The sequence below is a fragment of the Chanos chanos genome, chromosome 5 (assembly GCF_902362185.1).
Source record: "Chanos chanos chromosome 5, fChaCha1.1, whole genome shotgun sequence".
In the NCBI taxonomy this organism is placed as follows: domain Eukaryota; kingdom Metazoa; phylum Chordata; class Actinopteri; order Gonorynchiformes; family Chanidae; genus Chanos; species Chanos chanos.
In genome coordinates, this window is record NC_044499.1 from 12607352 (window position 1) to 12671263 (window position 63912).

General features: G+C 39.3%; 5 protein-coding genes across 5 annotated transcripts in view; 3 read left to right on the forward strand and 2 right to left on the reverse strand.

Moving 5' to 3' along the window:
- pde1cb (phosphodiesterase 1C, calmodulin-dependent b) overlaps nucleotides 1-6170 on the forward strand; it is a 46915-nt gene extending 40745 nt beyond the window's left edge. The window contains exons 13-19 of the mRNA XM_030774653.1: nucleotides 869-989; nucleotides 2596-2677; nucleotides 2851-2971; nucleotides 4809-4984; nucleotides 5238-5450; nucleotides 5927-5989; nucleotides 6112-6170. Coding sequence (XP_030630513.1) covers nucleotides 869-989; nucleotides 2596-2677; nucleotides 2851-2971; nucleotides 4809-4984; nucleotides 5238-5450; nucleotides 5927-5989; nucleotides 6112-6170 — 835 coding nt within the window. The remainder of the gene's footprint in view (nucleotides 1-868; nucleotides 990-2595; nucleotides 2678-2850; nucleotides 2972-4808; nucleotides 4985-5237; nucleotides 5451-5926; nucleotides 5990-6111) is intronic.
- A 10260-nt stretch (nucleotides 6171-16430) lies between these two features.
- Nucleotides 16431-17441, forward strand: neurod6b (neuronal differentiation 6b). The gene has a single exon (XM_030775682.1). It carries the CDS (start codon nucleotides 16431-16433, stop codon nucleotides 17439-17441), a length of 1011 nt encoding a protein of 336 aa, XP_030631542.1.
- Nucleotides 17442-32866: 15425 nt separating this feature from the next.
- On the reverse strand, nucleotides 32867-33934 carry xcr1b.3 (chemokine (C motif) receptor 1b, duplicate 3). Its single transcript, XM_030774654.1, has one exon. The coding sequence runs from the start codon at nucleotides 33932-33934 to the stop codon at nucleotides 32867-32869; it is 1068 nt and encodes a 355-aa protein (XP_030630514.1).
- Nucleotides 33935-40927: 6993 nt separating this feature from the next.
- xcr1b.1 (chemokine (C motif) receptor 1b, duplicate 1) lies at nucleotides 40928-41956 on the reverse strand. Its single transcript, XM_030775737.1, has one exon. The coding sequence runs from the start codon at nucleotides 41954-41956 to the stop codon at nucleotides 40928-40930; it is 1029 nt and encodes a 342-aa protein (XP_030631597.1).
- Nucleotides 41957-43146: 1190 nt separating this feature from the next.
- On the forward strand, nucleotides 43147-56055 carry fyco1b (FYVE and coiled-coil domain autophagy adaptor 1b). Its single transcript, XM_030774241.1, has 18 exons — nucleotides 43147-43212; nucleotides 44020-44124; nucleotides 44371-44477; nucleotides 44608-44733; nucleotides 46099-46205; nucleotides 47677-47820; nucleotides 48676-48769; nucleotides 48963-51311; nucleotides 51525-51617; nucleotides 51849-51967; nucleotides 52092-52259; nucleotides 52509-52652; nucleotides 52856-53064; nucleotides 53433-53574; nucleotides 53816-53920; nucleotides 54101-54311; nucleotides 54434-54543; nucleotides 54675-56055. The coding sequence occupies exons 2-18, from the start codon at nucleotides 44067-44069 to the stop codon at nucleotides 54727-54729; spliced, it is 4341 nt and encodes a 1446-aa protein (XP_030630101.1). The 5' UTR covers nucleotides 43147-43212; nucleotides 44020-44066; the 3' UTR covers nucleotides 54730-56055.
- The last annotated feature ends 7857 nt before the right edge of the window (nucleotides 56056-63912 follow it).

Genomic DNA, 63912 nt, shown 5'->3' on the forward strand with positions numbered 1-63912 from the left:
TATATTATTTCTTAGCCAGAAAACACTGGAATTCATCAATCCCAAAACTGAGGACTTGTAGAAACTATGACTTGTAAAACACAGAGAGTGAATTATCACTTAATAGGTCCAAATGAGAAATGGGAAATCACTATTGCCAGCAGCCAGCGGCCAGAACACTGGAGCTCAGTAATAAATGAGACCCAGGAAATGATATTTTATATATATATATATACACAGTAGGTGATTTGTTATTCTTTTTGACGGGGGAGATAGCCCAATGGTGACTGACACCACTCTATATAGTATATATAGGGGAATGGCAGGTTAACAAGTGGGATGCATTTTGGGCATTTTGCTAAAGGAGGATGGCATTGCCCCTATATACTATATAGAGTGGTGTCTGAATATACACATACATATACATATACACACACACACACACACACACATATATATATATATATATATGTGTGTGTGTGTGTGTGTATAAGTTTGGTGATATTTAAATTTAATGTTGAAATGAACTGAAACAAACAAGCTAAACTGAACTAAACAAAAAGAAGCAGATGTGTGAGTAGTGTTTACAGAGTGAGCCTAGTACATTGTCATTAGCCAGCCTTAGGCCAAATGCCCCAGAGATATCGTTTTGATCTGTAACTAACTCACAGTGTAAACAGAGAAATGAGTCATACCTATCATACACTGTTTGCTTAAAGAAAAGAAAAAACTGCTACAACCCATATGTTCAGAGGTTATGTAAGGTCAGATATACTTTACTGATCAAATCAGTTCTCACTGTAGAGACAGAAATTGTTATTTATGTTTGTGTGTGTGTGTGTGTTTGTGTGTGTGTGTGTGTGTGTGTGTGTGTGTTGCTCTCTCACAGGATTGATAAATCTAAGGCTCTGTCTCTGCTGCTACACACTGCTGACATCAGTCATCCAGCTAAGAACTGGGACCTACACCATCGCTGGACCATGTCCCTCTTAGAGGAGTTTTTCAGACAGGTCGGTCTATTGTATCAGTGTGTGTGTGTGTGTGTGTGTGTGTGTTTGTGTGTGTCTGTCTGTCTACATGCAGGAGTAAACCAAAGCACAATGTGTAAATGCAGATATTCAGAAGTCATTATTAAAGATATTCAAAAGTCATTATTAAAGATATTCAAAAGTCATAATGCACGCTGTATCTCTGAAAGAAAGATATTTCGTTAATTCTGTCAACAGCGTAGTTAGAATGATGTCACTGAAATTTACTGCAGCTAGAGACAGATTAAACTTAACATTTATAGCTACTAAAACAGGAGGGTGCTGCTACTTAATTCACATACATATTTCCTTCAAGAGATGAAATACTCACTCCAACAGCATGTGCCCAGGGTGTAATTTCAATATATAAAGTAATGTAGGATTGACAGGCAGCAAAACATAATTACATAATTTGCTCATTTTTACAATTCTTAATCATTCATTATTTGAAAACTGTGTCTTAAAATGGCTTAAAAGTAGACATAGTCATTTTAATTGCTCACGCATTCTTTTGTTATGAAAATAACTTTTAATGGATGCAATGGATGTCACAGGAAAACAGTGGATTACAGGTTGTACTGGTTATACATATTTATTAAATTATCTGTAATTACTGAAACATTTCAAGCTCAATTTTTTAAAAAAAAAAATCTTTTACCGTCATGTCTCACACAGTATTTCAAAGTTTGTCTGCTTTTGTTTGACTCCTCATTAGCTTGTTAGCTTGTTAGAGTTTGAACTCTTTTTTGCAATTAATCGTCCTGATTTGAATATTCGTCTGACATTATCTCATTACTTGGCATGGCCAGGCTGAGTCCAGTCTAATGAAATGGTCTGAGTTTACTTATGTTACCCACACTGATCTAGGTCTTGACAGCATCTTTATTTTATTGAATATTTATTGCTTATCACATATATTTTACACAGCTGTTTATACGAGGCAAGTGGTCCGACAAACAAACTGGTAATATAACCTGTGTCAGATCTGATGTTTTCTTATCCTGTCTCATTTGGTGAGACAATCAGCAAGGCGAAATGAGAGGCGTCTGTGACTCACTCAGAGTGCCTCTTTAATGGTGTTTTTATTGTTTCGCTGTGAGAGACTCTAAACGAAGCTCAGACAGGGTCTGTCGCCTATTTCGTCTCTGGTGTGTCTGTCAGGATGTTTTAGGCTAAATCTGCCCTGGCAGGAAGAGAGAGGGTAAACAACAGCAAAAGTGTTTTGTTCTGTGTCATATAGACTGAATGAGACAGCAAAAAAACACAAACATCAGCTAATGAATGATGGAATGAATCACAGTTATATTCCTCTGATTCTTCTTATAATTGTCTCTATCAAGAAAGTGTGTGTGTGTGTGTGTGTGTGTGTGTGTGTGTGTGTGTGTGCGTGCACATGCGAATATGTGTGTGTGAATGCAATTATACACATTTTATTTGTGTATGTAAGCCTTTGCACACAGATACAGCATAATATGGTAAAATGTCGTTATGTAAATTTACTGTGATGTTGTGTCCTCACATGGATGTATAATTCCACAGGCTTTGGATTCTGCATATGCTAAATGGGGTCTCTACTTTGTATGTGCAGGGTGATAAGGAGGCTGAGCTAGGCTTACCTTTCTCACCACTCTGTGACCGCAAATCAACCATGGTCGCCCAGTCTCAGATTGGTAAATCAAACCACTCACTTCAGAATCTCATCCAATTACTTCGTCTCATCTCTGTAGGCTGTAGTTTGCCATTTGAAGAAGTTAACCTTGGTGTGTTGTGACACAGCATGAAGGAGCGGAAAGCTGTGCTCATTCATATGTCTAGTAATGTTATAAACTCTCTCTTACTCCAGGGTTTATCGATTTCATCGTGGTCCCCACGTTTACTGTCCTGACCGACATGACTGAGAAGATTGTCACTCCTCTCATTGACGAAGCCGCCCACTCTGGCCTGGCGGGCTTCCGCAGATCAAGGTCAGGTTTGTTCTGTTGTTTCATTGTTGTGAAGGAGTCCCAACTGACATGGTTTTTTTTTAATGTATTTTATTCAATTAGATATTTCAGATTAAAACTACCCCTGATCTTTGCTCTTCCAACAGTATTAAACAATAGTATTTGTATTTCTGAACAGTTAAATAAATATGTTTATGCATCAAGACCTTTATGTGCATTGGTAAGCAAGCAGATTTGTGGTTACATATTTAACCAAATTTTCAGCCTCTTTGGTAAAGACACACAGATATCAATACATCAATCAGAATAATAATTAAATAAGTGGAACTAACAAATAAGTGGAACTATCAGATCAGTTAGGCCAATTAAAGGTCTGAGTATACTCACATTACCAGGACTGATCTAAGGCAACTGCTTGCTAGCACTCTCCAGTCTCCCTCGTCCTGTAAGTAGAGGATGAGTCCCAACGGGTTACCTCTGTCTTCACTGACACAACGGGCCTTGAGAGTGCTTGTCAGTCTTCAACGTTATAAAGTCATGACTCTGAATATACATACCTTTATGTACACTTCTGTAATGCCTGTTGGCCTATGAGATACGGTAATCCCTAAAAGCATTTCTCTAGACACTTCTTCTCCATATGCGAAGCACTTCTTGTGCTGTAGTTGTAACTCGCTCATTCACTCACTCACGTGTGGCTAACTCAAGTGTGTTGATTCTGAGGGGAGGTTTGCTGACCCTCTAAATATTAGAACTGGGTAATACAGCCCCTCAAATTAAATGCAGTTCTTTGAAAAGAAAAAACATGTCCTCTTGAAGAACTGTAAAGTTTTTTATTGACATTATAATCCTCATTGGAATGGAAGTTGGGTAATGTTCTCCTGCATCTTCACCTCTATTCTCTTTAGACTCTCCCTTGTGTTCGATCACCTCTCATGGCCCATACAGATTCGTTAGGAATTATCGGCAAATTAGTTTGACAGTTAGCACAAAGATGGATGCAATTAAGACATGCTTTATCAACTTTAATTAGCTAAAACGAAACCATTTTGGGGTAAAAGTTTTTAACTGTTGCTGATGTAACAACGCCCTTTTCTGGGTTGCTCACAGTTACCAAAAAGCAATATCCAGATATACTGTTAGCTAAGCAGTTAAACTACGTATGGTTGTAACAGCCGGGCATTGACTTTGCTAATTGACTTTGCTCTCTTTTCACTTTCTTGTTTATCAATGTCTAGGCGAGGCAAAAATTAAGATTTTACTTTCAGGACCAGGGAAAAGGAAATAAGTAAATGTACAAAATAGCCAGCAACCACTTTCATCACAACACTGCTGTTAAAAAATGGAACATCTTCCACACATGTTATGAAGTGGGACAGACTTGAGATTACTCCTATAGAAATGCCCCACTCAGATTGATGTCCTTGAGCTAGACTGTGAAGACGAACACTGGCAAATCACCGGGGGTGCTATGTATGAGTGGTGCCTCACATCTATGACACCGTGTGTCCTTTTTCAAGTATCTTCATATGTACGAGTGACAATACATCTGTTTATATCTTAAGCATGAAAATAAACAACTGGTACAAGACAATTTTATCTAACAACCACCTCTAACAACCAGTCTCTAATTTTTTAATGCTGGTTTTAGTCATAACATATTTGGAATACGATATTTGTATTATAATAGATTTCATTTTTCAAGAATATTTCAGTAGTATGTTTCACAAACCTTATTAGGCACTGATATTTCATTCTTATTCATGTATTGTCAAAGATGTATTTCTTAAATAAGTTGACTCTCTCTCTCTCTCTCTCTCTCTCTCTCTTTCTCTCTCTCTCTTTCTCTCTCTCTCAGTCTGAGTAGTTTAAGTTCAGCGGACGCTAAGCGTGGCAGTGTAAACAGCACGGGGTCAGACACCAGTGCAGCTCATAACTGTTCCTTGCTGGCCGTTGACCTGAAGAACTTCAAGGCTATCTGGAATGAGGAGGTCTACCAGAACAGGGAGCGGTGGAAAGCACAGGCAGCCAAAGGTGCGTGGAGAGAACTAGTGGCGCGTTTACTTTCCTTAGATTCAATTTGTCAATCTTGATTTTAAAAATGTCAATCTCCTTACCACATGTCCTCTAAAAGTTAATGACAAAAAACGAGAACTTTAATGAGAGTGAGGTCCTCAACAAAAAAGGGCAATTCAGCAGTTTAAGAAGTTCAGGCAGCTCAGTTCTGACATAAAAGCTACTATTTAAGCAAGTAAACTTTAATACCCCGCTACGTGAACGATCACAGAGACAGAGGAGAAAGCCAAGCGTGAGGCAGAGGAGTTGGCCCAGCAAGCAGAAACTGTGGGGGAGCAAACAGAGCCTGGACAGCCAGGAGGACCAGAACTGGAAGGTGAAGAGAAAGGGGAATCAGATCCTGAAGGAATTAATGGATCACCCAACCAGAGCTCTCACGACAGCATGACAGAGACCAGACAGAGTAACCAGCAACTACACAATGGTAGGCCAGAATTAAAAAAAAAAACAAATAGAAGCAATCATTATCAGCTCAGTCACATGTTGGGAGCCACTTGAATATGCATATGGTTCAGGAGTTTTTGGTGACCCACTACGCAGTGACAGCGTAATGTGTGTGTTATGAAGTATGTTTATAGATTGCATACAACAACACTGCCTCCTAGTGGTTGTTTTGTGGTACATGATAGTGGTGGTCAGAACAACCCTGGCTAAAGCACATGAGAATTGTATAACTGATCTCTCTCTCTCTCTCTCTCTCTCTCTCTCCCTCTCTCTCTCTCTCTCTCTCTCTCTTTCCTCTCTATCTATTTCTGTTTTCTGTTTCTGTTTCTGTCTTTTGCACTGTCTGTCTCTCTTACACACACACACACACATACACTGTGCATCTAAACTAGTGTTTTGTTACTTTTTTCATCTTGTTGACAATCCTTTTTTTTAACTGTTTGAAATGAAAAACAGGAGAGGTATCAGAAGAAGCCTCTTCACCAGAGGGCGAGGACAACATGAGTAAAACAATCAAAGGTAAATGAAAAACACCTTTTTAATGCTTTCAGTCCAGTTCAAGTCACACATCACTTCTATATCACTTTGAGGCACAGATTCCGTATGCTGCTACTGTGCTCTGTCTTTGTTGTATCTAACAGTACAACCACCTTTCAAAAGAAATCATTTGTCGTCCTTCACAGAGCCTGAAGATGACTAAGATGAATCACCATAGGCCTGGCACTGAGTTACTACGATGTAACCTTACATCTAGCTGCTCTCCAGTTCCAAGGGCCCTGTAATTGGACTACACTGCGCCCTCTAGAGGACGTTGCAAGTCCTTACACCATTTTCTGTACAGCCTTCCTTTGCAAAGCATTTTATTTGTTGTCGTTCTCTAGTGGCTGAACACTTGCTTCAGGTTTGACCATTTGATGGAAGTTTTGACTTGAAGCATGCAATGTGATTGGACAGCAGCTATTGAGCCACATGATCCAAGCCCTGGTTTATCCATCTGATTCAGCTCAAATCTGCAATTATTGCCATGAAGATGAATGAACAGAAAATCAACTTGACAACAGGATCTATTTTATTTTACCTCCTGCCGTGTGTTGTGCATCTGTTGGGCTGTAACTGCGCACAGCCGTAACTGTGTCTTCCTTTGTACCTCCATTTTCTTTCTTTCTTTCTTTCTTTCTTTCTTTCTTTCTTTCTTTCTTTCTTTCTTTCTTTCTTTCACCCTTAATCATTTTCATTCATTTTCATTTTCTATTAAAGCTGACATTCATTTCACCTAATTTTGTTTGTTTATTTTCATGTTGTTTCGTTTTTTCATTTTTCTTTGTCTTATTTCTACCTGCCTTTTCCAACTCTTTGAACCGAACTGAAAAGCCCTCTCGGTACAGGACAGCCATGGATAGCCCATCCTCTTTTCCAGCAGGGTGTACTGTCTGTAGCAATGACAACAAAAAGCTGGACTTGTTTTTGGGAAAGATGCAACTAAACATTTCACTGCAGTTGCGTTTTCTTGTTTCATATTTGACAAATTTCTGTTTCAACTCATTGTTTGTGTGTATATGTACCACTAACCTCCTGTAGAACTGTGTCTGGTTTTTTTTATATATATATATATATATATATATTATTTCTGTTCACGTATATGACACTGTGCTCCAACACATAGTTCTGTATGGCTCTGCAGTGGAACAGTCCATTCAACGAGTCACCTCAAATGTAAGTGACTTTTCTCAGAGTTACTCTGAATTTCTCACTCCTTCCAAAATACTTCATATGCATACAAAGGGGTTCAATGCCATTCAGTTAGACATTCGTTTAAACAGCAGTTTTCATTGTTCCAAAGGTTCAAATGTTTATCTATGCCTCTCGGCTTGGAATAGGGAATAATCTTTTGGAGCTGTGTTGATTTAAACGTGCGCTTTAAAAAGACATGGTGAGAATCAGTAACATTTCAATAGAACTGGACGCTGTGAGTTTTGCGCTAGCAATTGTTTGGTTGCATTGTCAAATCCGTAAAAAAAAAAAAAAAAAGTTCATAGGGGACGCAGTTATAATATTCAAATGAATGTGTTTACGTATTAATGCTGTATATTGACACATCAGCGATTAAGTCCAATCTTTCATATGAGAGAAAAAAAAATATTTGGAGTGTCAGTATTTCCTAATTATTCTTGCTGAGATATCTCTGTGTAGTGCACCCTGGACTTGATAGCTTGGCTGCAGATTTCTCCAGTAGCGTGCAATGTTCAGCAGCTTTGCATAGTCTAACGATACTCTCAGTCTTCTGCTTGGCTACACATGCCCGTTTTGAAACTGTCTTTATCCTAGTTCAAATTATTATACTGTGCAGTTTTACAGACAGTCTTACTGAATGAGAAAACGTAACTCTTCCTGTTAAGGGAACAAAGGAAGGGGACACAAATGAATCTTTCATAATGATAAAGTATATAATTAATGAATTATTATGAGCATGGAATGTAATAATTAGATCAGATCCTACACTGTGCATACTCTGGTTTCTATTTACCTGTAATATCTTGTATCCAGTACACTTTAGATCACACAACATTAGCAGGTTTATTCCTCTTGCCTGAAATGCCTCTTATTCATAATCACATATCCTCCTGAGTGTATGAATGCTCTGTGTTTTCTACAGGCCTCTTATTCCTGTCCCTTCTCCCCCAAGGGGAATGCGTAGAAATGAAACACATTTCTAGATATTTTAATCATTATTCACATTTCGCGACAGGAAGAATATGAATGTTTCAGTAGTGTTAGTAAAAGTTTTGCGCGGGGTTCTCTAAATGAGAAACGCAGTAATTGCATTTTCATGACTAAGTGCTCCGGCTAAGAATGTGTAAATAAGTGGAAAAAAAAAATATTGTGATTGATTTACTCTATGTTTCTCCATGTTAAGAAATGTTTGATTTTTTTTTTTTTTTTTTTGATGGGTGAGAATGGATTTATGTACAATTCATGTGTGTATATTTACTTTCAAAGTGTAAAAACAACCAACCATAGGCACTTACCATGAATTCTGTAATATATAAATATGGAATGAAAAAAAAATATCAGCACAGAGGTCAAAGAATATCTCAATATTGTTTTTTTTTTTAATATTATTTGGCAGAATTTGTAAAAATTGTTTTATTACTTCTGAAAATGTTTGTTTAATCCATATCGGCAGTTTTTCTGATCACATTCATGTTTATCTGGACAGCTCAAAGGACTGTTTGTTTTGGTTCCAGTCCTGCAATGACATTTGATCCAACCAATCAAGGGTCTGAGCAGCATAACTGACCAACCAGATGAGACGTCTTTAGTGCAAGGCTAGAGCTTTTTTTTTTTTTTTTCTTTCCAGTGGGTCACCTGTGTCTGGGTTGGGAAGGAGAGCTTTAGGGCCATCCAGTAGTTGTAAACTGAACTCCATCACTGAATGGGACTCTGGGGGACTTAGACAGAGTTAAGGGTCATACTCAAGTACTCAATGAGGGAATGGAGGAAACTCCAGTCTCTTATTACTGAGTAGGTCGACTTTTGCCGAATTATTTAATTATTTTCTGCCACAATCAGAGCCGATAAGGTCTTTGGCATGTTTCTGGAGGCGAATGTTAGCATCCTTATCCAAATATAAGTCCCCTCTCAGTGTTTGCATATTCACACACTTTAAAGTCCAGATTCTTATTCATTAAATGACCTCTATTCTCTGTCCTTGAAGCAAGAAAGCTACGACTGAACAAAGAGAGGAATTACACTTGTGTAATAATATCGGAAAGATTTTTGATTTCCTTTGACCGTTTCTTTGTTTGCCGTTCATTCAAACACATTTTGTACATTTAGGTGAGATGTGGACACGGGTTTCTGCCCACTGGACGGGTGATGGTTTTCTGTTAATGTTTGTATGTGAGGTCACAGTGCAGACAGTGCAGTTCTCATTGCATCCCACTGTCATGTGTGGTTCGTTCGTGTCTTTCTGTTTCTTTTCGTTGTGGACTCAGAGATATGTCGAGAGACTGTGGCGTCTGCCTGCATACTCTGTGACTGCACAGCCGTGACAATAAACATGAACTCAAAGGGCTCAGAACAAGCGTGATTGTCCTCATTTCAAAAGCTGAGTGAGTAGGTGACATCACTTAACAAAGAGCAATGCTTGCATCAAACATTAACTGACTAGATAAATGTGCGGTACATTGTTCTTTATTTTATGTCTGTTTTAGGGGAAGGTTTTGGCTTTCTTTCTCAGTTTCATAAAGCACCACTAGATGTCACTCTAACAGTGAAGGTGTTACTCGAGTAGTGAATTTTGTACTTGCATAGCTACTGTCCTTAATACCTATTTTTGGTTTACAGAAATCTTAAATTATGTCACTCTCTGAAATATAACCATACATTTTAAGCCTAAAGCTGAATTTACATGGATTGTATCAAGAGATGAATTGACTTAAAAATATTCAAGCTTCAAAAACAACTTCTCACATGTGAAATTTTCAAAAATGGTGTGTTCTCTTCTTCTTCTTCTTCTTCTTCTTCTATTTTTTTTTATGCAATCTTTGTTCATAGTGATGGTAGTTACTCTGAGTTCACACTGTAGGCAGCCAGTGTATGTATCTAACAAAACTGATACAGAATTGATTTCTCATTGTATGTGTGTTTGTGTGCGTGAGTTCAGGCGTGTGTGTTTGTGTGTGTGTGTGCATGTCTGCTGCGTGATTTTAGCTGTGTTCTAAAGTTTCCTTTCTAGCGTTCTGTAGTAATGTATTGCTGGATTCAGAGTCATTAGTGCTCAGAGAGGGCCACTGCAGGGGAGGCACAGACGTGCAGCACTTTCTGGCATTTACAGATGTTTGCGTTTAATGATTCTGTTGCTATGGGTGTGTCTTGGGGAAGTCATCATCAATCCTCAGGTAAAACATCTGTGCAGATATGGAAACCCTGCAAACTATCAGATACATATCAGACATATCAGATTCAGCACACACGAGTCTGAATCTGATATGGTTTTCAGATGCTCACAGTCTTTAATGAGTGAAAGGCTGAAATAGGATCTTTGAAGACAATTGTTATTATGGTTTTATTATAATTATATTATAGTACAGAAATGATTGACTCTGCAAGTTTATTTATGATGCCATGTACGAATGAACAGCAGTTTAGAGTCAGAAACAATTTATTTTCTCCCCTTGTGCAGTTCTTTGAAAGCATAAATGATAGACTCAAAATGCTTATCCTCATAAAATGTCATCGCTTTTGAAAACCAATACCTCCTTAATGATTTAGAACCACAATGTCTTTATGTGAGTACTTAATATGCATGCAACAAACACATACGCACAAACACAGGCACACACACACAGGCACACACACATAATCACACAGAACCAGAGCGATTTAGTCCCATGAAAAATGAGTAATCAGAGCGGGTTTCTCAAGTCAATTTGAAGAGCTCCATCTACACAGAGATGAGCTAAATAAACTGGAGCACACTAGTAGCGTGTAGCACTGCCAGTCCAACTGGAACAAAGCCCAACACATGATGAGGCAAGTTTCTTTTTTTTCATCTGTACCCTGAGCTCTGCATCACTGCCACCTTACATTGGCACAGTGACAGCCTCAAAAGGGCTTTCAGAGAGATAGGGCCACAAGTTCCTGCCAAATATGACACCCCTACTGACACATGCACACACTGACAAAGACAGAGGGGGCGGTCCAGAGACCCCAACAGGGCAATAGGAATATCACAGTCATTAACCCTGAATTCATAAAGCTGTTTTAAAATGAAACAAGCTAAGACGTTTCTGTCTATTTGAGTTACATTCACAGTACATTTTCAGAACTGTTACATTCCTGTCAAAAGTGAATATCTAAATATTGGGTTCAGCTGAACTGAAAATCATATAGAAATACATTAGAAATCCTGCAAATGTATATTGAGGTTTGTTGACAATTCTGAAACATCAGCAAGGAGCATGGAACCCTACATGACGTATTCTAAGAAATATGCTGGAACATTCTCAAGTCACAACAAATTAAGTTCTCCAACATCATGCCTTCTGACTCTATGCTTTTAAAACAAACAAACAAACTAACAAATAAACTTTAACCTGAGTTTTTGTCAGAAACAATAAAAGACCAGACTTACAGCAACGGCTGCAGCAGTGTAAACAGCAACTTAGTTCTGAAATTACATGATTAATCTTTCATATGGTACCTAATTCATAAAACATGCAAATAATATGTATACATAATTATAAACAATTCAAATAGAAGACACTGTGACTAATCTGTCCTAATTACACCATGCACATGCTAAAATGGAATTAAGATTGTAATTTTTGAAGTTAAATTTTTTGCCAAATAAATTCACAGTTACAATTCCATTTAAATACATCATCATCATCCATAATATTGGTTAATAATTGCCTTGAGGATTTAATCATCGTTATATAAGGACATATTGAACAGGGAGTAACCGATCATCGCTTTAAGCACAGAGTGAACTCAAAAGATTGTCTTCTCCTTTTTAGTAACAGATTGTTTCTGCTGGATTGATACTTGCAAGCAATCTGTCTTCTGAATGTGATATTTTGCCTGAGGCAAAACATGATGATACCTCTTGTCTCTGTTTTCCCTTTCTGAAATCTAACCAACAACATATTTACCTTATACATTTTTAAAAGCAAATAAATAATTCATAGTTCCATTTCAAAACCATTAGCATAACTGATTATTTCCACTTCAGTTGTTAATCTGTTAATTTTCTTTCAGTGAAAGAATGCGGTATTCACTTATCCATTTGTTTAAATTCAGAATGTATGCATTTACTCACAGATTTCAGTAAAACTGAGACTCTCTGATCCCTAAATCCTAGCAGTATAAGCATCACATAACTAGATTCGTCCTTAATGGAAGTCCTCAGACAAAATAACTGAATATTTCTAGAATTGGAGATAGCTGTTCCTCTTTCTTTGTATATACAGTTATTCAATCTGTAGTGAAATTAGTACGAGAAACCAGTGTGTGAGAGAACAGATATAAGTGAAAACGTGTAAGATTTGGAAATATTTTGGACATTTTTTGACACTGTATGAAAATGAACTGAATTAAACCCGGAGAGAGGGAACTGGGCGCGGTAATGGGAAACTCTTTGGGTAATGGTGAATAGTGTGGCGATTGTAACTTTCTCCTTACACCTTTTCTTCCATCTGAGGATCCACCTGCGCAGACTGGGACAGGCAGCATATGGGCCATGTAATTGGCAAGAACAGCACAGCTGCAGGATGCAGCTCCAAGCCCAGGGTTTCCCTAATAACTCCGACAAACACTGTTAGATACTCAGAGCTCGGCGACTGACAAGACACTCTGTGTTAAAGACTCCTGTTCCTGCTATAGAAAAATGATTCTACATTAACAGACTTCACATGGCTCAGCCACAGCGAAGTTACAATGTCTCAAAGGAAATTCTTCTAGATGAACCAAAGAATTCAATGAAAACTAAGTGCTAACTAAGACTTGAATATTGACTTTAAAAACTAACGGGACAATTTGAAAATACAAATCATTTTTATCGGGTATGACACACTGTATGTCACTGTAGGTTAACTTTTTAATATTTTGATTTAAAAAAAAAACCATATGTTTTTTCTTTTCACCACATACCTGCATTTTAAGAGAAGGCCTGCAACAAAATCCCTTTATTCTGTATTAGTTCTGTAAATATGCTATGTCTCCACGCTTATGATCTATTCCTCTTAATGCTAAAACTGAAAGATCATGTTGGTACATAATGACACCTAGATCAACTATTTCTGAACAAGGTCTTCAGCAAAAAAGGGCAGAAATGTCCATAAGAGCTGAGAGTTTATCCTTCATAGCTCATAGTCACCAATGATTTAAAGATACTCCTAACCTAGAATAGAACAGAATAGAATAGAATAGAATAGAATAGAATAGAATAGAATAGAATAGAATAGAATAGAATAGAAAAAAACATAAGTAAATACCATTCTACTGGTGTAATGTAACAGAGGGGTCGTGTCAACATATTAATTACAAGGAAGCAATTTTCAAAAAGGAGCCATTTGCCAACAAGCATATACCTCCCCTTTAAACAATAATCGGTTACACTTTACTTGGATAGTATGCCCACAGAGGGTTTATAGAGTACATGTGATGATTCAAGAACATACGTACATATGTTCAGAACAGTTTAGTTGAACTTTGACTACGGTTAGAGTTAGGATTAGAGTTAGGGTTGAGGTCAACCTATGCTATACAAATGTTCAATAGACTAATGTATATACACATATTCAACAAACAATGTAAACCATATTATTAATCTTGTTGAACATTCAACAATGTAGATACGAATGGTTGAATCTCAACTAAGCAGCAGCTTATTCAACATGTTGAACTATTAGAAATACCCTGTAAACCCTTTGAGGGCAGACTATCCAAGTAAAGTGTTACCCTCCAATTGTTTTGACTATGGATCATCACCGTTTGGCATATAAACCACTGAGGTCAACAGGTCCTCCCCAAAACCCTACAAATTCTTCATTACTCATTCACAGAGATATTCAGAAAAACAGTACTCAAAAGGTAAAGCAGACTATTTTTCAAAAAAGCCAATTCCCGGCATTAAAACTGAGCTCAATTACCTTAACAGAGGTTTGGTAGTTGGCACTCAAAGGTAATAGAGAGAATATTGCGGTGTGGTCGTTAAATGGAAGGTTTATGATTTTGGAGATTAATGGATGTACCAGCGTGGTGCGCGGTATGGCAGTCTGCTTTGTTAGTGAGATGGGTCCACGGTGTGTGATAAAGCTGTGAAATGCTATATATGGTCTCATGGAGTGAAGGTATGAGGTTTGCATCTCAGGTTATTGCATGACTAGAGTGCAAATAATTAAAATACACATCTTAAAGCACAACATTTCTCGCTTAACACTTTCACTCATTATTATACAGAGTAATTATGCGAGTCGTTGGTCTCCACTGTTGACGCATTCCTCCTACTGTTCACTGAATCTGTGACACCCTCACTAACCCACCAAGAGGTCAACAGTTAGTGTCTCACCTTCAACTGGAACAAACAGGGAGACTATTCTTCCTTTCTCTCCTCTAATATTGTCTCGTTCTGAAGATGGGAGCTACTTCATTAGCAACTTGGCTCCTCGTACTGCCTTTAAGAGCTGATAATGTGATAATTAAAACAGCTGACAGGCACGAGCTGTCATCGTCTTGGTAACAAAAAGCCTCATTCATAGGTCTAGAGCAGAACAAATGAACAAGTTTACACTTCACTTAACCAGCAACTGTGGTCTATATGGCAGTTTTTACACAATTTTTCCACACAGTTTGAGTTGTTAGATGATGTCTGCATCATTGACAAATAATGTGGAACTCAGGTGAGAAAAGCTATGATTTTGAAGAAAACTCACTATATTCCTCTCACTTTCTTTTCTTTTTTTTCTTTTAAATCTCTTGTTTTCTCAGGAGTACTGACATAGGACACTTTAAATTTTTTATGTGAGGGGTGGGAGTTAGCCCCTTTTTTCCCCTCTCTCACTCACTCTGTCTCAACCACACAATGATTTATTACCTGAAAAGACTAGAGAACCAATTAGTGGAGTAATTAATTAATATAAATTTGCATATTTGCATTTGCAATTAGTGCAGTCAACTGATTAGTCTGAAATGGGGAGTTTGACTCATCAGATGTGAGTGTGTGTATTGGACCGGAACGCACAGAACACCAGCTGAGGCATTTTGGGGGCAGACAGAAGTAAGTGCGTGTGTGTGTGTGTTTGTGGGTGTGTGTGTGTGCATGTGTGCTCATTGTTCAAATGTATCTATGTTGTAGATCATGGCACCATTCAGCACACAGTCATGTATATCTATGTAAACGCACTATTGACTTGACTGGATGAAGTTCTTGGAAACACCTGACAACCAGATTAGTTAAGGAAAAAGGATTGTGTCTCTTTTCCTTATTGGTCATCAGTAAATGCATGATGAAATAGAAGCTTACACTTCTTTTAGCAACATTTCAAACTTTGTCATACACTCAGGTTATCTAATGGTCGTGTCAAAGTTGCGTCTTTTGTGTATTTACGTCAAGCTATACTTGACACATTGGTATTTAGCATATTTTTGGAAAATTGTGGCCAGCAAACAAATGACATCAGATAAATGTCTTTCAAAGTCAAGTGGAAAGAGCAAGTTAATAAAGCGATATCAGATATAATTCAATAGTAACGATATGTTCAAACTTTCTCTCACAACCTAAAACATGTATTATTCCCAATAATGGTGTCGATGTGTTGATGCTGGCATTAATCTTTCTTTACTCTGATTTTCTGACGGTAAATGAAAGCCTCCCGGTGCCCATTACTGGGGATGCCAGATGATCAGTGCAGAGTGGAAGTCCCTTGAGACCGCACCACGTGACCAGCGCTGCCACAAGACGTCAGTGGCAGATGGCATGGGTACCCGCTCTGGCAGTTGGCATGGGTGTCATTTCTCAGTGTGGAGAGAGAGAAAGAGAGAGAGAGAGAGAGAGAGAGAGAAAGAGAGATTAAAGGAATTCTGACAATTCTTCTGCAAGCAAGTTGGACGTGGTTCTCAGCCTAAGAGGAATTTGAACATACACGCTAAATGTTAAGATCAAGGTAAGGAACTAATTATGGTACGTAGCCGTCCTTTATTATACTCACACAGCAATGTATATTAATGTACAGCTATTTAAGAAAAGAAATATATCAACCGCACTTTACTGTTTAATCTCTGTGACACCGCGTTTAAATTTTGTGATTTATAATTTGCCGGATACGTAGCTGTATTTTAAATGTCTTTGCCAGGCCCTCCTCTGCTTCACGGCATTTAATACGCATAAGGACCACAGTCTGTGGCCTCAGGTCTGTTGTGAAAAATCTGAATGTCTCAATGTTGCTGTCCAGGGAAAATGTTGACCATACCATTTGAGGAGCCTGACATGATGTGCGAACCCCAGTTTGGTGCCAGTTTTCCCCGTGAGAGCGTCAACGAAAGCATGAAACAAGACCGATTCATGCGAAGACTTGAAAACACTTCAAACCCAGATCTAAAAGAAACGGAGGATGAAATTTCAGAAAAGGAGGAGGAAGACAAGGAGGAAGAACACGATGAGAACGTAATGTCAAAAAGGCGAGGGCAACGCAAAAAGAAAACATCAGATGGTCAAAATGACAGGGTGAAACTGCGACGTATGGAAGCCAACGCACGTGAGCGGAGCCGCATGCATGGGCTTAACGATGCACTAGAGAGCTTGCGAAAGGTCGTGCCTTGCTATTCCAAAACGCAGAAGCTGTCCAAAATAGAGACTCTGAGGCTGGCGAAAAATTACATCTGGGCCCTTTCAGAAACCCTGAGCGCCGGCAAAAGACCCGATCTTCTCGCCTTTGTACAGACTCTCTGTAAAGGATTATCTCAGCCGACGACCAATTTAGTGGCAGGTTGCCTACAGCTCAATGCTCGAAATTTCCTTACTGACCACAATGGGGAGGTCTCTTTCGCTGGCAGGCCTTCCTATGACACTCTTTATCCATACGCGAGCTCTGAGATGGGCACGCCCCCTGGCCACATCAGTAGTACCATGGACAGTGCCAAACCTTTCCGACCCTTCAACTACTGCAGTGCTTACGAATCATTCTTTGAAAGTCCGTCTCCCGAAGGTGGCAGTCCACGCTTTGACGGGCCGCTTAGTCCCCCTATGAACTTTAACGGGATATTCTCTGTTAAAAAACACGATGAACCAGCTGAGTATGGTAAGAACTTTCACTACGGCATGAGGTACTGCGGTGTGCCTGCAAGAAGCTCTCTTGGCCACAATTCAATGTATAGAGTCTCCCCCGATAGTCATTTCCCGTATGACTTGCATCTTCGCAGCCAGTCCTTCCAAACGCAGGACGAATTAAATACGACTTTTCATAATTAACAAGAGAGCTTTTGCGATTCTGCTATTCCCCTCTGACTGCTAATTAGTGTATGAGTGTTCAACTGCAAGAGAATGGAGCATCTCAGCAGTATGTATCAACACTGGCAACATTTATAAACGTTTCTGTAACATACTTAAGTAAATAATTTCTCTCTGTTAAAGGTCACTTGCATATTTAAAAATTCTCTGTTATTCACTGTATTATAATTATACATTTGTATAAATGTATGTGTGCAGCCTGAAGCATATTTACATTGCATACACTGGGAAGAAGGAAATGTAAAAAAAAAAGAAAGAAAAAAAGAAAAAAAACACTCTGTAATGCATGTCAAAAATTTTTTTTTTTTCTGGTCAGAATTATGATTGAATTTTATTTGCCTTTCCTCTACAACACCATAAAATCGCTTAGCAATAATAATTAAATTGAGCTATGCAATCCGGTAAAATGTTCTGCTCACACAATGAAAATCTGTAAATTATGGTGTATGAATCCAGCACTGTTCTTATCTTATTTACGTGGGTAAATTAACATCCAAATTCAAACACTCTTAGTAAAATTGTGATGGAGCAAAGCGCATGGAAAGGCCTTGATCGAATAACCTTTTACAAAAAAGGCCTTACTGAGCACACTGAAACAGCAAATGTGTATTAGCAGGTCACGAGAAGTAAACCTGTTCTAAACATAACTTATTATAGTTCTAATATCTGCTCGTACACATTTTCTGTTGTAACATTCTCAGTCAGAATTCTCATTATTCATTCTCAGAAATGTAAATGTAATATTGTGAGGTAGGCTATATATACAGACAGACTGTTTTCAGTGAGCTCAAGAGATGAAAATGGCGTTTGGCTGCTTGTTTCGAACGCCTGCTCCAGGACGTTTCAAATGACTCGGCGGGCGTCGACAGTGGAAATATCTATCCATAAATGTGAAGGACTGTGTCTTCGAACTAAAACGATTTTTAAAAGCCGAAGTGTACATTTCAATTGCTGTAATGAACTCAATCTTGTTACAGAGATGTTATTAAAGCTGTGTTGGACTGGACACACTTTCGGACCTAAGTTTATGTAATGGGCAAACACTTGGAATTAAAAGATACATATCGCGTTAACTTTGATTTAAAGGTGGCCATGTGGGACAAAATGCACTGGTAGATGTGTCGGACATAAGGTTTTCGCTCTTACAAGTTTTCAGTGACAGTATGTATACATGTTCATGATTATACATGGCAGGACGAAAATACATATTTGACCCGCAGTTCTGCTATGATGCTACTAATGCATTTTTTTTTACACAAATGCTGAATTATAAATATAGATATAACTTGAGTTTCAGTTAGTCTCTGCAGTGTTTCAAATCATGAATCATAAATCAATAGTTTCATTAGCTCACGACTGTAAATATATTAAATCAATAAATTCTGTGACAATAAATTCCGTGGATTCAATGACTTACGGAAAACAAAAGAAAAACAAAACAATTTAAAGAATTAGTTCAAGGTCCTAACAGATAAAATAATAAATATTCAATTAAAGAATGTTTGGTTTTGACCTCATGTTTATTTATATTTCCAGGATAAGCGCTCCAAAGGGAATTCAGCAAATGTTTGAATTCATAATGACTTCTGCGGTCTTGTTAATAATGGATGTACGTATTAGGGGACATTCAACATAAGTATGTTTCGTTATCATTTATTTCCTTTAATAATAATAATAATAATAATAATAATAATAATAATAATAATAGAATAGGAGCACTGAATGATATTGGACTGTGGCGTTCGCATTTATAAACTTTCGTAAAATGTGACAGTATATATGTAAATACAATGAATATTAAGTGAAAATACCCTTAAATAATGTGTTTACATTGGCAGTGTATACGGCAGTGGAAACGAAATTTTTAAAAGATCCCATCCCGAGTGATGTTTGAGAGAAAATTTAGAATGACTAAATTCCATTTGCTCCACATATATTTCTCCTATGTCGGAAATTTGGTAGTTTTCTGTTTCACTTTGTTAAATATATGCAGCCAAATGTCAGTCTTTAAATACATTATTTAAATAGCATCAAGACTTAGTAAATATTAGTTGACTTCGGTTCAGAAAAAAACTACGGTTTGCTGCAGTGCCTGGATTGGACTAAAGCCAGAGCTCGACAGCCTGTCGATCGCCCTGTTCTCGGTGCCCACCCAAAGCCCCAGGCGGAGCCAGCCAGGGCTGTATGAATTATCTGAAACATTTTGGAAATTAAGAGATGTCACGTTCAAATCCGAACAGTGGGCTAACCAACGACGGCTAATGTTTCCAGTTTCCGATTTTCTGTTTGAAGTTTCGAACTTCTAACAGTGTGAGATTGTACTGTTAAAATAACATTTCTCTGAACATTTTAATATTATTGACGTATTATTTGTATGTTTTTTTTTAATTGGGCTATCCTACACCTTTTCAGTCTTGGCATCAGTCTTACCAGAATGAGGCAAATTTTCTGGACAAAGGATTGTGTTTCTGCTGACTGATGTTTAATATGTTTGATGTTTAATCTCCTTCAATCAGACTGATGTAACTTTATGTAAAGATTTCTCTTGTCACATTATTCTTAAAGCTATTTACTGTAACTATCAGTGGATTTATATCGAACTTTAACAAGGCTTTCCTTCATAAGTATTTGTCATCAGATCTGTTTGGGTATGAAGTCAAAGGTCAATAAAACGTCTAATGTATCTTCAGCTAACAGCAGGTGCCATCAGCCAGGTTTAGAGTTTTGCTGTTGGTGGTGGCGTCTTTTTTTTTTTTTTTTTTTGACAGACATACTCCTCAAAAGAGACCACAGTATTTTTTAGTTACACCACATTCATACACAAATCAACCAAGAATTCATTCTACATAGTAATCTTACTGACTTCATGTTGACCCAAAGATTCTCCTTCCCACTCCATATTGGCCTGGTATTATGGGTTATCACAAAAGAGCCAAAGCAAGCTCAGATGAATTAAAGCGTCGGAGAAGTTGTTTCTCTCTACTCTGGATCATGGAACCCATCCATAAAAATACAGTGGGTCGGAACAGACAGGGGACTGTCCTCAGACAACCTTGAGCAAATTTTCCAATCCTTTCTAAAAAATAAAATAACCCGGTAAAGTAAAAACCAGTTTGGATGAACAGGGACAGTGGCACTCTCAAGAGTAATCTAGCTTCTCATAAACAGAGGTAGATGAAACAGCAAAATACATAATTGGTCTTATACGAATACAAATTGTAACATGGTAATAAACTATATACTGATCGTATGATGTTGTACTCTCCTGTGGCTTGATATTGTGTCGTGATGCTGATTGCTTAAATTTGTACTTTTATTGTTGTTCATGTTACCCTTGAGGTACTGTCTGCACAAAATGATTTTCCATGAACACAGGACGAATGATATAACATCATATATCCATCACCAACGCCATGTTAGTAGGTGTTACAAAAATTCTAACAATAACTAAAACAGGTAAAAAAAAAAAAAAAATTCAGAATATGGCTTGTTATTTTCAAACTTTCATTGGTATTTAAACACATTAAAAAAAAGCAAGGCAATGAACAATAAGCAGTAATCATAAATAAAGCAAAAAGCTGAGACTGTCGTGACGCTCCGAGTCTTGTTCTCCGTTTACATCATGCCGACAGACTTGAGTTTAAAATGCCATGGTCTGATTCCATCAGTGGTATTTCACAGCAGCTCTGTTAAAGTGTAACCGGGGGCACTGAACATTATCATTCTCAGCGTTTTTTGTGAGCCTGCTGCCACCTGTGCAGAGGGTTTGACATGCAGTCTTGCCAGTGTCTCTCTCTCTCTCTGGAGGTTCTCAGTAAAGCAGGAGACCTCCAGGCCACTGACACTCTGCTTCCCTTGTCGACCCCTCACTTCCTCCACCCGCCCCTTCATAGTCCTGACAGCTGCAGCCCTGACAGGAGGTAAGAGTGTGTGTGTGTGTGTGTGTGTGTGACTGTGTGTGTGTGACTGTGTGTGTGTGTGAAGGGGGAAATAGGAGAGCACAGACACAAGGTCTCAGGAGCTACAGGGCTGTAGGGATGTTGGTTGGCATGCAGACAGAGGCATGCACCTTTGGTGACTGGTTAAGTGCTGACACCCTCTCACTGTTCATCCTTCTTCTTCTTCTTCTTCTTCTTCTTCTTCTTCTTCTTCTTCTTCTTCTTCCTCTTCTTATCTCTCTCTCTCTCTCTCTCTCTCTCTCTCTCTCTCTCTCTCTCTCTGCTCATTAGGCTAAGAGGAGGTGTAAGAGAACATATGGCACAGGTCTGTGTGGGAGTTGGAGGTGAAAAAGAAGAAGGGTGGGGTTTTGCGTTGATAAAACTGTCATTCATGCTTACTGTAGCTCTCACAAAGGAAAATCGTTTCATTTGTCCTACACATGGAATATGCATAATAGGCTACCATTCCACTGAAACAGTAGAGACTAAAAAAGCATTCACCTTTATCTAATACTCTAATACTTTATGTAACTCTGTTAAGCCCTAGCTGTAATATATAGGCAATATACACACACAATGGCGTCTTTGAAGAATAAAGGACTGACACCCTCTGTCATATTCGTCCCTTAAAATAAATAGCCCGTTCATATCAATCTCAGTGATTAAAAGCCACAAATGGTACACCCTCGTAATGGTGATTTAGCACCTTAGTGGACCTGCACTGGCAACAAAAATGAATAATGGTATGACATGAGGGGGAAAAAATAGGCATTTCTTGTCACGTTGTCAACCTTCCCAAATTTTTCAGCAATTCCTGGGACACAGATGGCCTAGGATGGCAGGATTTCCCCATTAAATTCCCAATAATCATTTCTCCACTGGTATGGGATGAGTGTGGGCGAGAGAGAGAGAGAGAGGGAGAGAGAGAGAGAGAGAGAAAGAGAAAGAGAGAGAGAGAGAGAGAGAGAGAGAAAGGGAGAGAGAGAGAGAGAGAGAGAGAATGAAGAGAGGGATGACAGAGAGGGATTTGGTGTTTTAATTAGATGACTTTAAGGAGCTGAGACTGTTGGGAAGCAATGCATCCTGAGAGATCGGGGCAGGTGACAGGCTGTGGTGAAATGACATTACACCATTGGGCAAATAGCTCATTTGCATGTCAGAGTGGTGTTGACTTGGCAACAGGCCCAGTCACGGAGTCACAGAGCGAAGGTCTGAACGTGGGTCTCTGAGGATGGGGGTTCAGACTGGCTGCCCTAGTCCTGGAGGACATGGGAGTTTCTGGAGGGGAAACTCAGAGAAAGTTTAGTGTTATTTATGGCTGTAGACTGTAGGAATGCAGCTCTAAATAGCATATAGGTAATATATAAGACATTAACAAGATAGTTATGGAAAGGAGATAGAAGAGCCATTTAAACATTTTCCTTTGGCCAGTATTTTCTATTTTTATGAAGTAAAACTGGGACAGACTTAATATATGAAGAAAATGACACATAGTTTATGTCTAAAGGTCAAAATGGCTCGATCCTGTATTACACTGATGGCTTCAGAAGCTGTTAGCCCCAGTGCTTTGTGGCCCATTCACCGCGGTCAGCTTGGCTCATGCCCGAGGAGACGTTTTCTTGGACATCCTGAAAGATTACGAAAGAACAGATACGTGCTCACCCCATACTTTCTTCCTTCTCTCACTCCCTCTCTAACGTAAACGTCGGTGTGACATCAACCACATTGTAATATTCACCCTTTCATTAGCTGTCCTACAACGCATGTACAAAAAGTTTAGTATATTTTGAAATTGAAATATAAAACAAAAACACTGCCAATTACAATTATTTAGCAAACTTTTTTCTAATAGGGATTTTTTTTCCCCAAATATGTGTCTCAAGGTTAAAATTTCTTCGCTGCTGTAAAGAAATATTGCAGTGTTGCAGGTAGTTAATTTCTTTGTATCACAGCAAGTATATCGCTCTCATGCTTTAGAAGAATGGCTAAAGTGAGTACTCCCTCATATCACACCCAACAGTGGAGTTATAAAGCAAGTAGTCTTGTAGTGTGCTTTATGTTCTTTTGTAATAACATGTTCACCTGTTTAACCTAAATGCTTAAATGTGTTACCATGTGACAAAAATACAGTTTGTGAAAAAAAAGTACCGCCAGTGTAACCCTTTTAAGATTCACATTGCGTTTAGATTATGTGAGCAACAGAAATACCAACTAGAGATGTAGTTGACACTTATTTTCCAGAAAGAAGGGCAGGGCAGTCAGAGATGCTCTGCCAGGCAAAACATGTGAAGTAGAGAATAAGGATGCACCTTCAATCCGAATGAATTCTGCAATACAACGACAGCTAAAAGCAGCACGCGTTATTCTCTGCGTCAAATGGTGTTTGTGTTCTCTCTGACTGTGTAACTGACCTATCTCAGATAGACACAAAAATCACAGTTACTGTACTGTGCTGTACTCCAGCCCACACAAAAGTATATAGCTGCCATCTAAATGCTCTTGCACTGTTGTTTGTCAATCTGTCGGTCGCACTCTAAGACAAAACCAAGAGTATTCTGAGGAACACCTCATCAGTTCTGCACCCCTGTTACACCTCCTTCATTCTCTCCCATGATGCACCTCACTTTCCTTATGTCCTTTGAGATTGTGCTGGTCTCAAAGGCTCCTCCCTCTCCTCCTCTGTTGTGATTGGAAGGAAGTAAGCTGTCTGTAGAAGGGGGGAGTCTTGGTTCTGATCCAAAAATGTGTCACATGAGACATGCATGGCCTGCTGGAGGCAGGGATTCTGCCGCTAATGGGCCCCATAGCCGTCAACACCACCTGGGGATAGAGAGGAGGGAGGGGGAAAGGGGCACATGAATTCCCTGGTAACCAGCAACGGTTCTTATAGTCTCTCTTTTTCTCTCTCTGTCTCTGTCTCTCTCTCTCTGTCTCGCTCTCTGTCTCTGTCTCTCTCTCTTTCTCTCTCTCTCTCTCTGTGCCTGTCTCTGTCTCTGTCTCTCTCTCTGTCTCTCTCTCTGTCTCTCTCTGTCTCTCTCTGTCTCTGTCTCTCTCGCTCTCACTAGTCACTACTGAGTGTCCAGTGCTGTGAGATATTGTGATCAGAGGTGTCTCCAGTCTTGTGAACTGTGGTCTTAATGTCTTGTTGTGAACTGTGGTTTTATGCCTCTTTGTCAACTAAAGTGGCATTCCTGCCTTTTTCAGAGCCTAGGGCATTGCATATAATCAGTTATATTAAGTCAGCCTGATAGGGTATAGACATAAACATAGAGGATGGGAAAAGACCTAAATATGTCTATGAGCTTGTCCATCATTCTATCAATAAATCTCACATAATAGTTAAGTAGCTTTGTAAGCCTATCCATCTACCTATCCACTGAACTGTACACTCCCAGATAGCATACGCATTGTAACAAGAGTCAATAAATCATTCTGAATTGTGTGTTTAAAGTTCTCAGGAGATGTGAGGAAAAAAAAAACCTATTCTTTATACTTTATTGCGTGCTTGCAGATCGGAATAGATAAATTCCATCACATGCAACGGCAAAGATACATTGTGTTCACAATCGTGTGGTTCTCGAGTTTATTCGAAAAGAAAATTATTTATTATTTCATTAAAATGTGGTTTAAAAAGAAACATGTGGGGGGGTTTTGGCGGGTGGGTGGGAGGGGTTCGGCAGGAGTGAAGTCGTAAACACGCAGGGCAGGTGTTGACGATGCAAATGAAACGGATGACAGATGGTGTGCTTCGCCATCACTCACTGTGCAGATAATGGATGAAGGTAATCAAATTCCTCTGTGGGTTTGTGACTTTCCTCAGAACTTTCTCATCAATAGTACCATCAAACGAACACCCCAGCACAGGGAAATTTGAAGAAAAAGAAGTACGACAATCCAAGCAAACTCTACTGAAAAATGAAACATACATATATGTAGAAATAAGTCAAAGCGTTTCCTTTTAAATGTCACAAGAAGGTTTTTTTGTTCGTTTGTTTGTTTTTTGGGTTTTTTTTTGTGAAGCTTACTTTACTTTACTTTAGTGTTTCGAATCGGCAGCAGTCTAGGCAGATGCCACTGGTGAGAAAAATAAATAAATAACTTAAACGCTTTTACACATCCTAGCACATAGTGAATGGATTTTTAGCTAAAACCTGTTTTGACTGTGCATCACGCTGTTTCGAGGCTGTATGATATACTGGAAGAAATATGTGTACATTTTAGATCGGCTGATCTGTTTTGTCGTTGTTGTTTTTTTTGCTGTAATGTTGCTGTTACGGCATATTACATGACAGGTGTGCAACAACAGGACATGTCAGCATGGGGAAATATAAAGGACCTCTAAAGGGGAAGAGGGTCATTTGATTTAAAAAAAAGAAAGAAAGAAAGAAAGAAAGAAAGAAAGAAAGAAAGAAAGTTACTCTGCTTATTTCTGTTAGATTATGAAGAAATATTAATAGTAATGATTATGATTCAGTATAATTGTTAGCAAATTACACAAATGTGTAATCCTGCTGCTTGAAGTAGTCTGAAGTACTCCATGAGGCTTGGTTAAATGAATCAAATTCCTGTGCAAGCATATTGTCACTCTGGTGTGGGAACAAATATGGAAGCTGATAAAAAGAGGATATACATGTGTAATAAACACCTCATCTACATGTAACACACACACTCACACACACACACACACACACCCAAACACACATACACACACACACGCACAGCCAAACATGCACGCTCTCAAGCACACACACATACACACACACACAGACACACACGCGTGCACACACACACACACACACACACACACACAAAATGATGAAGGTGCCCATACATGGCTGAGGAAGCATTCGTATCCTCGGGCACCGCTGCCAAGCTGCCAGTTTGTGCCGTCACACCTTGCTGCCTTTAAAGATTGCCCTGCAGAGACGGCCGGGAACACTGCACAGACCAGCTACCCAAGAGAGTTACGAGGTGGGATCTGTGCCAAGAAATGCCCACCAGAGGGAGGGAAAGGGGGAGAGGGGGCACAAACACGCAGTCATTCGTTCACAGGGCATATGGAGAGGAGTGCGAGCAAGGTTTATGTATCAGTTTACACTGATCCAATACGTTCCCCGCGAGTCCAATCGATTCCCCACACCTTGTAGTAATGCTGTATATGATGTATGCATATACATGTAAGCTTACTTTTCTCTTGCTTCTGCTTATACTCCTGTAATCCACTTAAATGGCACAGAATGGCAGAATGTAAATGAGGCCGTTATTACACAGCCGCGTTCATCAAGCTGAGCTGGAAAGACTTCAATGGCCCTGATGAATATGCATGCAAATTTGTTAATTAAGTTAATTATTCTGCTGAAAATTCATTTGTCTTCCCAAGGACATTTCTGCAATGATTTTAACATGTTTCTACCATTAGTCATGCACTGCGCAGTTTAAAATCACTTAAGTCCAGTTTTTTTGTTTTTTTTTCCCTGTAAAAGTTTGACCACAGGGAACAGGATGGGCATTGTGGCTCAGGGGAGGTAGATTTGCTGAAAACTGAACAAGAAGTTGTTATAAGTTGGCTCAAGGGAGTTAAGGAGTGTCATGTTCAGTAATATGTTACTGATACAAAGCACATGCACTTTAATGATCTCCTTATAGAATCATTTCTAGAAGGTTCTGCTGAGTGACAGACTACCACTCTGACAATGGCAGCTAGCATTAGTTAAGTGTGACAAACATGAGCACAGTCCAGACAGCAACACAGACAGTAAATCAAAGAAGGAGACAGAAGCCCAACAGCAAAGTACACTCTTTTGATATACTAAGAGAGAGAGATTAAGACAAAAATCCTCAGATGAGCAGATGTGTATCTGGTTCAATTAAATCTCCACCTGGCTTGTTAATTACATAACTTAATACAGCACCGAATTTGAGAGCAACTAGCCACTGGAAATGAGCCAATCATTCTTTTGCTCAGGATATATCATCTGGAAACTTGATTCATTTATTTCTCATGTTTTTCTGTGCCCGAGATCGAAGCAAATTATTGAATTGTATCTTTGATAAAATTCATCGAATGTGTATGTGTATATGTCAAAACATACACCAGATCAACCACGGCTTGTTTTATAGCTGACTGCACTCCAGTTATAGACATCTCAAAATAGAGAATTGACAATAAAAAAACAGTGTGAGGATAGAGTAGATAATGACACAGACCTACATCGAAGGCTGCTTTAATGGCAAACTGTTTGAGTCTAGATTCAGCCATAATATTTTCTCAATTAACCTCAGTGTGCACTCTCCTCACTCTGCTCTCTCTCCTGCTCTCTCTCTCTCTCTCTCTCTCTCTCTCTCTCACTCACTCACTCTCTCTCTCTTTCCATCTGTATTAAGGTTTGTCTCATGCATGTAACACTATGATAAGAGGCAAAGTGCAGATCATTTACTCCCTCTGCTGGAGTCATTTATAATAACAGGCTCTGTGTGAAAATGCGTTGTCTGTTTGTTTTAAAAGCCCCATACTTCAATGTACAAGCAACAACAGAGTTGTAGAAGTTGCTTTGTATTTGCATTGCATTATGCAAATCTTATTTCCATTTGATCACATCCCAGCTTTTTTTTTTTTTCTTCTTTTTTTTTTTTTTAACTGATTTCAAATAAAATCTTGTGATCAGTGACTGTGGTGCCACCAACCACACACAAGAGGTTCCTTTGCTGTTAAGAACTAAAGAGTCTCTCTGTTCTTTCCCCCCCCCTTCTTTCAAAATAACAAAATACAAGTGTGTAAGTTGGCGAGTCAAGTATCTAAGTAATCTATAAATGAACAAAATCACTAGCCATGATTTGACATCTGCAGATCATCAAAAAACGTTTTGTGTTCAAAATATATATAAAAATAAAAGACACCAGGATGGGAGAGGGTAGTGTGTATGAAGGGCATAGAAGGCTGATGAGATGCAATCGAGTAGAAAACAACAGCTGTTTGGCTTCTGGCAAGAGAAAAAAAAAAAAACAAAAACAAAAAAAAAATGCTTTTGCCAGAGAGGAACAGAGAGGGAATGGGCTATGTCGTAAGATGATAGGAAACAGATGTAATGTGGAATTTTATCTCTTGACTACCCACCCAGCAACATAACTAAACAAGTTACCATCTTATACTGATCGGATTATACCCAGATTTTATTTTGTAATTTAACATTTGCTTCTCCAGTTTGTTCAACGATATAATTTCTTCTGTATAACTACTTTCTGAACAGTTCTTTGGATTTGGTAGTGCGTAGGCAATAATTAAAATAGGTAGTCAGTTTGCCGCTATGTTCTCCACAGATACAAAAAAAATGTGTTTTTATGTCAAATTTCAGGGTGACAAAACGTCTGTTTTGACAAAGGCATGATTTAGTGACCTCTAATACAATACAAATCTTGAACTGCCGTACCATGTGTAACTGGACTCTGTTAAGGACATCCGTAAGACCTGACATTATTGTAACAGTCTTGTATTATATCATATGAAGTCAATTACACATTTCAGATCAAATATTGCCATAGGTACAGAAGACAGTCCACACAACAATACAAACAAAATACATCACCTACTTAATTCAAAAATTAATTCTTTTGAATATTCCAGTATATGGTGAGAGTGAATGTCCTTTTTAATGAAGAGCTTAACAGTAAATGAAGATGAATTTTGATTCAACACATATATTCCACACATATATTCTTCTTATTGTTATTATAGTACATAACTGTTTTGTTGTGGTCTTGACCAATAGTACTGATGTTCAGTGTGTCACAATAAATCATTTTGGTTATATGATTCTACACAGAATTCTCCGTGTATATGGTCACATCTCCAGAGGGAAAGGATGCTTTGGCTCTGGTGACTGACCTGACATGACTTATCAGAGCGTGTCGGACAGTTCAGTTAATTAATTCACTATGTCCTTGGACCCCCACAATATGGGATGCAGGCACCTGATCACAGTGGGATGCAGGCACCTGATCATTGCAGTGCAATTCCTGTAGTTTTTCCCATGGTAATCAAACACACACTCGCACACATGAACACATGCTCACACAATCACACACACACACAGACACACACACACACACACACACACACACACACACACACACACTAGGGATGGTAAGATTCACAGATTCGCATCTGTGCACTGGCATAAAAGTTCACAATGCAATTGCCCCAATTGAAAAAGTGTGCACTGGATACAATTTGGGATGAACTTGGGGACGCATCGTTTCTAACAGCTTTGCATCGGTAAAATCCGATTTATTTATAAATATTTATTAGTAGAGGCCCTATCTTTATTATTTAGAAATGTGACCAATAATTTGTGACCAAAAATTTTATATTTAGATGGATTCCTCCTCTCTAAACTGTTTCTCAAGCGTGCTCTCTCATTCTGTACCATACTGAATTGCATGGCATTACATTCTTCAGCATCACATCGTATCATGTTGAATTGGACTGTGTTGAATCAGACCTTGTCCTATCACACAGTGTTGCAATAGGGGTGAATCATATCGTATTGCATTAGAAGTAGCTTCATATGTACCTTTACTGTGTCGGATCGTTGGCAATGCTCAGACAGACATCAGTGCTGCAGTGTGAAACCTCTAGCTCTCAAGCAATGCCTAAATTTCTAATTGCTGTGATGCTCTCTCTCTCTCTCTGTCTCTCACTCTCCTTATTTCATTTCAAGAGTGATTTATTGTGGCTTTGTCTCTGGTCTTTAATCAGCTCTGGTATTTAGTAGTAATCTAGCTCTTGTATTTTGAACTGAGCAAAAAAGGAAGAGCGAAATAACAGGAATTATACTTTAGGTTAAATTCATAATAAGAAATCTGTCACATTTCTTTTTCAGCTGAGCTACAGTGAGCTATCCCTATGTTCTATATATCAGTGGGTGAAAACAAAAAGCAAACTTTGTCCCCAGGTGACTTTGACTGCAATCGTCAAAATTACCTCTTGTGATATTGTATTTATACAACCAGAATCTTGATTTTCCACTGTTTCAAGACCTGCCCATGTGGCTTTTGATATCTGGTGTTGTAACAGGGTTGTGAGTATACAAATGGTCTGGGGGAGTAGAGAGTGGAACAGCAGCCAAAACAAACTCGGGACTCAGATCAGGAACCCAGTGGAAAGTACTGTCTGCATATTGTTTTCAGTACAACTCAAAACCTACTTTTTCTATGTGTTGTTAATAACTGATTCAATCTGATTACAATAATTAAAATAAATCCGATCATTTTGCAGTCAATAAAAGCGGCAATGGCAGACCCGAATCCAGACAGCGCGTATCTCAAAGACCCTCAGTCAACGCGCGCACTCTATATACATATATTTTTTTGGAAGTTTCGGACCACATTGAAAGTACTCATTTGTTTTATTTCATTTTCTAGTGGTGGTAGTGCAAGTTGCACGGCTAAAAATGAATATGACGTGGAAATTCTTGCTCTGTATTTGCATACTATTTGTCGCAACTCAAACAGCTCTGGCTGATAGAAATAGACTTGATCTGCACAGAAAGCATGAAAATGATATCTCAAACGCTCCCGCTACAGGTAAGACAAAACCTATTTTCTGTTACAAGCAGCACTACTAATTGCAGTGTTTGCTGTGGTTATCGGTGGTTTTTAGCCCAAATAGCAATTTTGGTTTTGCTGTAAATTGTTGGACTGATATCCTATCCAATTTCTCGGTGAAAGGAAAGTTACCTTAAAGGTGTATGAAGCACCCATGAAATCCACTGCCTAATATCTATCACTGAGTGAAATGTAGGGTTTGTACCCCCTATAAACCTTCATTCTTTAAAACACCAAGGTGTTGCTGTTTCCACAATCCTGCTTGCCCCACATAGAGATTGACTGTTCTTTATTTATTTATTTTTTTTGTCGGTCACCCACACAATTATTTAGTGGAAGTTCCCAAGGGCTAATTCAATGACACAGATATAGATAGATAGTTATTTGATTTATGAAAGACTCTTGTATTATACCAAGAGAGACTCGATTATTTATATGAATGTGAGGTCTGTCGTTCCCGGTTTAAATTTTATTTCCTCTGGCGTAGACCTATTGTCAGTGTCTTTTTTCATGGTACAAGGAGCACATCAAAGGCCTTAACCCTGTTCTAGAGGTCAGAGCAATATCAGATCGACAGTTCGGCGTATTCAAAGCACTATTTTGATCATTCTGTGTTATATTTTCTGGGTATTTTAATCAAAAGATGGGCTGCACTCATCCATCTCTTCCTCTAATACACATTTTCTGGTTATGTCATATTTTTGTTTTTATTTTTGTTTTGTTTTTGTTTTGTTGTATGAAAGGTCCTCGACAAAAAAGATATTTATCATTTTTGTCACTGATGTTATCAATGTGTCAAATCTTCCAAACCTTATTACACCAAAATAGCGTTTACCAAAGAGTCATACTAAAACGGCTAGGCAGGAAGGCTATTTAGTGTAATTATAAATTCACTGAGCTTTTCCCCATGATACCAGCCTTAGGGGTCACATAAGATAGATGACTCTGGTTTGACTATTTGCTGTTAATACTGAATGTCTCACAAATACAAATGTATGGGAATCATTTATCACGTGAAGGAATTATAGAACATAAACTAATTTCTATAATGAATAGAAAAGAACAAGAAGAAAGAACATAGACTAATGGTACTAGTTCAGTGGTTCTCTTGGGAAAATAAACATGTTATTACAGAAAGACGAAGGCATTTTCAGTATAACTGAAAAAAAAAAATTAAATTAAAATTATCAGTGTATTTACAATTCCAGCTGTTGCTTCATACTGCTTAAAATGGTTTAAATATTCAAAGTCCGATTTTTTTACTGACTCGGTATAAGTGTTTCATCTTTCTATTTTGAGAGATCACACATCAAACTGGATTTTTTTTTTCACCGCCTAGGTTTCTTCCAGCTTCTCACACTATATACAAACACTTCCTCTTTCCATTCCTGTAAAGTGCTGAGTATAAATTTTCTTTTTTTATGGATTGTTTCCTCCGTGTGTGTGTGTGTGTGTGTGTGTGTGTATCTGTCTGTCTGTCTGCCTGTCTTTCTGTTTGTCTGGGTGTGTCAATACATGCTTCTTCTGCAAATAATGCTGTCTACAGGGTAGTTATACACAAGGTGAAACAAAAAGAAACAAACAGAAAAATTGATTAGAGACTCTACCTTTGCTCTTTCTTGTTTTTACTGTAACTTTTTTCCTTATCTCAAAATATGTATTCTATGACTACAGAATGAAGCTTTCTCTTTGATCTGCTCCTTCTTAGAATGACGGTAAGATTATGTCTTTTGCAATGACTTATTGGAAACCATGAAACTGATTAATCCATTTGGCAGTCTCAAAGCCAATGCCACCCATCCATACAAATTAGATTCCTTTAAAATGCCGTCTACCTCTGTGAAGTTACACATTCGTCAGGTATGAGAGGGAATGTCGCGGAGCACTGCAAGAGCTAGATTTCTGGCCCCTCTCCGCCCTTGAGAAATACGTAAATAGAGAGTTTTGTGGAAGATAATGCCTAAACTTGTCAGCTCCAAAGACATGCATAAGGGGATTGAGACAACAGTGACAGTAGGCTAGCGTATGAGTGATATAGAAAGCATAATGCATCAGCTCCTGTGAAGTCAAGACTGGGAGCCCCAACATCTGTAGCGTCTCAATAAACACAACAATGTTGTATGGCGCCCAGCAAATGAAGAAACCCACAACGATAGAAAACATCAACCACACTGCCTGTTGTTTTTGCTTCAGGCGAGTCTGCTGGATGGTCGCTGTCATTCGAACATAACAGAAAGACATGATGGCAAAGGGAAACAAGAAAAAAACTGCTATCTGGATGTAGTAACCTAACAATATCAGATGGTCTGGCTGTCCACAGAGTTCGCACAGTATACCATCCGGATCGTTTATCGTCTCAGAGTACACTGCCTCAGTGAGACAACAGAGGATGGAGATCGTCCACGCAGCAGCACACGTCAAATGAGTGTAGAGCCGCCCTCGATCTCTGTATGTCGACGCGCGCGCTGCGTGCACCACCACTGTATAACGATGTATCGTTATGGCCATGAGGAACAGCATATAGCTGTAGAGACCAAGCAATATAGAACCACTCAACACCTTGCAAGCATACCGGCCAAAAACCCAGCCATGGATGTAGTAGACGGCCCAGGGAATCAGGGTTAGGGTGAAGAGTATGTCTGAGATGGTCAGGTGCAGAAGCAACAGATTAGACACACTCTTCAATCCCACTCTCCATAGCAGGACCCAGAGCAGGTAAATATTCCCAGGCAGGCTGAGGGAGATGATCAGGCTGTAGCACACGACACTGTATATTCCTGCTATGACGAGTCCCTCGTGTCGCTCCAGGACCTCAAATGTGGTTTCGTTATAGTCATATGAATAATATTCTGTGGTCCTGATGTCGTAGTCAAACCTTTTCTCCAATGTAGGGGTAGTAAGCTCTGGCTCCATAGCTTTACTTTAACCTACAGCAGTGCAATAATTAGATTATTAGGATTTATGATGATTAGGTTATTTCTTGTTGATTAATGAGCGTGTTACAGAAATTAATACAATTTTACATTCTTTCGTTTCTTGTCTTGCAACTTTCTTAATGTTTTCCCAAACATAAAATACAATGAAAAGCACCATGTGTAACCTACCTAGGGTATGCCTACAGATATTCAACTAAAGCATTAAGTAATCATAAAACAATTGTATTAACAAGATAAAATACTACTTAAGATTGTTACATTACCTTGAAGATATTTGCTCTAGAATTGTGGAAGGACAATTTGTCTCCCAGGACTTGTATTTCTGGTGAGTGAGACGTTTCAGAGAAGGGAAAGGAAGTTCAATAACCAGAAGGTCTTCTTATGTGTGATGAGAAGATTCCAGCCCAAATGAATGAAATCACTGGCCAGAGACGATGAATTCTCCCTTCTAAAATACTAAGAACACTGACAACGTGCTGTGGGTGTGAGAGATGACGAATCCTTAGCGGAAAGAAACACTTCTTCAAAATCTGAAATCTCTGCAGTGAAATTCAAATGCGTCATTATCAGTTGGGAAAAGAAAAACCTAAAAGGCATTTGTTTGGTTCCTGTTTATTTCTAGTTACTATTAAGTCAGATTTGCACTGACTCTAATATTATTTACTGATTGGTTGGTGATCTGTCTGCTATGCCATGTAATATGGTTTCTCTCTTTTGTCCATGTTTCATACCATTAAAGAGTCCAGGAAAATAGCCACATTATATGGTCATGGAGGTTAAGAAGATAATACTGCTGTAGAAGCCTGTGTGAAACACAAAATTCACCCCTTTGCAGACAGCATCCCCAAAGGTCCATCCATATACATGAAAGGATGCCCAGAAAGGCAACCCAGAGGTGAAGATCGGGAGTCCCAAGAATTAGACGCACTCCGCATTGAGAAACGACTCTTTTGATCTTTTTTACAACACTGTCCCATCCATTCCATGCATGTTTGATTTTTTTTACGATGCTTTAATGATGGTGTTGGAGAAATATTACTCTCCTTTAAGATAACAATTGTAGCAACCATGATAAACAATGTAATAATAATGTATTCATAGTTATAACTGTTAATATAAACAATTACATTGATTCACCCCTAATAATAATGTATTCATTATTACAGGGGTGAATCAGTGTAATCGTTTATATTAACAGTTATAACTATACAATCCTTTGTATTGTAAGAAATGTCAAGTTCTCTTTGTTCAAAAAGAAGAGGCCTGTGAGGCCTTTAGGGGACTGCATGTGAGATAAGGACGGCGCCTCTGCCAGAGTGTTGTGGTCAGTCATAATGTATGGAGAAAGGACGGCGCCTCTGCCAGAGTGTTGTGGTCAGTCATAATGTATGGAGAAAGGACGGCGCCTCTGCCAGAGTGTTGTGGTCAGTCATAATATATGGAGAGGGTGAAACGTTCCAGGTTTCATGATATACCTTACTCCACTACTTAGCAGAGCAGTAAATATTGGTGAGGACGTATGCTAAATGTAAAGGAAATAAACAATAATGAAGTAGCGTAAACCAGCGATGAGAGAGGTCTGTGAAGATGGGCCAGCAGAGGCGCCCCACATACAAAGAGATAAGGTAATGTGAATCTTTTTTTTTTTTTTTAGAAAACGTGTATAAAAACCGGTGCTTTGTGAGAAGGCGTCAGTCACTCCCCGGGACCTGACTCAGTTTGTTGTATGCCTTTTGAACTATTCAATAAACTTGAACTGCATCTGACTCAATGTTAGACTCCTATTGTTTTGTCTCAGAACAGGAATCAGGTGGTGTTGGGACTCAGTCTCATTTGGCCCAGGCTGAGAATTTCACCCACAATGGGATATGGTGTAACTGGGTGAACTGTTGTGTGTGTCAATAAGTGTATATTGTTTAAGCACTGTGTTGGTGTATGATCACATTTGTCTTTGATAATGTATGAGGTGAAAAAAACTTAAAAGGAATAAATGACAAATTAGCAACTAAAACATGTGATTTACTATATGCAGATGTTTACAGCTATGAAATTCTCAGGTAATCGATGTGTTTACTTTGGTAAACTGCGTGGTTGTTGTGACAACACTTGTGATCCCCAAACGGTAAAGCTAGCTATGGTTAGCTTCTGCTAACCTTGTGAAATTAGTGATGCATTAGCTAAGTGACTTTCTCTATTAGCAGATGGATAGCAGAAGACTTATTTTAGAGATAGGCCTATGGGTCTAAAGTCTATACGACACATACATGCCTGGTACAAATAGGGCAGTGACAAGTGTTTCCAATTCCGTAGTTCCGAGCATGTGCAGAACGGATCGTGCACTTACAATTCTACGTGGGGGGGGGGGGGGGGGGGGGGGGGGCTGCCGATGGTAAATTTATGTCCACTGTCCGAGGACGTGAGTGACGTTCAGAGGAGGACAGGAAGTAAACTCCTCACCAAAGTTATCACAAGCAGAAAGTATTTTAATTTGTTGCAATAAATAAAAGAACGAAAAAATAACGCTATTAACCGATTACCGTTATTTCAAATAAATGTTTTTGTCCCAGAACATTAAAAAATATAAAGTCTCTGGTTTCGTTTTTGTTCGTGGAGAAATATCAATTGTTTCTGGTTTTTCGCTGATTATCACTACTGCTTATCGCAGTAGTATGTAGCGATAGACAACTAGGAGAGCCGCTCACCAGATCTGTTGCCATTGCCTGGATTGGAGGACAGGATCTTGTTCCACTTTTTCTTGTTTTATTATTATCAAAATTTACCGGACTTCTTTCCATGGATTGACATGATTGGACGTGGTCCTCCAGAGTCTATGATCAGAACCGTGTCCATAGCAACGGTCTGTTTTCATAGTAGCGGTCTGCTATTCAGAAATAACAGACCACAGAATGTCGTAATTGACCTATCAGAATCGAGTATTCAACAACGCTGTGCAATAAGTAAGGGGTAATGCACAGCCAGCCGGTCACTACAGTGAAATATACCATGACAGGGTGATGCAGGTCTAAATCACCCGAAGGACTCTATTTCAGTGTAATGAATGGCTCGCCGTACATTATCCTGCTTAGTACACGGCTACTCACTAAAGAAATCAATAATTTGACACAAAATATTGATTAAAAAAATTATTTTATTGATTCAAAAATGATTGTATTGCTTCCGCTAAAAATAGTTTCATATCAACAGTCTGTGGTCTGCTATACACAAATAAGAGATCATAGGATGCTGTAACTGACCAATCAGAATCGAGTATTCAACAAAGCCGTGTAATAAGGATATAATAAATGTCTTGCAATGTTTTCGTTTCGTCATGTTGCCGATCAGGAATATAATGAAATCAAATGTATTTTTTATATCGTCATGGTACAACGTTTCATCTAGACGTCGTCATTGTTGACTAAATTGAAAGTCCCTTCGTCAACGAATATTTTTGTCATTGATTTCGTTGATGAAATTAACGTTGGTCTCATTGTATTCGCCACCTGACATTTCTCCCCTGAAAGTTTTAAATGTAAAATAAACCAAACAAATATTTCAACACAAATGATAAAACTGTCTTGACAAAGTAGAGTATGAGAATGAAGAAGTGAAAGTCCTACCGTGTTTCACAATTTATGAAGTAGGAACAAACTGAAAAAACAAAAAGCATGAAATAATTTGTGCATGAAATGAAGCCATAACGATGCTTTGCATTTTTACTTTTTTTACAACTTTGGATTATCAAGTGAAAGACTTATGTTTGTTTTTGTGCTTCAGTGATATGTAGAAAAGTTCACTATCTACATTTATTCATTTATTTTATAGGCTACAAATGTTGTCCTTTAAAAAATGAATTTATTTAGTTTATTGTTCTTGTGGATGCGGTGTTAGACTTTTGGTTGGGTTTCCCCAGCCTGAAGAATGTGCAAGGTCCCACAAAAAATGTCTACTTTTTCTTTTTCTTGAGATCAGACGTGATCATTTGGCAAGCAGTGACATATATTAACAGGTTCTTTGGACAAATGTATTGTAACAGTTTTGCAACAATGATTATGCACTGTGTGTAAAATGTGAATATCTGACTGAACTCAAAGAAGAGTTTGGAGCTTCATATGTTGTAATTAAAGAGTTAAGTCACAAATACAAACAGGAATGCGGTCTGGACTTATATCTCAATGTTGTGTGTTTATAATTCGGAGCCAGCCCCTCTTGTGTGTCCCATTTATCCTAGTGTTTTACTAAATAAGTCAAACACTTTCAGCCCCCACTTTCACCATGGCAACTACCACAGGGGGAAAATCAGCACTGAAGGATTATTAGAGATCTACATTGTACACTTTGAAGGGGATCAATCAATGTGTTTCTGTTGTATAAGAATCCCTGTGCTGTTTACCAGCATGGAAGGCACACATACCGGTATATTCACTTAACCTCACAAAACAAACCTGTGGTATACAATTATTAAATAGTTACAGATATTACTCAAACATACGCACTCACTGAATGTTCACTCTATCTTTTCGTCAAACATATACCTAATCACAGACATGTTACTGGTTATGAGCATGTTCCACTGTCTAACAGTTGGGTTCACGTGTTCACGTGCAGTGCCATCCCCCCCACCCCCACTCCCATTTCCTCTTTGTTTCTCTCTGCCTCTCATCGTGGGAAAAGAGGACTGAGGTCAGGAGCAAAAACGTCATAGCAACCATCAACCCACACCCAACTTTCTGAGGTTTTCATTTTATACTTCATAGCAGTTACTACTACTTCGGCTACTACTACTGAATATTCCTTTGCAGTGATTATGCCGTTATCTGTAAGAGTCAAAGGTTAGAAAATAGTTAGAAATCCTTTGTTTAGTGATACTGGATTAATATTTTATATGTCAGCCTCTCCAAGAGCTTTATTATATTACCCCTCTCATTACTTTTCCTCTGTGTCCTAGATCTTATTAACGGCATTAACTTTCAAGGTTCCAATTCCAATTGTGTCCTTTCACTTTGAACATTTAAGTTAAGTATAACTGTATTTATACAATGAATACATTAATATTCAGTTAGTTTTGGAACACATATTTTTTTATTAGGGTACAAAAGAAACTTTGGGTACAAAGTACTCTTCCTGCATAAATGAATATTGGTTTATATTGTGTGATATTGTGAGAAAGTACCACTCAGTTCTAGTCCTGTAGCGCCGTAGTAGTGCACAATCTGGATCTCTTCTTGATCTCAGACACTTGAATCAGTTCAGGTAATTACCAACCCCTCCATTGGTTCAGTCAGGTATGTTAGTGAAGGGAGAGAACAGGTTTGTTCTCCAAAGACTTTGACCCAAAGTCATATGTGCAGGACACAGAGAGCTCAGGATAGTCTGCTGGGCTTCTGAATAGCCCAGATTTGCAATAATATAAAGCAATCTACTTGTGTCTGTGCTTATGTTTCTAGAAAAAGTAGTCATAATTTTGACTTCCTTCTGCTGTGTGTCTCACTGATGCACATTAAGTGGAGGTACGTCACCTTTTATTTCATCTCGTCCATGAAGTGGTATTGTTTACATGACTGGTCACTTGTTTGTTTATCTTTAACCTGCCCTGCTTTTCTTTCGTTGCCCTGTCTGCCACATCTCAAGCTCAGAAAAGATTTATATTAATCAGCTTTACTTATTTTAACTTTGCTCACTGGCAAAGTCGTTGCTAAAATGCAATGGTAAATTGTTAGGGTATGCAATAAAAAAAAAAAAAATCCTTGGTATTAACCCTGTTATTACCTCTGTAGTTGTCAGTTCTGTTCTAGGTCTTCCTGATTGCCATCATGAACACTTTAGTGCCTATGTTGACCACCTATGGGTTAGAGTTTCTCAACTCTTATCATTGGTATTCTGTAGTTTTCTCGCAGACAGTTATGATTTTGTGTATAACTGCTTTCCTTGTAGTGGTGGTTATGAATCATAGAATGAATAATGCAATCAAACATGTACAACATTTTGTGATGCTCTGAAATGTGGGTAAGTTAACTGTTACCATATCACCACTACACCACTGATGGGACTGGAGAGTTTCTAATTTTGGATTATTGTTTATACTATTACTTTTGCTGTTAGATTAAGTTTATCTAGTGTTTTACTTCTGTTTACATACAGTTAATCTCTTATACACAGTCCCCTTCAATCACAGACACAGACACAAACAAACAGCCATCCTATTTCAGTCATCTTGTGTGTATGATAAACATATAAGTAACGTATGAGTAACAAACTCCTTAGGGCTGTTTTGTTGTTTTATTGCATCATGTATCCAATGCAGAACCTTTAATTGAACTGTTATTTACATTTTAGCATACAAAATAGATCTGGATTTCAGAAAACACAATCAGTTTCACAGAAATAATTCCCAAAGGTATATTGTTTAGAATAAAATAAAATGATTTACCTGCTGTTATCTGCTACAAAACAAAAACTGCATTACTTTCATAAATTCAACTGATGATTCTTTTGCGCTTATTACTTCAAAGACAAACGTAGCACAAAATAATCAAGATGTAATGTACAAAAGGTAAGAAATGCTTAAAAATATATATTGTACAGCAAGCATAATCAAGGTTTGAATTAATTGTGTGATCCACTCAGAAAAACGTTAGTGAAAAGCAAATGCTTCCAAGCAAACAGCTCTCATTCTTTTGTATAGTTCATTCAGATTTATTCTGTCAGTAATATGATGACCTGAATGTCAGTGTAGATCAGGGGTGTCAGGGTCCTGCTGTTTTTCTTGTAGACCAACTAAATAGAATCTCTGATTGGCTGAAGAGTGTCCACACCTGTTTTCAAGGTGAAAATCAACAGGTAACTAAGAGGTGAAAACAAAAATCAGCAGGACCCCGGCCCTCCAGGACCGGAGTTTGACACCCCTGGTGTAGATCAGTGCAAAAGAATGTTCCTTCCTTTGTTCTCAGTGGCTCAAATAATGATTCACATGTTAGTACATGGAGAATTCTTCACCATTGGAGTAAATTAGCAGGCTATGGCGATTTTGTGGATCAGCACTGGACTTACAGAACATCCGTAACAACACCTTCAAATGATTCCTGAATTTTATCCCAACAAAGACATAAAACACGGGATTCAGGCAACAGTGAGAGAAAGCTACCAGCCGACACACATAGAAAATATAGTCTATTGTGATGCTGATGTGACACTCATTGAATGGACTCACATTCCATGCCATCAAAGAGTTAAGGAAAATGGATACATTGTAAGGTGCCCAGCCGAGGAAGTAAACCACCACAATGCTTAGGATCAGTCTCACCGTCCTCCGCTTTGTGTGAGACGTAGGACGGAGCAGGCGCATGAGGATCTGAACGTAGCAGAAAATCATGATCACAAATGCAAAAATGAAGAAGCCGTTCTTTTGATAGGTGCTCCAAAGCTGCCAGTTGAGATCTGCAATCCCACAGTAGTTTACATTAGGTTCATTGGGATTCATCTTGACCGTGCTGAAGATAAGAACAGGAGTTGCCGCTGCAAAGCTCACAACCCAGATGATCACAGAGGTTACAATGCAGGGACAGCTTCTCCTCGATATCACTACAGACATGGGATGTACTACAGCCATGTAACGGTGAATGGTCATGGAGGTTAAGAAGATAATACTGCTGTAGAAGCCTGTGTGAAACACAAAATTCACCCCTTTGCAGACAGCATCCCCAAAGGTCCATCCATATACATGAAAGGATGCCCAGAAAGGCAACCCAGAGGTGAAGATCAAGTCAGACACAGCCAGGTTCAAGAGGAAAGTGTTGGTCAAAGATTTCAGATTTTCATATTTTACCAAAATCACCAGCACCAACGCATTACCCAGTAAGCTGAGTACAATGACCACAGAGAAGAACACGGGAGTGACAATTGCCCCAAATCGGATCACGTCAGTCTTATTGCAGATCTCATCATCGTAATCGTATGTATAATAATTTGAGGTCGTAGTTTCATTGTCTCCATCACCTGACATGCCTTAGCTGAAAGTAAACGTGAATGTAAAATGAGAATATATATTGAAGTAAAATGTCTCAAAAAAACCCAAAACAAAACAGAACTCCAGGTAAAATCAATGAAGGTTTTCATAAAAAGATATGTGCATTTTGTGAAATTATTATTAGAAAAACTGAAAAAATGCCAACATTATTATTATGATTATTATTATTATTATTTATTTTTATTTTTTAATTATTATTACATTAGAAAGTGCAGGCATGTTCTTTGCACTCTTACCGTTTTCACCCTTTTTTTTAGAACACTGCTGTGATGGGATGCGCTTGATTTGAGGCAAAGGTCTGAGAGTGAGAGTGATCTTTCTGCTATACTCCTATACCTATGAAGAGATGACTTGTGAAACTGCTACATTTTCAAAAAGAGGATGTATTCCTGCAGTTTTTATCACTGAGAGCTTTTTTTCATTTGATATGTAAGTAATTATAAGTAATTATAAGTAATTTGATACAATATGTACTGTGTCTCACAGACTTCTTGAGAGACAACAGCAATGACAATGACGATGCCTTTTTATTTATTTCCCTCCTCTAAGGCTATTGATGTAAAAATTTACAAGCAGACCATTGTATTCATGTTGTATGGAATACAGTCCATGGGGCAGAGAATGAAATGAAAATGTACTTAATATAATACTAATTTTTATTGAAAAGAAAAGACAAACAACAACAACAAAAATGCACTTCGTAGAAGGCCGTGTTTACCATTCCTAAACTAATTCATATGATTCCAGTACTTAATCTTTTTAAATGCTATTACAGTAACTTTTTAAATTCATATGATTCCAGTACTTTATTATTTTTTTTAATTCATACGATTCCAGTACTTTAACTTTTTAAATGCTATTACAGTGAGCTTTTGCCGCTATATCTACTTCCTTTATGAAACAACCCATAGGCTACATGGTTTGTTTGTTTGTTTGTTTGTTTGTTTTGTGCTTCTTCCACATTAGTAAATGTCACTTGGTGACTTGGTTGACAGTATCAGTATCAACTGCGCACTATGATACACCACGTTGCGAAATATCATGTGACATACAGTACATTTACCAAATACACAGTGCAACCCAACTTGACGAGTTGTTTGCTCACATGATCTGCGCCGAGAAAATCTCATTCGGTAACAGATCTGCCAATCTTAAACACCGCCTACTTCAGTGGCAGCATTTTGTATCGTATGTAAACTGATCGATTTGGTGGATCATCTTTCTTTTAAAAAGTATGTAAATGTACTCAGTTGGATTTTATTTCCTCATGTGTATGTTTTGCTTGATTCTGCTGAACTCCATCACTTTGTAAATTTTGTTTTTTGATCATTCTGTTTTTTAAGCGAAAGTTAAGAGTTCACAGCAGGTGTATCTCTGCCTTTCTCTCTAGGGGATAGGAATGCTAGTGGCAGTTACCATGCTTCTCTGACTGTTTCTTAATCCGTTATGTGCGAAAATGTTGCCGAACTTTACATGTCCCATTATCTAGTAAAAGTATTTATTCACCGGGCTGCGAATGTTGTTTTCTTCGAATCTGGTGAACTGATTGATCTGTCGCTGTACCAGAATGTTGTCTTTGGCTGGGAAAGTCCCAAGAGTAATCATGTTCGCTAGATGTTGTTTTGTTCGAGATGACGCGGAATCACTCACCTGCCAGTTTAAAAGGGGATAGATACATTGTAACGTTTTAACAACAACGACTCATCGCATTTGAAATGATCATATTTAATAAGTCTTCGTAGTTATTCCTCCCACTCATACAAAATTTTCTACTGTAAGAACTTTGTCCCGAGTTTAAATTGTGTGATTTAGTAATAAGAGGCAGCTGCTCAAAATCTGGATGTATTTCCTCAGTAGAAGTAATAGCAGAAAATTAGGTATGTTCCCTTGGTGAGGAATTAAGTATCTCTCTGTCTCTCTCTCTCTCTCTCTGCGTGTGTGTGCTGCATGCGTGTGTCTGTTTGTGTCAGCCTGCCTGGCTGGCTGGATGACTGGCTTGCTTAGATTGGTAACTAGTACCTCTTGTATGTCCCCTTCAGTTCAATGTTGACCATATGAACCCTACCCTTTCACCCGTCTGTTCACCATGGCAACCACCACAGTTGGAGAAAATCAGCTCCAGAGGATTATTAGAGATCTACATGGTACCCTTTAAACATTTAATGACCCTGTTATTGCTGTAATTCCTTTGGTTTTAACAACAAATAAGGTTTCTAATACTCCTAAATACTCATAACCTGTTTTTTTTAATAGTTTTGAAAAGTTTGTTGACATTTTGGCACCGAAGAAAATGAAAACTATAGCACTCCTAAGGACAGGAGTGTTGGTTTCTTCTGAATGATGTTGTAGTAAACATCTGTGTACTGAAATTCTTATGTCATGCAATGCAGATGCAGTTTCTGAGTTGAGTAAGGAACACACTGAGAATCAAGAACCCATCACAGATGACAGCACCAGTCTACACAAGTTCTCATACAAACTGGAGTACTTACTGCAAGTATGACACGTTTGTCCTCTAGTGCTATCCTGCATGCAGTGCTCTAAAAAAAAAATAGCACATAGTCAGACTAAATGCACAAAGACTAAAATAGCTCACAAGATTTTTTTTTTGTTGTTCCCCCTGCCAGTTTGACCAGAAAGAAAAGACAACATTTCTGGGCACCAGAAAAGACTACTGGGACTTTTTTTGTGACTGCCTGGCCAAGATAAAAGGAGCTAATGACGGTATCCGCTTTGTCAAGTCTATCCCCGAGGTAATCCATGGCATGTGAACAGATGAACAGACGCACACACACATCCACACAAACACACCCAGACACACTGTCTGAGTCACATCTGTCTCTCTTTTAGCAATGTCTTCATCAAGACCACACAGTTTCTGTCCTTTTTTACCTCGCGACTTCTTTGCAACTTTCTTTTCTTTTGTATTCAGTATCGTCATGTAAACAGTAACTATCTTGTGTTTTGTTTTGTTTTGTTTTCCATTCCTCCTCTGGGAATTTGAAGCAGGGCCTCTCAGTGGAGTTCAGCCTGAGGTTGGTCATGAACTGTAGGTCATAGAGCTCATCCTGGTGCACTCTCTGAAAGATCGCTCCGTGTCTAAAGACTCTATCTGATCACAAAAGAGCCTTTAATTATATTTTTGTAGAATCATGTAAATGCTCAGTATAGCTATTTACAATGTGCTTGCTATTTATCTGTGTATCATCTACATAGGGTGTGTTCAGTTAGCTTATGTGGTGAAATCAAGATGTCAAGGGAAGCTGTAATACAGTTCTTTTTTTTTTTCAGAGAGTGGGCGAGGTAGGGCTGTTCGACAGGTCTCGTGTCATCTTTTAATTTAGCATAGGGGAGTTAGGCAAGTCGGAAATGTGCTCGGTGCAGTAGTAGATTCAGTGGAGTGTCTGCTTTAGAGTCGTAGTTGTTTTGACCATACCGCTGTAGAATCAGAACAACTGTGCGAAGGTTAAGCCTTTTTCAAAGATTGATTTTGTAATGCTTCTCATTTTCACCATCGCTTTTACCCACATATGCTTATGTTCTTTCAGCTGACTGATATAGACTGCTAGCACTCACACAATGCTGCATTTATAAACAATATGTACATTTTTAAACAATTTTGAACCAAACCAAATGAGTGTTATTCATCAGAAACGGAATAACCTGCCCATCTGGTGTCCTTATGTTCTTTAATTTGGCCACTTACTCTAATCCACCCGTCTGTTCAGCTGACAGTGTGAGTCTTACAGACACACCTAGGGCATATCCCTGACCACTAATCCTTCAGGTTAAGTCAACACCTTTGACCTTTGAACCAGTAATTTTTTCTTCTTCTTCTTCTTCTTCTTCTTATTGGTTTTCTTTTAGGCATGGTAATTGCCTGTAATAACAGTGGTGTCTCTTCCCAACTCCAACTTCCAGTTTTACAAAGACTGGGGCATATTTGGTCCCATTTGTATTCTCTTTCCTTTTCTTGATCTTATATCACAATCAAAGTGATTTATGTCAGGTGATTATCTGATGAGGGCAGCACACTGGCGCAGTGGGTAGTGCTTGTTGATTAGGTCTTTGTGATCAGGTTTAAGTGATTTGGGTTTTTGTGTGTGTGTGTGTTTCAGCTGAAGACATCCCTGGGTAAAGGCAGAGCTTTCATCCGTTACTGCCTGGTACACCAGAGACTGGCAGATACCCTTCAGCAGTGTCTTATGAACCAGCGAGCCACCAGGTATTGTACTAGACACAATTACTCATTCTGATCAGTGATAGCCAAAAATCTTCCTGGACAACTTTAGTGCATGCAGGTCTTCCCCACACAAACCTGTGTCATTCAGCTAATTAATACACTGCTTATCAGTGCACTGCTTATGTAAATTGACCTGGCTCACAGTTCAGTTTGTGCCTCATTTTTTTGTTTTGTTTTGTTTTGTTTTGTTTTCGGGCCATGGATCAGTTTGAATCATAATTTGGCTTGAAAGAAAATAGAACATACTCAGAACTGAAGGTTTTCTTTCTTTTTTTTTTTTTTGAACAGATACAGAACACAAAATAACACCAAAGCAACACATTTAGCACAAGCAGCAACAAAGTTCTTCAGAAACATGAGGATGAAAGAAAACTAATCTTCAGTACCTTTTATTTTAAGATTTTTATTTTAGAAGAAGAATATGAGGCTCTTTTCCATGACGATGAGCAAAATAAATGTAAACATCAGTACATTTTACTTTAAGATTCTTTTTCAGGACAACAAAAAGGTGACTGACTACTCTGAACTTCTACACATTAATGTGGCGCTGCATCAATATTAAAAAAAAAAAAATTTCCCACTTAGGGAAGCTTAGAGATTAGATCTACTTTATTTGTTCATGTGGATTTGACTGCTCTAACACAACTTGAGTTATTTATGGTCTGAGTAAGGAGGCCATGCGTTTTTGTCGTTATTTAAAATGGTTACTCAGTAGGCATTGTCTTTAAAGCTGTTGTAATCATTCACTCACTTAAAACATGATAAACACAGTGCACATATTGCATCATGTATTAGAGCTCAGGTGGTAAAAAAAAAAAAGTACTGTGGTTCACTACAGATGTACTGTGAACCAAAGCAACGACTACAAAACCACAGTTTTTCGTTTTAGCACAAAACCATCACACCACTGTTAATTTATATTAATTCAGATTAATGAAATTGTTCAGGATTATGGCTCTCCAAAGGGTTGTCTGCGTCTACTGTAGATAAGACTATGTAAAACCATCATAAACAGCTATACTATTCTATGATGGTTAAGGGAGACTCAAGGACACAAGTGTCTGCTTCCACTCTCAGTGTTCTTGAAACGTAACGGAAATGTTGCACAACTAAGAAGAATACTGAGTCAAAGGAAGTGAGCAGTCTCTAGTTTACTGCGATTTTGGAGAAAACAAAGCTTTTGCTTGCAGTGTGAAAAAAAACTGAAATGTGGTACAAAATATTTTTTTTGTTCCACAACCCACTTTCGACGCATTTCTCTCAGTTCCCGGCTCAAGTTTTACTTCTGTCTTTTTTCTATCAAAAATAAACTTTTGGATGTCACATATTCCTTGTTAAGATGAAACGAAAATGGGATGGGATGGGTGGAGGACGACACGCATGCAAGTATTTGTGTTTTACACGTACAGATTGTGAAATGACTCTCTTATTTTTTTTGCTTTTTGTTTTTCAGTGACTGGTACTATGCCCGTAGTCCCTTCCTGAAGTCTCACCTGAATGTTGAAATCGTCAATCACCTTTATGAGCTCAATGAGGTGCAGTTTGATCTGGCATCGAGAGGCTATGACCTAGACACGGACTGGCCAGCTTTTGCCAGGTAGTTCATTAGAAATTCCCCCACACAGCAACGTTGTGTCATGCTAAACCCTAATACCTGGCTAGCATTGTGATACCTTAAGTGAAGATTTTGCAGTTTTGCGTGATCTTCCATTTCTCTAAATGACTTCTGCTTTTTTTTTTATGCCGTCGTTCACAGTAAACAAATTATTAAAAACAAAATTAAAAATGTTTCTAGAGTTCGGGTTAATTAGGTTTTACTCTTCTTTTTAAGCATTGTGAAGCATTGTGTTTATGCCAACACATGCCTGGTTAAACACTGCCTTCTGTTAGCTAAAATATTAAAGTTCAAAGTCCTCAAGAAGCAGCAAGGTGTCCTACTCTTGGAAGACTATTCAGTCCCTGGTGAAACTGTATTGTTGTTGAAACAATGCACAGATTCATGTTTTGACTAATTTTTGAGGTTGCACTTCTTATTTATGCTTTTGAAGATTCTTACTGAAATTCAGTGTGTTGTTTTTTCAGGTGAGAATGTATAACTGCTGTGTCATTTTTGTTTATGAGAGCTTTCATAAGCATCAGATGACCAACTGTGACCTTTACGGTCGTGTACTTGTGACTGCATGTTCAGGGAGGACTCTTGTTTGTTGAACCCCCATGATATTCACTATTTAACATAACTACTCAATTATGCAGTCTTCAACTTTCTTGAAATTTTGAAAATATATAAACCCAAACTTATGACTGCTTCTCCCAGCTCTTCAAACTTCATTCCTGCAGCTTTTAAGCCACTAAGTTGTAATGAGTTAAAAACTGTACTGTCCACACGGGAGAAGCTGTATTTAACTGCACCGGGTGCTACGTTGGCTGATTCTTGCAAGTGTCTCTCTTACAGAAGGACCCTGGGATCATCTGTATCACCAGCTCAGCAGTGGAGAGCACTTAGCCGATGCTCCAGTGTCAACAGTTTAGCCAGTAGTTATTCTCAAGTATGTATAAGCTACTTGCACCTGTGCTCAGACAACAAATCTTCTGCAGTGTGCACAATACATCCACATGAGATTTTTTAATCACACACAGTATACCCATGTCTACATTAAGAATTTATTGTCAGAACTCTAACTTAAATCTCTTTCTTGTGGTTACTCAACTCATTCCATCATTGGTATATCTCTCTTTCAGCAACCTCCAGAGTTCCTCCCTGGGCCAGACCTTGGTTCCAGTCTCCTCGGTGATCGAGGGGAGCTCGGAGAGCTCTCAAACTTTAATGCTGCTGATGATTTGCGTATTGAGCTCGACCAGTCAGAGCTGAGGCAGCAAGACCTCCAGAAACGTGTTAATCTGCTCACTGAGGAAGCAGCACATCTGAAACGTGTGGTCAAGGATCTGGAGGAACAGCTGCTGGTATCTAAGAGAGCCAATCAAGAGCTGCTTAAAGAAAAGAGCAAAGACAATCAGTTCTCTGACACAAAGAAAAAATTAATTGGGGAGCGAGCTAACGGACAGTGTGCAGTGCGGCTCCAAGCTACCACGCAAGAACTGGAGGCCCTTCGGCTCAAGGAGGCATCAGAACGGCATCTAGAGAACAGACTGAGTGTTGCGGAGAACAAGAACATGGAGCTTCTGGCAAAGCTGGATGAGGCACTCAGTGAGAAAGGCCAGCAGGTAGCCACCTACTGTGATACAGCCTGGAAGATCCAAGATCTGCTTGCCAAGCTCAAGAAAGCTGAGGAGGAGAAGCTGGAGGCCCAGCGTGAGAGTGAGGAACGGGCCAGGCAGGCTGAGAAGCTTGCCCAGGACCTCAGAACGCAGGAGGAAAGCTTGAAGGAGAATGAAGCAAAACTGGCCACATTTAGGGTGTCAACAGAGGAAGACAGGGCAGCGGCTCTGCAGCAGGTTGAGGAACTTCAGTCTGCTGTAAACCGCCTTCAGGGTGCATTGTCTCTAAAGGAGCGGGAGACGGAAAACCTATGCACACAGCTTCAGGATATACAGAACTCTGTGGAGATGCGGGAGCATCAACTGGAGGAGTTGAAAATTAGGGTGCAAGAGGAACGAGAGGAACATCAGCAAAAGAGCAGTAATCTGAAGAATGCTCTAGAAGGCCAGCTTCACTCTCTTCAGGAGAAGTTAAATGACAGAGAGACTGAGCTGTCACTCAGCACTCAGAAGGTTAAGCAACTAGAGCATCAGAATCAGCGTTTGGCTGGAGAGAGCCAGAGTTTGATGGAACAAGCCAAAAGGTTGGAAGACTACAAAGCTCAGTGTACCAGCCTGATGGAGATCAATGCCAAGCTCCTCCAGACGGTGAAGAGGAATGAGGAGAGCAGCAGGGAGCTCATACAGACCCAGACAGCCATGGAGAAAGAGCTGGCTACCCTTAGAGCCTCTGAGAGACACCTGAAGAGCAGGCTGGACTCAGCAGAACTGTCAGTTGAGGAGAGAGAGAAAAAGCTACTTGAGGAGAACCAGCGTTTGGAAGAGAGCCTCCAGACAGCGCTACTGAAAAATGAGACAATGGAGGCAGGGGTAAGGAAGCTGGAGGTGGAAAACCAAGATCCTAGAGATAAGCAGGTAGCTGAAATGGATCAGCAAGCGGCCAGCCATGAAGAGCTAGAGGGAAGCCCTGCTTCCAAGGAGAATCTGCAGGAGTCTCAGATGAACACTAACTCTCAGCTTGAGGGTCAGGTGCTTGAGACAGTGGGAAAGAACCTGGGATGGAGAAAGGAGTTCAATAAAACCCAGGGTGCTGAAGTAGGGGAAACAACGTCAAGGCTAGCTCTGGCGGAGGCTCAGCTTGACTTGAATATGAAAGAAGTTTCCAGACTACAGGAGGAAGTGACAGGACTACGTGCTCAGCTGCTGGTGAGTGCAGAAGAAAGAATGAAGATTCAAGCTCTGCTGGAGGTAACTGAGGCATCACGTGAGGATCTCCGGGCACAGACTGATCAGTTGAAGTGCCAGGTGGAGGACCTGAATCGCAGGCATGTGGAGGAACTCTTGCGTTGCCAGGAGAGGGAAGAGTCACTAGGGAAGGAGCGGGACAGGGAAGCCCAAGCGCGAGCAGACCTCCAGGGCGAGATGGTCTCAATGAGAGAGGAACTCTGTGCACTAAAGAGACAGAATGAAGCCCTGGCTCTAGAGAATAGCGAGGCTCGCGAGGCCCTTCACAGGGCCAACACTGAGACGGCTGAGCTGGGTGTGCATGTGTGCATGCTCACTGGCCAGAATGAGGAGGCAAAGCTTCGCTTTGAGGGTTTGTCGGCCAGGCTGCAGGAGCTGGAGGAGTCCGCGCAAAAAGATGCACAGAACCTGAACGACAGTGTGGAGATCCTACGCAAGGAGAACGCCAGCCTTCAGGAGAAGCTGAAGCAGGCTGAGGGACTCCCCACAGCTCTGCAGGAGCTACAGCAGCAGCTGGACCAAGCCCAGGAGAAGTCTACAGGCATGCAGGAGAGCAGTCAGAAGGAGATGGATGCACTCAGAGCCAAACTGAACAATGAAACCACAGAGTATGAGGGCAAGATCAAGGTAGGCATGTGTAAAAAAAATTAAGTGACGCTTTCTTTGGAGACTCACTAATAACACTATGGAATTTCATCCTATTGGTTTTATCCATTCGTTCTGCATTGATCCCTGTGATATTTTTAATTTTATGAATTTATATGTTCTCTTTGATAAGTAAGCTTGTATACTGTTAAAAAAGTTATTTTATTATCTGTTTTTTTTTTCTAATTACTAAAGGGTCTTGATGAGGAGATTATAAGTTTGAAGTCCCAGTTGGAGGCAGAGCTGCAGAAGATTTCTAGTCTTGAAACCAAACTTACTGAACTGGAGGTACATACATCCAACCACTGTTGACCATGCTTATCTAACATCCAGAACTGGTGTTAGATAAATTGTCATACCCTACTGTTATAAATTAATACAATGCTAGTACATCATTTTATCCATTAGGTAAAACAAACATACAATATCTATAACCCCAGATTTCATGGACTGTTTATGGCAATGTGTGTGTGTGTGTGTGTGTGTGTGTGCGTGCGTGCGTGCACGTCTGTTTTAAAGGAAGCAAACAATAACTACAGTCAGATGATTGAAGAGAAGAACGCACTTGTTGCCAGCTCTGAAAGTCTGCTTCATCAGAAAGAGGAACAGCTAAAACAAGTGAAAGGGGACTTGGCAAAGTGAGTTGTTTTTGAATAAAATATGTAAACAGTGTCCTTGAAACAATGGACACACCCAAAATGTCCTGGAACTTTCTGTGGTTTTCGACCCACCACTTTTTTGTTTGCTTCCGTGTTTTTTCAGGGCAGAAGAGGATTTGGGTATTGCACAAAAAGCCTGTCAGGACCTTAGTGAGAGCCTGGGTAGAGTTACTGCAGAGAAACAGGTCTGTGACATGAAGATGTCTGCTGAGATTGATGACTTGTACCGTACCAAGAGAAACTTGGAGGAGAGACTTGTTGAGCTCATCAGGTATCTGAGTACCTGTGTCAGTTGTGTGCTCAAATGTCTTTGTGGGTTGTATCTACAAAAGCATAGCTGCTCTGTGACCATTCAACTATCATAGATAGTCAGTAGTTGATCGCTGATGAATAGCTTTCAGAGACAGTGGCCTTAAGTCAGTAGAAACTGTGGCATCTTGGTATATGTACATATTTACATGCTGTGTACGTTCCCTCCATTGTCTTCTATCATTTAAATGTGGTCTGGCTCCCTCTGCAGGGACAAAGATGCACTGTGGCAGAAGTCAGATGCCCTGGAGTTTGAGCAGAAGCTGAGAGCTGAGGAGCAGACCGATAAGGAGCTGAACTACTGCCTAGGCTGCCAAAGTCAATTCAGCTGGTGGCTGCGCAGACATAACTGCAGGTGAGCTCGTGACTAGAAGTGTCTCACAGGGGTTGTCATAACAACTGGTTCTTTGTTTGTGTACAAACGTTCCACTGCTGACGTGCTTAGGCTTTGTGAAGTGCAGCTTACATAAGAAAGAGTCTGGACCTCATACTGAACTATCAGAGGATCAGAACTGACGTTGATACACAGACATGACCTGCTGTGTCTCTCTTTCTCAGGCTCTGTGGCCGCCCCTTCTGTTATTACTGCTGCAGTCATACAGTTAGCACTCAGCAGGGAGGCATCAGAGAGCGATGCTGTAAGGACTGTTACTCTCAGCACAGCACAGGCGTAGAGCGCCATCTACAGGAAGAGCAGGGTAGCTCCTCAAATTCACCCTACAGTCCGCTGTCCACTCCGACAAGGGCGAGTATGCCCAGTGTAACAGGTGAGTGTTTTATCATTCACTGAATGTAAATATACATTTATTATTAACTTTTGTGGAATTGAGAGTGCATTTTAATATGTTTTTTCATTTGATTACTGTAAAATGAAACATCATAGCTTTATGTTAATTGATAATTACCCATATCCTATGAAGACATTGAGCCTGACCAAGACCACAGTCACAGCACAAAAAAAATATGTTTTCCCTGGCAGACACGCTGTTTGTTTACAGAGCAGTACATAATACCACAGTGTTCATCCTCTGATTTACTATTCCGTTGTTATCACAGGAGCAGTAATAGTGGATGTAAAAGGGAGAGCCCTTAATAATATGGCGTGTTATTTTATTTCCGATTTGTCTCCACACAGTGGCACTGCAGTCTTCCAGACCAGATGATGCAGCCTTTGATATCATCACAGAAGAGGAGGTGAACTGTGTGTATGACAGCGACTCTTTGTCCTACACCACAGCTCTCTCACCAGACAGAGCACAGCAGGGAGGCAATGAACTGTGAGTCTCTTTCTCTCTCATTAATTTTATCTGTCACCTATGTACATAAACACTGATAATGGCTGAGTGATAAGTATGTCTGTCTAACAAATACTTCAAATTAAAAGTAAACTCAAAATAACACAAACCTTATTCTAAAAAGTTAATGTTAAATAAAATAATACTGCTCTCAGTAGCAGTAAAATCCCAGAGTTTAACTGTAAAATGCTAGGGTTGTTTTTATGGTATTATGTTGTCGTAGAAACAGCAGTAGTAATGCAGGGGATACTACCACAGAGGATTCAGAGGAGCAGATTGGCTCTGTGCAGGATGCAGAGATCTGCCTGCTCAAGTCTGGAGAGATCACGTGAGTATAAACTGCCCAAAAATCCCGTGTAACCTCACGTACTGCTGGGCGTGAATGACGCGTTACGTCATCAAATCTTATCCTGCCCTGTATATGGAATAATATCATTAAGGATTCCTCTGCTGACCTCATGTATTAGAAGCACATCCCGGTAAGCTTCTGTTTTGTATCGCCCTACAGACAGTCAATACCTTTGACTGTGCAGGATATCGCTCAGTTTGGAGCTAAATCAAAGGAACTGTTTATCAAGTCCAGCTGCTACAGTATGATTCCTGTCACAGTGGGTAACGCCGGCCCTTCAATTAGCTGGGTTTTCTCCTCGGAGCCTAAAAGCATTTCCTTCAGTGTGGTGTACAGAGAGAACTCAGATACACCACTGGAACAAGCCAAGGTAACGTATAAACATATACACACATTTCTTCTCCTTTCACAACATTTGACTTTTACTGAGCTCTGTGCAGTCATCTTTTTCTGAAGGGTTCCAAAAATTCTCTCTCGTTTGATATTTTTCAGGTGCTTATCCCATTGACAAGATGTAATTCCCATAAGCAAACTATAGAGGGACAGCTGAAAGTACGAAACCCTGGAGAGTACACTCTCATCTTCGACAACTCCTTCTCCAGGTAAGTGGAAATAGACGAATGTGTATGGTCTCAGAGAACAGAATACACACCATTTCACATTCATCTTCCTTATCTCTCTCTCTCTCTCTCTCACTCTCTCTCTCTCTCTTTTTCTCTCTCTGTTTCAATAGATTCATCTCTAAAAAAGTGCAGTATCGCCTGAGTGTGGATCAGCCAGGGATCTAAGACGGCAGTGATTGTGCATAAACAGAGAACATTCGTCACTTAGCTTCCCCTCCTCTATCCATCTGTCTTTGTGAGAGACAGAGAATTGCAAACCAGCCTGTGGATTTTACAGAGAGCACTGGCAGTGGATGTAACCAGACTTCTGCACACTCACAGTATTCTGAAAGTCACACTCAGCCCCTTTTTCATGGAACAAAGATGTGACATAAGGCCACACCCCTCAGTGCTGTGCTTTAAAGGGCATTGTGTCACTGTACTGCATGAATTGTGTGTCTCTGGTGGCTTTTCACTGGATGTTCTAAAAGAAAAGTAACTATTTGCTTTCTAAAGCACTTATAAAACATGGACTGTGTACTTAGTAACGCTTTAAAGACATTGTAGATAAACTGAAGGCGAATCAGGGTTCAACAATTTAAACATGCACTACAATGAATGCTAAACTGTAGAATTGTCTCATTGCACAAAGGAAAACTGAATGTAACAGTATATTTGGTGACATTAAGCTGCAGAGGCCTCTTTGAAAAAAGCACATGATGCCTCAGCTATTTACTTTTGCATTCTCTTCCTAGCACATTCTAAAACCTCTTCTCACTATATATTATACATATCTTATCTAAATATTATAATTATGAGCTGTTTGCTGAATTGGATGCTGCACAGATTTGAACTGTGGTGAGCTCAGTTTTGTTGTCAAATTGAGCTATGAGTGTAGGTAAAGTACTGAGGCATTGTACAGGTTTACATATATACATAGAGAAATAAGTAACTTTCCCAAAATGAAAATTATAAGTGGGCATACCCTCTGCAAGGGAAAGGTGAGATTTATCAATGTATCCTGCAAGAAAATGCTGTTGAATGATTTGTGGACGTAGGTGAATAGGCAGTGTAGTAAGAGAACCTCATTTTCCTGGCAGTCTCATTCTTTACAACTAACAGTGCATTTACATTCAGCTGATGCAGAGCAAAAATTCATAGGCAATATTTCAGCCACTGATATTTTTACATTCTGTTCAAATATGACTTTAGCGTTTATTTATAACTCGAAGCAGTACATCATTGAGAGCGTCTAGCTGCCAGACCCTTCTCTAAATCAAGCAACGGCGGTTATTTAATGAAAATTTCAGCTTGCATATCATTAAACTTTTTTGTATAAGATTAAAACCTCTGATAAAGTTTTTAAATTCAATTTTACAAAATAATGCACTTTTTAGGGATGTCTCTTTGAGCTGAGTATGGCACAGTTATACTCAGTTTTCATGAAGGTACTGTAATCCTCTGGTTAACATTTCCATAGTCTATGCACTGTCTAAATACAATACTGTAAATTCACAGCATTGTTACATGAATCATGGTTTAAGATGAAGTTGCAAATATGATTAAAACATTAGTTTGGTGTGATTTGCTGTCTGATATATTTCTTTTCCTATGTTCCTATGTTGTACGTTTTACTGTAAACTGAGTCTTTTTGATGTACAAACCCACATCTGCCAAAGGAGGGGATGGTTACAGGTCATCAGAGCACCTCCGTCAGAGCAGCTCTGTTCCTCCATAGCCTTTAGCTGGGTGTCTGTTGTCGGGAAGAGATGTCCATCTGATTCAGCCAGTGTTTATGAGGCCTGAGTCCAGGCTCTCTCCCAAGGTTAATGATCTCATTGTAAATCGTAGCACATCCTTTGGCTTTGCACGGCCGGCTGCTGGCACTGATGTGTGATTTACACACGCACGCGTGCGATGTTTAGGGGGGAGGGGAGAGGGGGCAGGGGTTTGGCTGAGGATGTGTACTGAATAACAATGTTGTCCTGAGACGGCTACCACACACAGTAAAAAAACACACACACTCCCACTCACGTCCCGCAGCACAGCCGAGACCAGGACACATGAAACAGACATCCCGGTTTGAGGTTTCTTTTTCCTAAAAGACGTTCATGTGTTACAGATTAGTGACATCCTTAACAGATTATGTACATTTGCATGTGTTCATTGTAACGCTCTTCCACCTTACACAATAAGGGTTTATCTCTTGCTTTTTGAGGTTTGGGTTGTTTTAAAAACAAACAACAGGTTGTCTGAGATATCATTTCCACAAAGTACACACACACACACACAGACATTGAGACATCGCAAGGACGGACTGAAATTCTGTGCGAGCTACTGAAGAGAACAGATGGGAATGTCTTCGAAGGAGAAGTGCTTTGTTTTTACTGAATGATCATTCAGGCTGAGGTCTGGGGACAGGAGTCGGCCCATAAAACGGAGAGAACATTTGTTTCATTACACAGGCTGCGCTTCCAGGCACATCCATCCTTCCATCCATCCATCAAACTATCCATCCATACATCCATCATTTTCAGGAGTCAGGATGATGGCCTTTCTAGGATTTTGGACACAAGTCCAGAGCTGGATCAGAACGCAGCGCATAGAGATAATGTCCATTTTGGACGGGGCCGGGCTTAGACTGTCGTAAATCTTTTGCTTAAGAGCTTCCTGTTCCACTCTGCCCTCACAGGTTCAATGCCAGACCACTCACATAAATGAATATGTGGTTAAGTCAGCAATCTAGTGACAGGCCTGGAATATGATTGATCTTATCTGCAAAATGTCACATGTGTAAATATAGGAATCATAAATCTCTGCAGTCATTTCCAACTTACATTTGACAGTGATGGTACGTTGCTGACACCATGATATTATTGTGCATGCATCTTTTTTTCTTGGATGATGCAATTTCAGTCATGTCAGGTATGCATTAATGACTTTATATGTAAACGCATTTCAGCAATGCTTTGAGGGACAATGAGACATCAAATAGCATGCTTGTGTGTGTGTGTGTGTGTGTGTGTGTGTGTGTACTCAACCACAGGGGTTCTGTCCACCAGATGGCAGTATAAACTAAAATCATCTCAATTTTGCTTCCTTGTTTGACTGACAGTTGAAAACAATTCCATTGAAATGTCATGGTTTTTCTGATATACTGATATACTGTTTGTCTCCATCTCCCTTCAGTGTACTCCACCTTATGCATTACAGTACTTGGGACAAGAGGAAGGAGGAAGAGTTTGGCAAATCTCAAATCTAAGAATCATCTCTTTCTCTCATGTTCTCACATGTGACTTGCCAATATGTATGTACGTGTGTATATAAAATAGATGGATAGATAGATAGATAGATAGATAGATAGATAGATAGATAGATAGATAGATAGATAGATAGATAGATTCTCTTTAACTCGACCAAAGAAAGCACAGAGGAACCCATTTATCCAGTGATTTGTTTCCTCAGTCCCAAGTGCTCCACTTTTACGTCAATGCACTTAGATACATGCAAATGCCAAAGTAAAGAATAAGAGTAAATAAAGGATACCAAGTGTATTGAGAGCAGGTGCCTCCAGTCTGGTGTGGTTCCTGAGAGATCTTAGTCAGTTTGAAAGAGGTGTGGTTGCTGGGGATTGTTTTGCAGAAACTTCGGTGATTCGGGCTCCTCAACTTGCTGATTTGGACTAAGTTTATAATGTCATGAAAGTCTGAGGGGAAGATATCAACAAAGGTCGACTGGTGTCAAAGGCAAGTACTCTTTGACTGTGATGTTTGCAGATTAGTTTGAGATACAAAGTATAACAGACAAGCGATCCAGAATTAGCTGTCTACAAATATCAGTTACCCTTCATCTAGTTCTTTAGAATCGGACCTACTTGGAGCATACCAAAAGATACGTGTGTTCCTTCATTTGGGCAGTTACCTGTAGTTAGGCCTCTTAATGAATAATATTTGAATTTCACATTATTCTTAAATCTCTTAGGACAAGTGAATAAATTATTCATAACTCTTTTAAAGGACAAAATGGCTTTAATGTGATGCCTTTAAAACTTGTTTGTGTTCTTCACTCTGAATTTTATTAACATAATTGAATAGAACGCTGTCACTGTACTCTCCTGTCTAATAAGCAAGAAGAAAAGTGTTGATCCAAACTCCCTGCACTGTTATTGTAGCCTGTCAAAGCAACAGTGCCACAGTAAATGCCAAGGAAATGAATGACATTTCTTTCAAGCTGTGTATGTATGCAACCCTAGAGTGTCTGTGGACTCCCTGTGGCGGTAATGGATGCAGTTGTGCCCCTTCTCTCCCAGTGTTTGTTGGTGTCAAACACAATTTCATTACTGTATTTTGTTCAGTGGTCCAGCGGGGCCTTCCGTGCCAAACTTCAGGCCTGTCACATGATGACAGAGACGCTGCTGTTCATTTTATCTTACCCTATCCGTCAATCTTCATCCATTTCCCCATCTCTCTCTCTCTCTCTCTCTCTCTCTCTCTCTCTCTCACACACACACACACACACTTGATCACTCACCTCTCTATCAGTCTTGCTATCTCTATTTTCTATTATCTCTATTTCTCGTTCTCTTTATCACCTACCCATTTATCAAATATTTGACCAGCTATGGGACAAGACAAAGAAAACATTTGTCTCAAAATGTTATGACCAACCCTTTTATTCAATTATTGATGTCATCATTTCATGCGACATAAATCCGTAGAACAAGGTGCAAGACACCTGTTTGGTGTACAGTCCGATCAGGAAGAAGAGAAACGGATGTCGGTGAGAACCATTGATCTCAGTGGAGTTGTTTTTCAGCGTAGTCATTCTCCACTGCCTTGAGGCACTGCTGGGTATTTTTGTCATGTTTTTGTCACCTCACAATGCCTGCGATCCATCATGTTTGGTCTCCAGACACCCTAAGTTTAAATCCACCTCACAGTCATAGGCATGGCTACATCATGGAGTCATATATCTGCTTTTATGATGAATGCGCCCAAAGAGAGTAGAACAGAGAGCATATTGCAAAGACTGTTCACCATTTCTAACTCACTTGAGAGACACTCGAAAATTAGCTTCACTTGGGAGTCAGCGGGCTGTTTTATGTCCTGGTTTTAAGCGAGCTGCATCAACAAGTTGTCGACCTTGACCCAAATACAGATCCTTCTGACATTTGCCATGAGGAGTTGTTAATCCCTGTGATTTCATGTATGGGGTGTAAATGATTTGAAAAAAAAACAGACATTGTATTTGTCTTTGTCTGGGACAGGTGTTTGATGTTAACCCTTACATTATCACCCGGCGTACATATGTATTTATTCATCTTTTATCACGTTTGGTTCTGAATTTGATAGATGTAATATGTTGGTTGTTTCCATGGCAACATGCGGCGGCATAACCTCCTGCAACAAAAATTTCAAAACATCAACAGTGCCTCAGAGGGTATCAATTCAAGATCATCTGAATGACCGTCTTGGCGCAAACCAACAAAACACATTCTGACCAAATAAGGAAAAACAACAACAACAACAAAAAAATGTTGTTTGTCCACCAGAGGGTTTCATTCATGAATTGAGTTGTTTTTTGGCACAAGCGCAGCATTGTGTGGATGGAGTGGACTTGTGAAATCTACGGTCTGCTCTTTGGTGTGAAACTGCGTTATGTGCCTGCCACGTGAGCAAGTCAAAACACATTTTAAAATGCAGCATTCCCCCCCCCATGTTCAAGTCTTTCAGCTGAGGCAGGGGAAAAGAGAGCAAGAGAAACAGCGAGCGAGAGAAAGAGAGAGAGAGAGAGAGAGAGATGTAGGTTTGTCACTCTTGCGATTCCTGTATAATTATGAGCAAATGTCTCGCCCTTTATCACCGTTACGATTTAACTCATTGTGCACTGTACTAATATGACAAACAAAAATACATGCTATTGTGACAGGCGAACAATGAGACCAAGTGATATTGAGGTTATGTTTACTGCTGTCGTGTGTCGGCACTGCAGCCTCCAAAGACTAATGGAATACCCTTACCCGTGTGATCAGAGATCTTGATGTGGTTTTTTTTTTTCCTTCTTTTTTTGTTTGTTTGCTTTTTTATGGTACCACAAATGGCCAAGTAATTACAATATACTGCTCCTGGCACTGAGATGGACACGCTCGCAAGAACACGTTTCCATGGATACTCAGTTCTTGAACCCCTTTAACATGTGTCATGGACTTCCTTTAGAGAGTGGGGCAAAACCAAAGAAGAGAGAAGCTAACGTGACTGCTGCATGGTAATGCATCTCTGTCCAACTCCGTATGACTGACAACAAGATTATATCACATATAAGACACAGTCATTCTGAGTGATTTTGTATGAGATCAGAAAAACAAAATCATTAAAATAATTCATTGAAATAATTCTAAACACATCAAACTAACTATGAGAGCCTATCTACGATGCAAATTATTTCGAAGATGTTCTTCATTAGTATAGAGCAATTTTCTCAAATCCGACCCTGAGTACCCAATGGACAGAAATTCTTTTGCTCCAACGCATTGCTATCACACCTTATATGACTTGTCTTCTCATCAACACACCTATAATTAGTTAAACTGGGGGGCGTTAGCAAAGGGTTTTTTGAAATTGAGTCGTCTAGTGAAGCCCCAGAAGAGGATCTGAAAAGCACAACATCGCATGCAATCTCTCAGCTTAAGCTCCGACTGTCGCACTTGTCAGAAACTGTCACTGCTGCTCTGACAATGATACGCAACCATTTTTAAAATTCTGCAGATCACAAAAATTAAATAATGAAAATAAATAAATACATAAATAAATAAATAAATAAAAACCCACTGAGAGTCATCACTCTTACAGTCTCCACAATTTAGCAATCAAGCTTGCAGTAAACTTTCAACTTTGCATGTTTTTAATGGGATTTAGCATTGACTGTTCCCCTTGTTCCATTATTCCACTGCTGCGCAGTCAATTAGTGGGACAGGTGGACCACGTGGCCCTGTTAAAATGGCCTTAAATGATTAAATAGGGAAATTGCAAAGCACTTACCCCAACTAATTACGGTCCCTATATCATTATGGCAACTGAATTTATGAAGTTCAGTGCAAATTTGACTTTTATGGAAAACATATTTAGCATAATGTTTCCATAATGCTGACTTGGAGAGTAACATGCAACATGTGTTTGCTTTGCCTTTGCTATCATTGCAGGTAAAAGCCTTTGCTTCTGCCTTCACCTCAGCTTTAAGACTGTGGTAAATGAGAAAGGTGTTATTTTTAACTCTCTGTGAAAGGAGGACTTTGATTTTGTGTTACTTTTATGACGTATGTGGATGTATCGGGGGTAAAGATCTCCTCATTAGAGCAGAACTGAAGAACTGGCATATGAATTCTATGATCTTTTAGTCATCCTTTATCCTCTGCTCTTTCCCCCCTCTCTCTCCCTCCCTCTCTCTCTCTCTCCCTCTCTCTCTCTCTCTCTCTCTCTTTCTCTCACTCTCTCTTTCTCTCACTCTCTCTGTTCCCCCCCTCTCTCTCTTTCTCTCTCTCTTTCCCTCTCTCTCTCTCTCTCTCTCCCTCTCTCTTTTCCCTCTCTCTCTCTCTCTCTCCCTCTCACTCTCTCTCTTTCCCTCTCTCTCTCTTTCTCTCTCTCTCTCTCTCTCACCCTCGCCTCCACATAACAGAGCAAAGTCTCTGTCATCCATCACAACCTCTCCACCAGCTGGTGTGTCAAAGGAGGAGAAGAAGAACAAGTAAGGGAGCGAGGGAGAGGAGGTGCATGAGAGATGGGGAGAAAGATAATTATAAGTACTGAGGGGGTAGTTGTTGAACTTTGGTTTAATTAGGTCTTAATTGTTGAACTTAGTCTTAATGATTTTAATATTATAATGATGTCTTTGAAATTGAAAGCCTAAAAGTAATTACACAAAGAAAATTTCCTTCCCTGTGGCTTGCTCTTAAAAAATAAAAATAGAGTTATGATATTCTCTGTACTCACCAGGAGAAGAGAAATAAGTAAACACATAGATAGATAGATAGATAGATAGATAGATAGATAGATAGATAGATAGATAGATAGATAGATAGATAGATAGATAGATAGATAGATAGATAGATACATACATACATACATACATACATACATACATACATACATACATACATACATACCTGGATACATGGACATGAAGTGTGTAAGCAGTGTCTTTACAGTCTGGAGAAGATGAGAGTTAAGGTAGTGTACTGGGGTCTCTGGAAAGCTCTTCAAACACTTTCAGTATGAAGAGTGCTTGTGACATCCTTTGCTCTTCCCTTCCAGCCTGTCGCTTAAGAGCAGGCTCCTGCCCCACTCTAAGCCAGCCACTTTGGGATGAATCACTGCAAGAAGGAAAGATTCCAGAAATATCTCACACAGGGTAAATTAGCCGAGATGGGAAAGTATTACTGTCATTGTACAGTCAGGATTAAAGACGCTGTCTTTAATTTCAACACAGCAGTCCTGCCACTCCCTTTGACAAGCTGAGTGATGAAGCTTGTGGAAGTTTAATCAGTTTTATATGAACAGTAAAGGCAATGAATACATGGACAGACACTCTGTTAACGTGTTTTGAAGCTGATCGTCTTTAAAGAAACTGGAAATCAATATATAAACTATGCAAAAAAACCAAAACAAAACAAAACAAAAAAAACCCCAAAACAGTTAGTCTTCAAAAAAAAAAAAAAAATCAACAATAAGCATCACTGAGTAGATGTGATCATCTATACTTGTTGAGTATCTGGAAATATGGCAAACTGTACATCAAAACCCTGATCAGAAACTCTCAGGTCACATTCACTTCATGTTCCTATACTACACTTACGATGTCTATACTACACTTACTGAGCTGAAAGACCGGAGTGTCCTTTAATTTCTATTTATGGGCCAAAAACTCTGATTTGAATATCTGCCTGTTTTCATGCCCTTGTGATCCATTTGGGAAAATGTAAAGAGAGGAACACTGTGTCCTCCATCCAGGACAACTCTCTGCCTCTGTGCCTAACACCATACGTCCATGTCCCAATCGCATGGTATACAGCACACCATATCCCATCCACCCATACAAATGAGTGTATGAGAGAATGTATTGGTGTATTCTTTCAGACTGTGATAGTCTATTATATTTTAAGTGCACAGACATCTCTGAACCTAAACACAGCCTAGAAACACAGGTGACCGAGTCAACGTTGCCATGGAGATTGTAGCTATGAAGGGATACGGAGCACCTAAGAGGAAGAGAGCAATGGAGACACATCCCAGTTCTCTCATAAAATGCTGACAACACTAGAAACTCCTGACAGATGTCAAATCTCATCAGTGAGAAAAAAAAGTCAGAAGACATTAG

Coding starts and splice junctions, on each gene's coding strand:
- neurod6b (XM_030775682.1), top strand. CDS start 16,431: ATGTTGACCATACCATTTGAGGAGCCTGACATGATGTGCGAACCCCAG.
- xcr1b.3 (XM_030774654.1), bottom strand. CDS start 33,934: ATGGAGCCAGAGCTTACTACCCCTACATTGGAGAAAAGGTTTGACTAC.
- xcr1b.1 (XM_030775737.1), bottom strand. CDS start 41,956: ATGTCAGGTGATGGAGACAATGAAACTACGACCTCAAATTATTATACA.
- fyco1b (XM_030774241.1), top strand. CDS start 44,067: ATGGCAACCACCACAGTTGGAGAAAATCAGCTCCAGAGGATTATTAGA. Junction 48,770..48,962: donor TAGCCAGTAGTTATTCTCAA/GTATGTATAAGC, acceptor TCTCTCTTTCAG/CAACCTCCAGAGTTCCTCCC. Junction 54,312..54,433: donor CACCACTGGAACAAGCCAAG/GTAACGTATAAA, acceptor GATATTTTTCAG/GTGCTTATCCCATTGACAAG.